The sequence below is a fragment of the Lacerta agilis genome, chromosome 6, assembly GCF_009819535.1.
Source record: "Lacerta agilis isolate rLacAgi1 chromosome 6, rLacAgi1.pri, whole genome shotgun sequence".
NCBI classification, from domain to species: domain Eukaryota; kingdom Metazoa; phylum Chordata; class Lepidosauria; order Squamata; family Lacertidae; genus Lacerta; species Lacerta agilis.
The window spans coordinates 92,609,453-92,679,751 of NC_046317.1; the positions used below are offsets into that span (position 1 = coordinate 92,609,453).

General features: G+C 46.3%; 4 protein-coding genes across 5 annotated transcripts; 1 reads left to right on the forward strand and 3 right to left on the reverse strand.

Annotated features, from left to right (window-relative positions):
* The first annotated feature begins 1,009 nt into the window (after positions 1–1,009).
* Positions 1,010–24,398, forward strand: KIF3B (kinesin family member 3B). Of its 2 annotated transcripts, XM_033153874.1 has the most exons (9): positions 1,010–1,113; positions 10,487–11,965; positions 14,493–14,594; positions 16,049–16,171; positions 18,243–18,361; positions 18,508–18,621; positions 20,818–20,923; positions 22,720–22,898; positions 23,750–23,840. In XM_033153874.1, exons 2-9 carry the CDS (start codon positions 10,556–10,558, stop codon positions 23,838–23,840), a joined length of 2,244 nt encoding a protein of 747 aa, XP_033009765.1. In that variant the 5' UTR covers positions 1,010–1,113; positions 10,487–10,555. The 2 variants fall into 2 exon arrangements, with proteins under 2 accessions (XP_033009765.1, XP_033009764.1); XM_033153873.1 differs by lacking the exon at positions 1,010–1,113 and having other exon boundaries at positions 10,556–11,965; positions 23,750–24,398.
* A 10,440-nt stretch (positions 24,399–34,838) lies between these two features.
* Positions 34,839–37,637, reverse strand: LOC117047830 (zinc finger protein 883-like; the record flags this gene model as incomplete). The annotated part of the gene is made up of 2 exons (XM_033151056.1): positions 37,342–37,637; positions 34,839–36,637 (listed from the first exon to the last, which is right to left on the reverse strand). Coding segments are annotated over exons 1-2 (2,094 nt in total), but the record flags the coding sequence as incomplete, so codon positions are not given.
* A 2,287-nt stretch (positions 37,638–39,924) lies between these two features.
* On the reverse strand, positions 39,925–48,686 carry LOC117049261 (zinc finger protein 883-like). Its single transcript, XM_033154001.1, has 4 exons — positions 48,532–48,686; positions 47,154–47,327; positions 43,346–44,794; positions 39,925–40,031 (listed from the first exon to the last, which is right to left on the reverse strand). The coding sequence occupies exons 1-4, from the start codon at positions 48,662–48,664 to the stop codon at positions 39,925–39,927; spliced, it is 1,863 nt and encodes a 620-aa protein (XP_033009892.1). The 5' UTR covers positions 48,665–48,686.
* A 7,448-nt stretch (positions 48,687–56,134) lies between these two features.
* LOC117047831 (zinc finger protein 883-like) lies at positions 56,135–59,065 on the reverse strand (the record flags this gene model as incomplete). Its single annotated transcript, XM_033151057.1, has 3 exons — positions 59,023–59,065; positions 58,038–58,211; positions 56,135–57,468 (listed from the first exon to the last, which is right to left on the reverse strand). Coding segments are annotated over exons 2-3 (1,467 nt in total), but the record flags the coding sequence as incomplete, so codon positions are not given.
* Positions 59,066–70,299: the final 11,234 nt, after the last annotated feature.

The following is a 70,299-nucleotide window of genomic DNA, read 5'->3' on the forward strand; positions in this document are numbered from 1 at the left end:
GGGAAGTTTTAGAAATCCTTGTCACCCCTTTCCCATTGTTCAATCTTGGCTTGAACCTGTTGCGCAATAAAATTTGGTCATGCTCTTTGCCACGGATTTTTCCGTAGCAATGTTGCACTTTTATGTTGCGAACCGCCCTGAGATCTATGGATATAATAATTCCTATTACTGCCATATATACATAATTTGATTTATATATAAATTCGTATATCAATGATAAAGTAAAAGAAATAAAGCCGTATGATTAGCAGCATTAACAAAACCTTAAAAAAAGAGAAAGATCAAGCTGAGCTCATAAACTCTGGATCTCCCACATCTCTGGTGCATTAAAACAACTAAGCCATGCAGCTGAAAACGCTAGCAGCATTAAGATAAATTCAACACCTTAAATAAGTTTTGATGGATGTAATAATGGAATACTTGTAGTTTCTGCAAAATATGCAGGGATTTAGGTTTCTAAACTCTGTCATATCTCAAAAAAGGCGCTGTGGCCAACTACACGACCACTAATACTTTGGTTTTCTGCTCCCTGGTTGTAATTTTAAAACTTGTATTTGTGCTGTGGTTTGTTTCCCTATGACTCCAGGGTCTATGGTTTGCTGTAACTTTATGTCATATATTCCATATTTTATATTTTTATGGGCTTATAGCCGCAATAAATTTGAATTTGAATTTGATATGCAAAAAACCACGAAAAGAGAAGGCATTGATATCTTCAGGATGTAAAAACGAATATTTTAAACTGTAAAGCAGAATTTTAATAAAAATTATATACAAACACACGCGCGCGCACACCCCTAAGCCACGCATCGCGCACGTGTCTTGGGCGCCTCGACGGCCTGGCGGGGAGGAGGAGGAGAGGGGCGGGTCGCGTTGCCAGGGGCGTGTCCCGTTGCCAGGGCCGAGGCCGCGGAGGGGGGCGTGGCCCGTTGCTAGGGCCGGGGCGTCGCCAAGGAAGTGATGGCTTCGGGGCGGGCGGCCGCGTTGCCAAGGAAGTGAGCGGCGGCCGCGGCGGGGCCGGACTCCCCCTGCCGTATCCGGTGCTGCCGCCGCCGCCGCTGTCCCTGCCGCAGCGGCGGGAGGAGGAGGAGGGTCTCCATGGTGACGGCGCAGGTGAGTGAGGGGCCTCGCCCTTGCCTTCTCTCCCCCACCGCCGCCGCAGCGACACGGCCGCGCTCCCCGCCCGCCCCCCCCCACCGTGCGCGCGCCCGGCGGGAGGAGGAGGAACCGCATCTGTGGGGCGGCGGCCTCGGGTGGCCCCACGCCTCTCCCTCTCTCTCCCCTTCCTCACGCTCAGGGGCACATGCGTGTCTGGGTGTGGGAACGTGGGAATGCGTGGCACCGTGATGCTCCCTCCTGCCGCCTCCTTCTGCACTCTCAAGGCACACGCGTGTCTGGGTGTGGGAACGTGGGAATGCGTGCACGCGCACCGGGATGCTCCCTCTTCCTCCTCCTCTCCCCTCCCTCCGCCTCCTTCTGCACCCTCAAGGCACACGCGTGTCTGGGTGTGGGAGCGCGTGCACGCGCACCGGGATGCTCCCTCCTCCTCCTCCTCCTCCTCTCCCCTCCCCCCGCCTCCTTCTGCACTCTCAAGGCACACGCGTGTCTGGCCATGGGTGTGGATGGTCGCTGCGTGCACGCACCCGGATGCTCCCCTCTCTTCCCCCTCTTCTCTCTGGAGGATGGGGGTCGGCGCCTCCTCCTGCTGCTGCTGCCGCCTGCCCCATACACACAAGGCCATGCCCTTCTGCGACCCCTCCAGGTGAATTGACCCCACAGGAGGAGGCAGGAGGGAGGGCCACCAGCTGGGGTGGAGACAAACCCATGGAGGAAGAGGGGGCCAAGGGGGGCTCCTAGCCAGGAGGGCCATGCTCTTGCCCTCCACAGGAGGAGGCAGTGATGCTTCTGAATCCCACTTTCTGGAAAACCACAGCAGGAAGGGAAAGGGATCTTGCGTTCGAGTCCTGCTTGTGGGTTTTCTGTCGGAGCATCTGGTGGGCCACCGTGAGGAGACGATGCTGGACGACATGGGCCATGGGCCTGATCCAGCAGCCAGCTCTTCTTATGTTATTCCGCATGTAATTCAATGCCTGTCCGTCCGTCCGTCCCCTGCAGTTCTTTCAATGTGGATGTCCTCAAACACAAGAGGCAGCCGCCAGCGGGGATGGATTTTGCAAGAGGATTAGAGAAGACAGGGCTGTCCGTGGTCGCTAGCCATGATGGCTCTGGTCTGCCTCTGCCGCCGGAGGCATTATGCCTCTCAGCACCATAGCATTGTAGAACTGTAGAGTTGGAAGGGACCCCACGGGTCATCTAGTCCAACCCCCCGCAATGCAGGCATGTCAACTAGATCATACGTGACAGGTGGCCATGGAGCCTCTGCTGAAGCCCCCTTGTGCTTCCCATAGCCATATTAGAGCAAGGTGCCAGACCAGATGGGTCCCCTTTGACCTGATCCAGCAGGGCTCCTCTTATGGACTGGAGCTCACCCCTGGTTGCGGATGAGCTTCCTTTCTGGTGGGTGGTTGGGAACACCTGCCCTCTTGCCATGCGTTAAGTGTCTTATATGAGGATGCTGCTACCTGTGTTCAGGAGGCAGCTTGCACATCAAGGCTGCTCATCAAAACATTTAGGGAGATGGAAGGAGTGTACCTCAGCAGTGGGGCATATCTTTGGCATGCCAAGGTTGAATTACCGTACTTAGCATTTATATGTGGATTTTATTATTATTATTATTTTTAAAGTCTACAGATTAAATGATAGGAAAGACCCATTGCTGCCTGAGACCCTGGAGAGTTGCTGCCAGTATTAGGAACTCAGATACATAAGCTAATTGCCAAATAGCACCTTGAACCTACAGAATGTCTAGGTGCCGTTTCCCCCCAGTGAGATTTTTAAATTGTTATTAATATTTTTCATTTCATTTCTATACCACTTTATATTTTAAAGGGAAAAAATTCAAAGCAGTTCAGGTCAAGGTAAAGGGATCCCTGACCATTAGGTCCAGTCGCGGACGACTCTGGGGTTGCGGCGCTCATCTCGCTTTACTGGCCGAGGGAGCCGGCGTACAGCTTCCGGGTCATGTAGCCAGCATGACTAAGCCGCTTCTGGCAAACTAGAGCAGCGCACGGAGCTGTTTACAACACATTAAAACATAAAATTAAACAATCCAGAATAAAACAAATTCAAGCTTCAAGGAAAATATTTCAGATCCTTCTCTAAGTGACATTATGTTCCCCAGTATTTATTTACCTACTTAATTTATACAGTATAGCGGCCCTTATACAGTATAGCAGAAGTACTCTAGGAAGCCAGTGTGGTGAAGTGCTTAGAGTGTCAGACTAGGACCTGGCAGATCAGGGTTCAAATCCCCACTCAGTCCTGAAGCTCCCTGCGTGATCTTGGAGTCAGTCACAGCCTCTTAAACTACCTTACATGGTTGTTGCAGGGATTAACTGAGAGGGGGGTGAACCATGAACTCCACGCCTTGGAGGAAAAGGTGGGTTATAAATGCAATAAATGAGTTATTCTGCTTACCTGCATAAGAAACCTGGAAACGCCAGCCAGATGGAGATGTCAGTCGCCAACCTGGCATCCAGGGATCTCCATGTGGTTGCAATTGGACCCGTGCCAGTATCAAAATGTGCCCGGCGCCTGGCTGATAGCCATGTTCAAATATATCAAAGGATGTCATATGGAGGAGGGAGAAAGGTTGTTTTCTGCTGCTCCAGAGAAGCGGACACGGGGCAATGGATTCAAACTACAAGAAAGAAGATTCCACCTAAACATTAGGAAGAACTTCCTGACAGTAAGAGCTGTTCGGCAGTGGAATTTGCTACCAAGGAGTGTGGTGGAGTCTCCTTCTTTGGAGGTCTTTAAGCAGAGGCTTGACAGCCATCTGTCAGGAATGCTTTGATGGTGTTTCCTGCTTGGCAGGGGGTTGGACTGGATGGCCCTTGTGGTCTCTTCCAACTCTATGATTCTGTGATTTCTAACGCTGCTTCCTAGACTCTGCTTTCTGGGTACCAGCTGTGCTGTCTCTATCCTGTGGTTGTTGAATCTCCTTGTCTTGTAGGCGCGCACACATAAGTTTGTCATCCTACACACACAACTTGGAAGCAAGTCCAGCTGCATTCAGTAGGGCTTGCTTCTGAGTAAGTACACGGAGGATCAGGCTTCATATAGACAATGAAGGCACCACCATAGTAGCCGGACTAGAAGGAGCCATACTATTGCCAGCTAAGAAGATCAGGAGGAAAGAACTAGATAAAATAGCAGTCAACTGCAAAGGGGATTCGTATATTTAATTTGGCACATTTTACTAGAGAATCTTCTGCTATTCTATTTTATGCAACATACTATTGCTGGTGCAATATGAAGGCACCATAACGTTCGTTGCTCATCTGTGCAAGGGGCAGTTGGCTGTGGTGGTCTTGCTTATGTAGGAATTCATTGCTGCAATAAATGATTTCATCAAAGCAAGAAGGGTGCTTGTTTCCTCTCCTTAGACAGGAGAAGGAACCCAATTCTGCAAAGGAATAGTTTATTCTGTCTTTGTTCTCAGGACGGTGTGTTTTAATAGAGCCTGTGGTGTGTTTCTCTAAATTTCCATAGATCTGATTTTGACAGTTGTTCTGTTGCTTGGTTGACACTGAATGCCTAGCAGTGTGAGGTCATATAAGGGCGATTGTCATGCAATTTTCAGTCAATAAGAAACACATAATAGACTGAAGTGATATCTTTTATTGGACCATCTTTTAATAAAGGAACATGCAGGAGTTTGCGGACTGATAAAATTGTTTACATATGAAATCAGCCTTGTCTTGAAAAAAAGACTTTAGATTTAGCTATTCTTGTGTTCCAACTGATGGAGAGCATTGTGCAATTATGCACCTACCGAGCAGATGGTGTCCCTGATCAAAGGCCTTGCTTGACTCTTTTGTATTTCATGGGGGTGAAATAAGAGCGTCAATTAGTATATACTGTAGGGGGGGGGGGGTTTGTACCTGACTGTGATATCTATATGAGAGGGAGGCATCTGGAAAAGGCAGGATGAGGATAGATTTTGAGGTAGGTGATTTTCTCTAGCCCTATTAAAGCTGAATGATAGCAAAAGCTTGGCTTTTTGAAGAGAAGCCAAACAGCCGTTCATTGCTCTGCTTTTCTGATGGGTGTTCAATTTCAATTTTCAACTCCTTAAATAGAAAATCACAAAAAGAAATATATCTTACCTAAGACATGTCTGTGTTTCCAGTTTCTTTGAGCCCATAGATCAGGGAACATAAACACTAAAATGAAAAATAATATTACTATTATTACTAATACACTAATACTGCTATTTTTTAGCTGGAGGTTAAGTTTGTGGTGTGTACTCAGTAGAATTAGTTCAGCTGAAAAAAAAATACCTCATCATAATGCTCCACAGTTCACACCTGCAATATTCTGTCTGATTTGAGACACCTCTTTACCATAAAGAGGAAAAATTGCTGAAAGAGAGGAAGATCACAAATTGCTCATTTATTAGATGGAATAATGGAAGGAGCCAAATGATGTTAAGAAGGAACGTAATTACAGATACTTGACAGGTTCAAGTAGCAAAAAAAGGGAAATAATTGTTATTAGAATCACTTTAAATCTCAGCCTCCACCTTCCAGGTCTAGTGTGGAATCTTTGTTTGCAGTACTAAAATAATATTAAAGGCAATCCTGGAATATATCCAGTATCTAGCAATCTTGTGCTAGCTTGTTGGTTCTCAAGGCGCAGGCTGTTTGAATTAACTAGTCTCCTTAATTTCTGATTTCATCTAAAATTCTCTGATGATTGAACTGCCACACCAGTTTAATTTCAAATAGTACCAGGACTTAATTTTCAGGCATGACTTCACCCTACACTCCAAGAAAACAGGCTTTGAATTGCTTCCCGTATTCTGTACAATTGGAAATGCAATCTGAAGCTCTGGGTGAGTGTAGTGGATTAGAGTCAATTTGGGATCTGGCCAGATTGCTTTTGGATTTCAGAAGAGTGAGAGGGCTCTTTCCGGAGAGCGCTGTGTCCTAAAGGGTTGTCTAAAATAGGATGGGTCGTGCATTCAGCAGCGATGGAGTGCATCGCCTCATGAAATGTTTGGTTACAAATAATTGATGTATCTGGGTGCAAGCAATCAAGGCACACAGTAGCGCATGGCAGAACCTGCTTGACGGACATTTGCTATCACATGTGGTGTATTCTGCTTCTGGCTAAATAAACAAGGGCACACGGCTGATGTAGTCACCTCCTGGGAACCATTGTCTTTCCTCCCACCATGTGGTTCCCAGAAGAAGAAGAAGAGTTTGGATTTGATATCCCGCTTTTCACTACCCGAAGGAGTCTCAAAGCGGCTAACATTCTCCTTTCCCTTCCTCCCCCCACAACAAACACTCTGTGAGGTGAGTGGGGCTGAGAGACTTCAGAGAAGTGTGACTAGCCCAAGGTCACCCAGCAGCTGCATGTGGAGGAGAGGGGACGCGAACCCGGTTCCCCAGATTACGAGTCTACCGCTCTTAACCACTACACCACACTCAACCCCCAAATTCTTCAGCTGCCATCCGTGCTAGTTTCAAAGAACCACATTCCATGCTCCGGGATGAATACCACCCCTTTGCCCTCACAATGTCAAAATCAGGCTTGAAATCCCAATTTAGTGGAAGGTAAGGAGCTGCCTTAAAACCCAGACAAACCTCTCCCTCATCGAGTTCAATAGCCTTTGCTGTGGCTGGCAGCGCCTCCCCAGGGCTTAACAGGTCTTTCTCAGCCCTCCTGCCAAAGGTCCTTTCATGGGAGCTCCTCGTGGTGGAAACAGGAGCATTCAGCATGCAAATCATGCGCTCTGCCACCGAGCAGCAGCCTCTCCCCTTGACTTCACCCACTTTGTATAAATTGTTAATTGAAAGAAGGAAGAAAATCCACCCTCATTACCTCTCCTTAGCCAGCCATACAGTTAATATGACGAGGCAATTCATCTGTGCTGAGTATACTTCAGTACGTGCCTTGAACCAAGACAGGGCCCAGCGGATCACCCAGTTCAGCTCTCATCCTAACTTTCTGATGCTTGATGTGTTCCTCCGGCGTGCAAATGGAGAACCTGCGTTACTGCTTTTCAGAAAGTAGCACCTTCTGGGTGATTTGGACTATGTCTCATCAGTTGTGCTGCTTGGGGCTGATGGGAGTTGTAGTCCGAAACATCTGCAGAGCACAAATAGTTGTTGTTTTTTGGAGGGGGGCAGGTTGTAGTATGGGTTATGGAAAATGCACCAGGTCTCAACGGTGTCCTAATCTCCGGCATGGAGCAGTTGCAGCATTCTGGATCTTGTATCTTGCAGCAAGTTGAATGTGCTGCTTTACACCCGACAGCTCTAAAATAAAAAAAATTAAATGTTCAGGTCATGTCAATACAGAATTAGGCCTGCATGTAAGGATGCAGGCCATGGCATGTTGTGCTTGAAGGTTGGACGGGCAGGAATCGTTTTCCTATTGAAGCTGCAGGCAGCCTGACCGAACTTGTTTATTTGATGCTCTTAGATTATGGCTGCTTGTCAGGCTCCGTCCCTGGCAGGGCTGCTTGAACGTTTCTTTCCTTTAGCTTCTTGGCTCTTCCACTGGTTTGGTTATAGCAGGGGTGGGGATCTCCAGCCTCTACCCTGGACTAATTAGGCCTGCCAGGCCTCTGCATTCGCCTCACAAGGCCCTTTTAGCAAAGCCATGGCCACCTGCCCTGCATGTGAAGTCATATATGATGTCTGTTGTGCAGCAGGTAAGATCCTAGGGGTTTGCAGGGACTGCCTCCTAGCTGATCAGTACAAACCACATTGAAAGGGGCTTTTTGACAACTGGTCAGATCTTCAGAAGCCCCTTTCAAAATGCCATTTTCTGCAGCACTTTAAAAGAGGCTTCTGAAGACCCCTGTGGGCAAAAAAGGTCACCTGTCACCATTGTGACATTAGATGATTGACAGCTGGGCTGCTCCACTGACCTGTCCTACTTGGCCTGCTAGGGGGTGGAAGAGTTAAGGATCTGGCGCTCTCGCCAGAGCCAGTTCCCAGCCTTGGTTTGCAGTGACTTTCCAAGCACAGAGATGGAAGCAAAATCAAATTACGGGTAGTCAAAATTGCTCTGTTACTGCAGCCATACAGGCAGTATTTGATTTCCAGGAAAGGATGCCGGGTCTGTCTGGAAACCTCTCATAGTCTACTGTATGGCAGTTGTCTGTTATTGTTCAGTAGTGGGGGGGAAAGTGCTCAATACCTGCTCTATTCTTAACGAGATGCTCCAGGGTTAAGCTTTGCACTGAAAAAAGTTCCACGTGTGGTCAGACCGAGGCAGAATAGAACTGTACTATGACTTCCCTTGATCAGAATACTATACTCCTGTTGATGCATCCTAGAATAACATTAGCCTTTTTTGCTGCTGCGTCACACTGTGGGCTCATGTTCAGCTTGTGGGCCTGCTAAGATCCCTAGATCCTAGACCCCAAGGAAGTGGAAGAGGGAAGTGCGAGGGTGTCGTGCCGTGCATTTTCTAGCAACCATACATTGCGGGGGCAAGAGGGTGAGAAGGAGGCAAGAAGTCACCGTTTTCAGTGCCAGCCATGCATTTTCTGGAACGTTGTCATTCTGGCCGATGCTTGTGGTTTCCTAGCAATGATGAGCCCCTTTGAAAGTTTTATTACGTTTTTAATTAAGGCTAATAAAGGTGACTTGGAAAGCATTTTAAGTGGGAAGAAAGCAAAAGCTGTAGGGCAGTTTTATAGGATCTAAAATTTGAGAGTTCCTGGATAGCGTGTGCAATTGCTGCATCAGGAAAATCTTAGAATTGTAGAGTTGGACGGGATCCCCCCCAAGGGTCATCTAGTCCAACCCCCTGCAATGCAGGAATCTCGGCTAAACCATCCATGACAGAAGGCCATGCAAACTCTGCTTAGAAACCTCCAAGGAAGGAGAGTCCACGGTGTACAGAGTTATACAGTGAAGGACTGTAGCTCAGCAGTGGAAGATCCTGGGTTCAATCCTTGGCATCTCCAGGGAAGACTGGGAGAGACCCATGTCTGAAAGGCTTGAGAACTGCTTCTATTCAGTGTAGACAATATTAAGCTGCATGGTCCACCAGCCTGACTCATCAGTGTACGGCAACTTCCTGTGTTCTACTTCCTTATCAGGAAAAGCTTCTCCTTGGGCCAGTCCCTGGGAAGAGATCCCAGTTTTTAATAATGGTGTTGTTGTTGTTTTTTAATCGAGCAGATCATTACCATATAACTCAGCTTGCACTATTACAGCGCTTTGAGTTGCTTGGTGAAGTCAGCAGCTGCCGAGGTGGAAAGGAGAGGCGTGCATTCTAGAACGTGGTTGGAGGGCAACAGGGTTCTGGCAAAATCGGGCCCGTGAGGGAAGGAAAGAGGAGCAAAAGGAATCCTGCAGCATGTGGACAAAGTCCCTGCACATAGAAGAGAGTCTTAATTGGAAGCCGGCTGAAAAGAGCTAGCACTGCCCCTTTTGCACATTTTCCTTGAAAGGAGGAAAGTTGAGAATTTCAGAATGGATAGACCTCTCTGAACCTCCTGCCACACAGGCTATTCAGACTTTTTGAATGAAGCTGTAGGAGCCACTGCAGATAACCCTCCAAGGCTTCATGTGTGTGTGTGTCCCCCCCCATGAGAGGTCTGGAGGGTGGCAACATGAGATCAGGCCTTTTCTGCAGTGGCTCCCCTTTTGTGGAACGCTCTCCCCAGGAGGGCTCGCCTGGCTTCTCCATTACTTATCTTTAGATGCCAGGCGGAAATGTTTCTCTATAACCCGGCTTTTGGGTGATGAACATTCTGTGGCCTTTTAAATGTGTTTGTGGGAAGGTTTGTTTGTTGTTTGTTTTATTACATATCACGTGTTTTGATTTTGTGTTTTTATGTTGTGAACTGCCCTGGGATCTTCGGATGGAGGGTGGTATACAAATTTAATATATTATTATTATTATTATTACTACTACTACTACTACTACTACTACTACTACTGTTATTACTGTTATTTCAATTATTTCAATTATTTCATTATTATTATTATTATCCAAATTGATATTTCTTATTTTTAATGAAACTTGAGTTAAAAGCCATTTGCTTCAGTCACTAATACTGATCAAATGAGAATAGGAAGCACTTATTTCCTGTCATTTAGAAGGGGGGAAAAACATTTTACATTGTTATTACTTCTTGTTGTTCTGCCTCACAGTAACTCTGAGAGGGATGTTTTTTGCTTGTTTTTATCGTACAGTTGGGAAATAGAGATTTTGAGACGGTGGCTTGGCCTGTCCACTCTGGGAATTGATGTTGGGCTTGGGTTTCAACTTTCCTCTCTAGTGTTAAAAGCCAGACCAAGGTGGGGTGGGTGGGGGCTGTTCAGTGGTTTGTACTCACTGCTTTTGTGCCTTACCTCTTGGCTCAGTTCTCGCCTTTGATTCTTTCCAGGTTTGGAAAAACCCCTGGCCTTCCTGGTCCTGCCGCCTGCTGAGTTTGCCCTAGCGCCAGCCTGTTGTCATGTCGAAGTTAAAGTGCTCGGAGTCGGTCAGAGTGGTGGTGCGATGCCGGCCGATGAACAGCAAAGAGAAAGTAGCCTCCTACGAGCAAGTGGTCCAAGTGGACGTCAAGTTGGGGCAGGTGTCAGTGAAGAACCCCAAGGGGACTTCTCACGAGCTGCCAAAGACTTTCACCTTTGATGCCGTTTACGACTGGAATTCCAAGCAGTTCGAGCTCTACGATGAGACCTTCCGGCCCCTGGTGGACTCGGTGTTGCAGGGGTTCAACGGGACCATCTTTGCCTACGGGCAAACCGGCACGGGGAAGACGTACACGATGGAGGGTGTGCGTGGCGACCCCGAGAAAAGGGGCGTCATCCCCAATTCCTTTGACCACATCTTCACGCACATCTCCCGGTCTCAGAATCAGCAGTACCTGGTGAGGGCTTCTTACCTGGAGATCTACCAGGAGGAAATCCGGGACTTGTTGTCAAAGGATCAGTCCAAGAGGCTGGAGCTGAAGGAGCGGCCGGACACGGGAGTGTACGTGAAGGACTTGTCGTCCTTCGTCACAAAGAGCGTCAAGGAAATAGAGCACGTCATGAACGTGGGGAACCAGAACCGCTCGGTCGGGGCCACCAACATGAACGAGCACAGCTCCCGTTCGCACGCCATCTTTGTGATCACGATCGAGTGCAGCGAAGTGGGGCTCGACGGGGAGAACCACATACGCGTCGGGAAGCTCAACCTCGTGGACCTTGCTGGCAGCGAGCGCCAGTCTAAGACCGGAGCCCAGGGGGAGAGGTTGAAAGAAGCGACAAAGATCAACCTCTCTCTCTCTGCCTTGGGCAATGTCATATCTGCCCTGGTGGACGGCAAAAGCACTCACATTCCCTACCGGGATTCCAAGCTCACCAGGCTGCTCCAGGATTCGTTAGGTGGCAACGCCAAGACGGTGATGGTGGCCAACATCGGCCCCGCCTCGTACAACGTCGACGAGACCCTGACGACGCTGCGGTACGCCAACCGTGCCAAGAACATCAAGAACAAGCCGAGAGTGAACGAAGACCCCAAGGATGCGCTGCTGCGGGAATTCCAGGAGGAGATCGCGAGGCTCAAGGCGCAGCTGGAAAAGCGGTCCGTTGTCAAGAGGAAGAAGAAAGACAGGAGGAGAGACGGAAGCTTCAGCGCCGGTGGAGAGGACGAGGATGAGGAGGAAGATGGTGAAGAAGGGGAGGAGGAAGGAGGAGGTAACAAAGGTGACTATTGGAAAGAGCAGCAGGAGAAGCTGGAGATAGAGAAGAGGGCTATCCTAGAGGACCACAGTTTGGTGGCCGAGGACAAGATGAGGCTGCTGAAGGAGAAGGAGAAGAAGATGGAAGACCTGAAGCGAGAGAAGGAGGCAGCTGAAAGGCTGGGTGCCAAAATCAAGGTAGGAGGCTCTTTGCTGAGTTCTGTGGATTCAGAAAAGTGGCCTGGGAGGAACCTCTCCTGGGGAGGTTCTGTGTTGAAGACTAAAAACAGAAGCATAGGGATGGGAATTGTTCCTGAAACGCTTCTCTGATGTTCAGAGTGGTTCTGACATTCTGAATTCAAAGGTTTCCCTTTCCAACTTATTCACAGCTAGAGCCCTGCAGCCAGCAGTTGGAGAGGTGTAGGTGATTTAAGACCCGGTTTGGACAGTCAAATTCTGGCTTCAGAGGCAAGGACGGATGCATGAGCTCTGTGCACTCACAGACTGCCTCTTTGTGCAAGCAGGGAAGCAAGCCAAGACCTTGCAGCTAGCCATAGTTTTCTGTTGTGTGCCAAACGGGGAGCGATGGGCAGTGGCTTCCAGGCATTGGCAGGCCAGCTTTATTTTATTTTATTTATTTCATAAAATTTATAAAACACTGTAAAAAAAAACAAAAAAAAAACCTTGCAGCTGTCTGCTTTAAACAATGGCATCTTATCCTGGCCAATTCAGAAGCTATTGCCCATAGCTTCCTAGTCCAGTTCACATGTAATAGAAAGCTATAGTTTACTGTGACTTCCTGGCTTGTTTCCTTGCTTTCATGAAGGGAAGGGTGAAGGGGTGGCATGCATGTGAAGAGCTTGTGCACATTTAATCAAGTGTTGCCCACAGCTGCCAATGAACCATCTTCATCCTTCCTCTGCCAGCTGCTCGTAGAGTCGAGGATGGCCACCTCACCTTAATGAGCCAAAGGTGAAACAGCTTCCCAGCTTGGTAAGTTTTCACAAGATCTGAAGGCTGGTCAGAAATCAGTGTTTTCTTCTAACTGATTAGTAAAAGAAATGCTTGATGGGGGGGAAAGGAGTGGGACTTGAGCAGGTATTCTCAACCCAACCCGATTCATTTCCTTTCATTACTTATTTGCATTTTTAATAATCTTAATGAACATGTAACTATCAACTGAGACCTGAAAACAGTGGTAATGCGAAGCAAAGCAAAGCAATGACCAACTCTTCCATTCAGATGTGAGGAAAGTGTGAAAAGAATAAGAAAAAAAGAGGCAGGGACATAGGTCACAAGCTGTTGCCATGTTATTCAAATGAAGACCCAAAGACACAGCAGGTTTTTATACACCGAGACCTATGTAGATGCCATGAATAAAGGTATAGGTACCCCTGACCGTTAGGTCCAGTTGTAGACGACTCTGGGGTTGCAGCGCTCATCTCGTTCTGTAGGCCAAGGGAGCCGGCGTTTGTTCGCAGACAGCTTCTGGGTCATGTGGCCAGCATGACTAAGCCGCTTCTGGCGAACCAGAGCAGCGCACGGAAACGCCGTTTACCTTCCCGTTGAAGCGGTACCTATTTATCTACTTGCACTTTGATGTGCTTTCGAACTGCTAGGTGGGCAGGAGCTGGGACCGATCAACGGGAGCTCACCCTGTTGCGAGGATTCGAACCGCCGACCTTCTGATCGGCAAGCCCTAGGCTCTGTGGTTTCGACCACAGCGCCACCCACGTCCGAGACCTATGTAGATGCCATGAATAGTCCCATGCAAAGCCATATTTGGCAGGTTCAGATGGGAACGATTATTCGTATATGTCATGAAAGCCCACCAAACAGCTGGAAAGCCACCTTGAGTCAGGGGAAAAGGCGGGATATAAATAAATATGATGATGATGATCATGAAATAATCGAGTCTGATCTCTCTTAATTTCTCAATGATCTGTTGGTGTGAAAGGAGTGTAATAAGTCACTCAGAGAGGAGAACCCCAAGTTTATGAGTGTACTAGAAAAGGCCATCTTGTCTTCTGATTTGCATAGGGCAGGCATGGCCAAATTTGGCCCTCTGGCTGTTTTGGGGCTACAACTCCCATCATCCCTAGCTAACAGGACCAATGGTCAGGGATGATAGGAATTGTAGTCCCAAAACAGCTGGAGGGCCAGGTTTGGCTGTGCCTGGCATAGGAGATGTTAAGAAAAAGGAATGTGCGGGGAGAGCAGAGTAAGAAGTCTTTGAGACCATTCTAGCCATCTCCTCAGGGTACACTTGTCGGAAGGTTAACCCACCCAACTCCACTGCCTCCCAAAGGTTGGGAGAAGAGCTGGTGGGAAGATGCAGAACATGAGCAGTCCTCCATCTTCACCCAAAGTGTAGAGTCATTATAATGGACGGAGGGTATCAGCTGCCTTGGGTGTCAAGCCGTGTAAGCGTTGAAATGTATGGGGAAAGGTAGAACACATCTTAAGCTTCTAGGCTCACTCCCTGGTATCTCCAGGGTTGGAGGAGTCCTTCCTCCTCTGCCGGAGTCCTTTGAGAGATGCTGCAAGGCAGAACAGCTGCTTCCGGGAAGCACGGACCAAAAGCCACATTTTGTCTAAGGAGGTTTATGAGACAACCGTGTGAGATCTCTTTTATTTTATTTTAAAGAAAGTAGTCGTTGTGAGACTCTGCAGGATGCTGATTTCGGTTATTGCAATCCTCCACCCCTCCTGTTCTGCTTTTCAGGCAATGGAAAGCAAGCTCCTTGTCGGAGGGAAAAATATTGTGGATCACACAAACGAGCAGCAAAAAATCCTGGAGCAGAAGCGGCAGGAGATTGCTGAGCAGGTGAGAGGGAGAGGGAGACGCTCATGCATTGAGATGGGTTGCAGGGGTCCCAGAGGGTGTGGGGGGGGGGGTGGAGCCTGTGGCCCTCTGAGGTGTTGCTGGACTACAACTCCCATCATTCCTTCCCACTGGCCCTGCTTGCTGGGGCTGATGAGAGTTGGAGTCCAGCAATATATGAGAAGGACTGAACATTCTCCACTGCTGGTGTGAAGGAGCCCTGTGTTGTGGCCCTGGGAAACTCATAGCCTGTCTATAACGTTTGGACAGAACCCACTGGGAACATTTCCTGGGCAAGCGTCTTTGGAATCCAGTCAGCAGCAATGTGAATTTAATAAGAGCCTTGCTGGGTCATTTATTTATTTATTAGATTTATATACCAGTCTGGATCAGACTAGTAGTTGGTCTAATCCAGCATCCTGTTTCCTGCAGTGGAAAACTTCATGCATCTAGAAAGCGCATTTGGGGTTGAAGGAAAATCCCCCCTCTTCCATTGTTGCTCTGCAACCATTGGTATTCAAAGGTATACTTCCTCTGGATATGGAAGTTCTGTTTAGCAAGGCTAATGTTGCTGTTTTGAAAGTCCTTTCAGTTTCAATGATGAGTGTATCAGGGATGTGCTCAGCGGCTTGTGCTTTTGCTCTTACTGTTTCCCTTTTTAATACATGAGGTTCATGAACTTAATTGCTTGAAAACTTTGAGAACAGCTCAAAGCTAGTAAAATGCAAACACTGCAAAATCTTCAAGAAACTGCATGAGAAATGCTATTTTACTGAACTTTGCTCACGTTCTTCGTTGGCTCTTCCCCCTTCCCATCCTTTAAAACCCCTCTGGACAATTAACACTTTGCAGAAAGGAAGCCCCTCTTTTGAGATCCAGTACTTTCGCCCTTTCCTTTAAGGTGTGAGAACTTAGAATGTAGGGGTGGGATTTTACTCAGTTGATGCACAAGCAGAACAAAGCCTCCCCTCTCTCTGCCCCACGTGTCCCCTGAATCTGCTCTGGTGTTTGGTGGAAAACCCAAAACAGGTTTAGGGGGAGGAGAGATGGGAAACCCTATTACGCAAGTGGACCTCATTCTGCTCGCAATTCCACTACTTACTGCCACATTGAAATCCACTCTGCGACTGCAGTCCAGTGCACAGGTACTTGGAAATGTGCCCATTGAATCTAGTGGTGCATAGTAAACATGGTTTGGGGTCAAGACTGTTCTGAGGTCATCAGTAAGACTTTCAGCAATTCCAGATGAAGTTCAGACTTCTTGAGCCTCCCAATATTTCCCCTTAAAATTATTTGGAACAGAGTAAACTTTCAAAATTAAATCCTTCAAAAATACACAGCATTGATTTGTAACGCCTTGTGTAAATTCTCTCACCCCCTGCGAATGATTGGCATGTACCCTGACAGTGCTGAACCCCAGCCCCCCCCAAAAAAGTCATCTTTGTTGTCTCCCGCAGAAACGACGGGAGCGAGAAATCCAACAGCAGATGGAGAGTCGGGACGAGGAGACCTTGGAGCTGAAGGAGACCTACAGTTCCCTACAGCAGGAAGTGGACATCAAGACTAAAAAACTGAAAAAGGTGAGTGGCCTCCCTGGAGGTGGGCTGGCAGGTATGCGCAGGTACTGTATGTGAGCACTGGAAATTAGCATGGATGTGGCCAAGTCCAGAATTGGGCTTCCCGTCTTCAAGGCACTAAGATGTGACAGTTACAGGTGGGTAGCCGTGTTGGTCTGCCATAGTCGAAACAAAAGAGAAAATTCTTTCCAGTAGCACCTTAGAGACCAACTGAGTTTGTTCTTGGTATGAGCTTTCGTGTGCATGCACACTTCTTCAGATACCTATCTTCAGAAGTATCTTCAGAAGTGTGCATGCACACGAAAGCTCATACCAAGAACAAACTCAGTTGGTCTCTAAGGTGCTACTGGAAAGAGTTTTTCTAAGATGTGACAGTTTTCTCTGTGCTTTTAGGGCAGGCAATAGTTAATTGTCTCAAAGGAGTTGGAGTGGATCAAACCCCCTGAATTTCCCCCCTACCCAAACCAGGCACAACTTGCATCTCCCCATAAAGACTAAGGCCCAGCAGTTCCCTTTGACCTTGGGGGAGATGGTAGGCAGCAAAGCTCCAGCTTTTTGACAGATGCACGTTAAAATTCAGAGTTTCTTAGCTGGAAAATTTTCCACTTGCATATTAAGAGATCTGGCAAGCTGTTATAATTTTACAGGTTCTAACTAGTTCTATGAGCCATATTTATTGTATGTAATTGGTTGTGATGCTATGTAGTCATGTACTTCCTTGACTTTTTTAATTCTGCAATAGAAATAATATTTTGCTAGGCTGGTTTCAGACAGGGCTGGGGAACCTCAGGCCTGAAATCCAACTGTGGCCCTTCAGACTTCATTACTTGGGACTGTCCCCAGAACACACCCTTCGCTGACCCTGCTTAGGTCCTTGAGTGTTTTAGCCAAGCTGAAATGTGTCCTATGATATTACCTCCTGCTTGTCTGGATGGAGGGTAGAGAGGGGTGTTTGAGCGCTTGCAGAAACTAGCCTACTGTACAAAGGTGACATTTGCATTTGTTGCTCCACCCACTTTACCTCTGGCCCCGCCCTTCACTGGTACGTGGCCCTCGCAAGCTTGCCCTGAAGGGAAGACGGCTCCTTGGGCTGAAAAGTCTTCCCCACCCCCACCCCCAGCTTCAGAGATTCGTTTTTCACAGATATTTCTGCATGTCTAATTCCTAAGGAAAAACCCTTATCTAAAGAAGGCAGCTGGACTGAGCAGCCTCTGCCCTTTATTTTTAACCAAAACTTGAGAGCTTGCGGTACACAGTACCATTGTGGGGTAGTAGGCTTGGTGGTTTGTGTCATTAGCCCATAATAATAATATTTAATATTTATTATTTGTACCCCGCCCATCTGGCTGGATTTCCCCAGCCACTCTGGGCGGCTTCCAACAGAAACCAAATACAACAATATCAAACATTAAAAACTTCCCTAAAAAGGGCTGCCTTCAGGTTTTTTCTGAATGTCAGGTAGTTGTTTATTTCCCTGACCTGTGATGGGAGGGCGTTCCACAGGGCGGGCGCCACTACCGAGAAGGCCCTCTGCCTGGTTCCCTGTAGTTTTGCTTCTCGCAGTGAGGGAACAGACAGAAGGCCCTCGGCGCTGGATCTCAGTGTCCGGGCTGAATGATGGGGGTGGAGACGCTCCTTCAGGTATACAGGACCGAGGCCGTTTAGGGCTTTAAAGGTCAGCACCAACACTTTGAATTGTGCTCGGAAACGTACTGGGAGCCAATGCAGATCTCTCAGGACCGGTGTTATGTGGTCTCGGCGGCCACTCCCAGTCACCAGTCTAGCTGCCGCATTCTGGATTAATTGCAGTTTCCGGGTCACCTTCAAAGGCAGCCCCACATAGAGCGCATTGCAGTAGTCCAAGCGGGAGATAACCAGAGCATGCACCACCTTGGTGAGACAGTCCGCGGGCAGGTAGGGTCTCAGCCTGCGTACCAGGTGGAGCTGGTAGACAGCTGCCCTGGATACAGAATTAACCTGCGCTTCCATGGACAGCTGTGAGTCCAAAATGACTCCCAGGCTGCGCACCTGGTCCTTCATGACTCTGGCTCATGACTCTGGCTCTCTCTTTCAGCTCTTTTCCAAGCTGCAAGCCGTGAAGGCTGAGATCCACGATCTTCAAGAGGAGCACATCAAAGAGCGTCAGGAGCTGGAGCAAACCCAGAATGAGCTCACACGGGAGCTGAAGCTCAAGTAGGTTTGCAGCCAGCTGCGCGTTGCTCTCGAGGGCTTGGGAGTGGCCTGCAGGGCAAGCAAGCTGTCCGCCGGCCAGGAATGAAAAGTGAATATTTCACTTTTACTGAGGCTGCTTGCAACATTACCTTTGTTGATCTCTGCAGGCACCTGATTATTGAGAACTTTATTCCCATGGAAGAGAAAAACAAGATCATGAACAGGTCGTTCTTCGATGAGGAGGAGGACCAGTGGAAACTGCACCCCATCACCCGCTTGGAGTGAGTTGGCAGCCCCCTCCAGCTGGGCTGTAGGGTTTTGGGAAAGGGGGACACACCCTCCATTATCTCTTTAGATTTTCAGTTCATCCGGCCTGTTCCCTGCAGCTCTGGACTTGAAATCCAAGCTTAGCTCCGTTTTTCTCAGTTGGCCCCCCTCCTTCTTTTCCAGCCCCCAACTATCACAACGCTCAGGTTGATTGAGGCAGGACTCTGGCTGGCAGCAGCTCTGGTTTTGATCCTGCAAGGTGGTCGCTGCAGCCTTAGATGTTATATGAGAGATACCGCGATGTAAATACCGCTAGTTGAACTCTACAGATGCAACATGGGAGTTCTGTCCCCAACTACATAAAAGTAGGAATTTAGCTCAGAGCTTGCTAATGCATTTTTTTTTATTTAGACAAATATTTGTGTACTGCTGTGTCAAAGCAGTTTACAGAAATAAAAAGATAAAATAAAAAAAACATAAAAAGTTAAAAAGCAGACATCAATTAACCATTGTGGAAGGTCATGTTTTTGCCTACATAAGGCAACAGAACAGAAATGTTTTCAGCAGACATTTAAAAGTTAGCACAGAGGGTGTCTGCTGAATCTCTAGTGGCAGTGAGTTCCAAAGGACTCGGGGAATGATCAATGACACTCTTGCAGATCTCAGTGACTGAGCAGGGAAAGAAGGGCTCGGGTGATCCCTGAGGCACCCTGGACCTAAGTTGAAAATTAATACAAGGACCTTGATCCTCAGCAACTAGTTCTGAGAGGCATTTTGCCTCTGAAGCCTCTTTCATCCTTCATGAATTTCTCTATTGCCGGAATCCTCTGCAAGTGCAACTTGCAAAGGGTCAGGAGGAGGAAACCACTGGATTCCCCAGTGCTGCCTCTTAAAGCGCAAAATACTGTGTGCTGGACCTAGTACAGTAATTGCATTGCGTTGAAACCTTGATGTTCATCCTCCCAGCTGGAATGTTTATCCACAGGCTGCAAGATAAAATCAAGGCAGGGCCCAAGGTATGACAGCTGAGGACAAATGGGAAGGAGCAGGCTGAGAAGTGTAGCTTGTGGGGAGTGAAGAATGAAGTAGCATCGGGCGCCATATCTCATCCTGGAGATTTCCAAATTTCTACACAAAGCTCTTCACCGTTACAAATGGTGTTTGTAACGAACGAAGAATATATTAATCGAGAGATCTCTTGCTGGGCCCGTTCCTTTCAAGTATAAAGTGTCTCCAGGATCAGCGTCGGGAAACTGCTGACACAGCTTTGCTATATAAAGCCTCCCCTGGCAAATTTAGATCTGCTGACCGACAAGGAAAGCAAAATCTGCCCTCTCGTCTTTTGTACAGAGCACAACTCATGGGAAAAGCAAGCAGAGTAGGTGCTAGGGGACAGCTCTGCCGTTGCCAGGTTGAGGGAAACACGCAGCAATACCGGTTTGTGTGTTAATGTCCGGCTGGAGGACAAGACCGTGCTTGCACAAACGTTAACTCACAGCAAAAACATAGGTGTGCTTTGATTCCTGCTCTTTTTTCATGGCGAGAAGCATTCATATAATAAGGGCAGAATAGTTACCGTATTTTTCCGTGTATAACACGCCCCTGTGTATAAGACAACCCCTATTTTGGGGGACTCCAATTTAGGCACTCCTCCGAGGAACATCACCGTTCCCCTTGTTCTCATGGTAGCTCTTAGCGACCAAGACTGGTCTGAAAGTTTTCTGATGGTGCTGGCTTGTCAAGCTGCCGTCATGTAGCCTGGCAGCCAGGAGTGGCACAGTAGCAGCTAGGACACTCCTTCCTTGGAGGTTGGGTGGCCATCTGCCATGGATGCTTTAGATGAGATTCCTGCATTGCAGGGGGTTGGACTAGGATGACCCGTGGGGTCCCTTCCAACTCTAGTTACAGGTGTGTAGCCGTGTTGGTCTGCCATAGTCAAAACAAAATAAAAAATTCTTTCCAGTAGCACCTTAGAGACCAACTAAGTTTGTTCTTGGTATGAGCTTTCGTGTGCATGCACAAACTTAGTTGGTCTCTAAGGTGCTACTGGAAAGAATTTTTTATTTTCCTTCCAACTCTGCAATTGTAAGATTTTCCTGATGCAGCAATTGCAGGCTGGTTGGAGAGACTCAGGGGGCCCCAAGTTGGGCCGCTTGTGGAGGGAAGGGGTTGGCTCCTGCAGTGGGCTTGATGTCCTTTTCCCTTGTCAGGAATCAACAGATGATGAAGAGGCCCGTGTCAGCTGTGGGATACAAGAGGCCCCTGAGCCAGCATGCTAAGATGTCCATGATGGTTCGCCCAGAAGCCCGGTACAGGGTAAGCTCACGCTCAGATCTGCATGAAATCATGAATGGTGTGGAGGGTTACTCGTGGGAGAAGCTAGCCATCTCCCCAAATACAAAAGACCTGAGGTGCTAAAACGTTTAGGCAGGAGGTTTACACCCTGCAAAAAGAAGCACTTTGAAGTATAAGTCACCTTTTGCTCTCTACGCTGCGCAGTGTTGCAATGGCCGGGGGCTGGGAGGATGGCTGCTTGTGCCACTCATGTGCACAGCTTTTCTCTTTGGGAAGAACACCATGTCTGCACCCATAACCAGAGGTGCATCTCAGCATTGTGCCCAGAGTTGTAGACTTCGCTGAGGCACCGATTGCTACTTTTCATCAAGAAAACTCCCTGTTAGTCATGCTGTTTGTTTGGGTCCCTGATGCAGCATGACAATTCACAACAGGCCTATATGTCAAGGGTGGGGAAGCCGTTATTTCCCTTCCACATGAAACATTTTTGTCTGTAAATTTTTAACGTATGCAGTATTTGGTTGTCCTCCAGTAGGAGAGCCAGGCTCTCTTTAAAAATGATTATTTATCTTATTTACATACATGTATTTATCAGCTCCTGCCCACCTAGCAGTTCGAAAGCACATCAAAGTGCAAGTAGATAAATAGGTACCACTCTGGCGGGAAGGTAAACGGTGTTTCCGTGCACTGCTCTGGTTCGCCAGAAGCGGCTTAGTCATGCTGGACACCTGACCCAGAAGCTGGACGCCTGCTCCTTCGGCCAATAAAGCGAGATGAGTGCCGCAACCCCAGAGTCGTCCGCGACTGGTTATTACAAAGTATAAGAACAGGTGCCAAATAAAATAAAACTAAATTAGAAGGGGATATCTCGGACTAAACATACAGGAACACATTTCTGTTCCAAAAACAAACATAAAAAACAATACTAGAAGATTCCAAGTAACACAAATAGGTTTAAATTATCGTGTACCTTATTACTCCAGTACACTGTGAAAAGACTCCATTTCTCAATACTGTTGTCGTCTCTCTCTGGTTCTCACCATATATGCAAGCTTAACCATGCATACTATGTCCCAGATGTTAGTTAGCCATTCTCTCATGGGTGGCATTCTCATTTCCCCCACAGTTTTGACAAATATTAATCCTGGCAGCCCATGGGTAAAGTATAGCCCAAGCTGTCTCCGTGTTGTGATGCTGCGGGAGAAATCCCCACCTTGAGTTAACATAGAGACACTCAGACCCAGCTTCCTGCAATACCCGCCGTCCAATGCTCTGCATAGCAAAGCATGTTTCCTAAAGCAAAAAACCCTCGCTTGGCTGAGGACTTAAAGCAAAAGGGACCTGGCCTCTTGTTCTCTGCAAAATGCCCAGCATACTGATGGCCCCCTATAAATAGGTAATACAGCCTTACTGAGCAGGAAGAGTATGGGTCAGTGCCAGGGGGACCAGGAAGCCAGAAAAAGGAGGCAAGCTGTCAAATTATCGCTGAAATGAAGGCGCCTGTTGGAAAATGCAGGATGCCAAACACGTTTCGGTGTGTCGTCTTTATCGGGAGCAAAGAGATTTCTATTCCACATAGTGAGGGGTCATTTTGAAGTCAAAATGCTGTGGACAGCTTGAGCTTTCTAATAAATAGCTCCACAATCTTTTAGAAGTATAATCCACTTCAGTTCCTGTGACTGTCCTTTCATTACCTACAATTGGGGGAACCTTTGCCCCTTTTCTGCTGCAAAACAGAGCACATTTGAGCAGTAAAGTTGTCTGCTGGCTTGTGGACCTAGGTGCCTGTCTGAAGTCTCCTGGTTCTGATCCCTCAGGCAGAAAACATTGTATTGCTGGAACTGGATATGCCTAGCCGGACGACCCGGGACTATGAGGGCCCAGCCATTGCCCCCAAAGTACAAGCAGCTCTCGAGGCTGCTTTGCAAGAAGAAGATGAGATACAAGTGGACGCTTCCACTTTCGAGAGTACATCCAACAAGAAGTCAAAATCCAGGTGAGCTCTGGTCGTTGGAAGGAGAGCAGGCACACACACACACACACAATTCTGGAAGCCCATATCCTGGGTAGTCAAGTTCAGGCTGAAACTGTTAGCACTGGAGCATTTAAATTGAGGGGATGATTCTGCACAGTAAGCAGTATTTGGTAGAGGTGAAGGGCTTTCTAAAATGTTTGAGAAAGTGGGAGAGGCTTGGCATGACCAAAGCAGCCATAGAAGGAAAACTGTTTGCAACAACTGCTTGACTGTCATCTGGAAACCTGGTTGTTTTCTTAAAACAGTGGTTCCCAAAGTGGGCAGTATTGCTCCCTGGGGAGCAGTGGGATTACTTGGGAGACGCTAAGAGGCAAGGGGTGGAAGGGGTTGGTGGTGGCGTAAATGACAAGCAGACTCTGAAAAGTTGGTGTGACAATATCAAGCTCATCACTTTTGTTGAATTAATGGAACTAAATGGTTTTAATTTGATTTTGAATAAATGTGCAGCAAATGGCTTATATTTTGAACTTTATTGTGCTGCTATCACCCTTAGTGGGTTCTGAAAACTTCTGTTCTGAATGCTGCTTTTTGTAGGGTGGGGGGCACAGGGGGTGAGTTTGTGGAACCAGGGGGGAGGTGGCCCAATTTTGGGGAGAAGCCACTGTCTTAAACAGAACAGCCTGGCCATCCCAAAGCAACGTAGTCAGTAAGGTTTGGTAGTAATAACCCTATTCTAAAGCTGATTGTCCCACAAGAAGCCAATCATTCACCATTCAGCTCTACGAAATGGCTTTCCTTGTTTATCGCCGACAAGTTTTGAGAAGCTCTGCTCTTTGTTTGTCACACATTCTTCGGATTCTTCTGTTTTCCAGGCCTAAAACGGGAAGGAAATCGGGTGGCTCTTCCTCCAGTCCATCTGGGTCTCAGCTCTACCCTCAGTCTCGTGGGCTGGTCCCCAAGTAAAACCAGTTCCCTGTTAAGGTGTGGCTGTGCAGCTTTGCCTTCCGAGAGCCGAGGCAAGTGAAGGACCTTCGGAGGGGACTCGTGTGGCCAGGCTCCAAAGTGATTCCCTTCGAGACGAAGCGATGGCCCCCTCTGCAGCTGAACTATTGTTGTTTTTTGTCCAGCCAGGCATGTTCCAGGTGGACTTCCGTCCTCCACGATGGAATTCCATGTCCCTCTGGCATTTGGTCTCCAAGGGGAAAGAGACTTTAGTTAGGAAATCAGAAATGCATGAGAATACATTAGTGTTAGATGCAACAAGAAGCATGGGGGGTGGGGGTGTCACCTTGCCATCTGCTCCTCCTCCTCCTCCTCCTCTTACAGTCTTCTTGCCGCACTTGGTTTGCTTGCCCTTGGGATGGAGCCCAAAGCCATCTCAGCAGAACCAGCACTCTGGGACTTGATGGTGCTTAATAATCTAGTGAGGCTGAGAAGTGACCACCCGTGGCCGAAGATCCGTTTCCTTTCTTTCCATCGAAAGGCTGGCACCACTGGAAGGGTTTTTGTTTGGGGGGCGGGAAGGGAAAGGGGTACAGGTGGACGTGCCTCTAACCCACGGAAGAGCCGAGAGCGAAATGCACCCCACAGCTCCTTAGACATGTTTCCTTTTAGAAATGCAAGCCGAAGGAGGGCTTTGAACACCTGCTCTCTCTCTCTCTCTCTCCTCTGGAAAAGAAGCAATAGAAACTTAACAAATCCTTTGCCTGTTTACAAGGATTGGCAAGAGTTGTTCTAAGCAGAGCTCCTAGAGACTTAAGCCATGACCAGCCAGGTCCACTCTGCGCAACAGTCAGCACTGTGCGCCAGGTGCCAACTCTACATTCCTCTGCTCACCATCCGATTTCTCCCAGTGCGCTCCACCAGGCACCCCTACTTTGAGGGAATGCTGCGGCAGTTCCTTCATTGTCTTCCACTGTCCGCGTGGCCTTCGTGACTTCTCGAGGCTGGTTCTCCTTTCCGCCGCAGAGGGGTGGAAGCGGAAGTGGTTCCTTGGCTGAGCTCTCTCCTGGCCGCTGCAGAACGTTCCTTTTGTGAGCAGAGGGTGGTTTCAGACCAGAGTTGCTGCTTCTCATCTTGTCCAAAGTGGTAGGATCTTTCAAAGTGTTCTGAGCCCCGAATCTTCCGTCGAATGGGAATGGGGTTTAAGGTTTGAGTTCGAGGGGAAGGCACCGCTACCCGTTCCAGTGGCGAGGCTCGTGCTAGAACAGTCCTGCTTCTTCAGAGACTGTCTCTTCTTTCTCCTTCCCCCCTGCTTCTCGCCCCCGTTTCAAAGCTGCCCTGTGCAGTGTTTGGGGCGGAAGTTGCTGCTGAATAGGGCCAGATCAAAAGGCTGAAGAAGGGTGCCCCCTCCGGGTATCATTTTACGGTTCAGTTTGTACGTTTAAGATTGATGTATATTGAGAATTCAGTTGTTAATATTTTATTTTGGGGTTGCTGTTGACTGTTGTACTGTGAATATTTCCCTCCCACCCCACCAGCTTCCTGTCTGAATGTTTTAATGGCCCTCCTCTCCCTAGACCCTGCTGTGGGTGCGAGTGTGCATGTAGGTATGTATGAGAACTTGCTTGGTTATCGGAATACTCTCAAATGTGTATGGCCTTTGCCTTGTTGCCCGTATGTCATTCTCTGAGCAGTCCTCTCCAGCTGCACTGAATCCATGGTTTCTCACCCACTCAAGCAAGGACAGCCCAGACAGGCCCATCCTACCAGCACAGTGACTCGGAAAGCCCACAGCTGCTCCAACAAGCCCCGTTGCTTTGGATTCTGGGCAGTACGTTTCTGAAACGGGGCCGGTTTTTCTGCTTTCAAAGTATGACTTCCGTGGAGTGGAGTTGTGTGGCCCCTGGCTGTTGCATTGGCCAGAGGGAACCTTTATCGCCTCCCTTTCACGGTAAGCGTGGCCGCTCTTGACAAAAAGCCTCTTTTCTTTGGCTCCCGCGGTATAAAAGTGCTCCCAGCCCCACCTGGTTTTGCTCATGTTGTTTTGATCCCCCTCTGCTTTGTTATTTAAGAAAAAAGGATTGTATGGCTTAGACACTGAGGTGTGGTGGTTGTCAATCCAAAGAATCGTTTAGGCAAAGGTACAGCGTCTGTGTGCATCCGTGGGCTCTGCCATTGCATTGGGCTTCTGTTGGGAAACATCAGGTCCTGAGAACCGGAGGGGAAATAACCTAGGGGATGCTTTGTAAGAATCGGGTAGGCAGGGCAGTGCCTCAAAGATTTCTCCAGCCTAGCTGGGAGAAACCCCTGGGTTAAGGATACAAGAGAGAGGAACGAGAAGCATGAGTAGATAAGACCCCTCAGTGATTCATGATTCCTCTCCCTTTCTGTAAAACTGACAAACCTGCAGAATTATCCTGATACAGCTGATCTGCCTGTCCGAGGTCCAGGGTGAAAGAGAAACCCATTAAGGCCTAGGAAATGACGAGTGCAACCATGGGAGCTAGCTTGCTATGTCTTTGTCTTTCCTTTGATCTGCATAATTGGATTAGCTTTTTCTCTCCCAAACACAATTCAGCAAAAGTAGCTCTTGAGGTCCAGGGCCCAAACCTTGAGGTCAACGACCATTGAAGCAGTTTCTTTAAAAGCTTTATGTGAAACTCTTGGACACTGCTCAGAATTGCAGGATACACATCTCTTTGTGCCAAGCTTTCAGCTGGTAGGCGCACCCTACGTGCCGCAGCCATCACCAACGTAGTGCCCACGAGAAAGTTTGGACTACAACTCCCACCAGGCCCCAACCAGCACAGCTGGGAGCTGTAGTTCAAAACTTCTGGGGGGGCACCAGGTTGGCAAAGGCTTTTTCTAGGGAGAGTCTGTTCAGTTATCTGTAGACCTGGACACAAGATGTTCAGAAAATCCCTTTAAATAAATCTCTCTGCAAATTTGTTTCTGCTGTTTGTGGCATTAGACAACGTAACTGAGGTTGAAAAATAAACCACAAATCTCAGAGTGCTGTTCTCGCACAGCCGACACACTAGAAAAGCTAATGCAAGAGCCATCCATAATCCTATGACTGTAACACTGCTCAGCACCTTTGTACTGTACGTTGGTGGCTCGGCCCTGAAAGGATGGGGTGTTTGTTGATTTAAATCTGTCCTTATTTGACCCCGCAGATCCAATCCACTGGGTAGGACTCCAGTGTGGCGGAAATGAATGAGAGCAGCACAGCAGTGCAGCCATTTGTTTCAGTGGGTCTCACACAGGGACCGTACCCAGTGGAATGAACATAAATGGGCGCAACTGTCCTCTGAGAAACTTCCCAGACCTTTGGAAATAGCTCGTACATCGTTCCTTTTCTGTCCATATATCTTACAGCTTGTATCTGTTACCATCTCTCTTGTCTAGGAATGTAAAAGTGCTCCTAAAGATGTGTAATAAATAAATAAATAAAAATTCAATTGGATTTATTGTATGTAAAATAATAATAAAGCCTCTTCCTTCCCCTCCCCCATTGTTTTTAGTTACATTTTTTCGTATGCTGTTTCGCATTCACAGGTTTCCTTCCTTTTGGAAAAGGTGTTCATACACTGATGGGAAACTTGAGTCTTAGAATATAGTAGAATTTTATTAGATTTCTGCTGTTCCCTTTTGCCACCAGACTTTTAAACCAGTATGATTATAGAATCCTGAATCTGAATCTTTCCCCCCCCCCACCTACACTTCCTCGTTTCCCACCTGTTATCGAGGCCATTATTTCAGAAGGAGCAGTACTTTAATTCCTGCTTACTGTTTTAGTGCTGTTACATCTGTCTTTATTCTAATTCATTCATCTAGTATGTAGTTTTTTGGTCCTGTCTTGATTTATCGCTACAGTCGTACCCTGGATCCCGAACTCCCTGAAACTCAAGACGTTTTGGCTCCCGAACGCCGCAAACCCAGAAGTGATTGTCCCGGTTTGCGAACGTTCTTTTGGAACCTGAACGTCCCAATGGGGAATCAGAAGCCGCAATTTGGTTTTCAAATGTTCTGGATGTTGAATGGACTTCTGGAACGGATTCCGTTCGACTTCCAGGGTACGGCTATTTTTGGTTCTCATCCTGAGCATCGTGTTACAATGGGGCGTTCTCATCCATTTCAGTTGCAGTTTTCAGTTTGTGTTCTTTTCCTCACTGGGATGCAAGGCCCTGATGGCATTGCACTCCAAACTATCTTCCAAGTTTCCCCAAAGAGACATCTCCCTCACCATAACCTCTCTGAAGCATTCTGCAATGCAGGTATTGATACTGCGCAGCTCGAAGCAATAGGATGAATAAAAACTGACTCCTCTTGGAATAAAAATTATCCAGACCGAAAAGTATGGTTCCAAAAAACAGAACTTTCTTCAAAACAGACTTACAACAGTAATGAAACACCCAAACAGTTGCATAAAAACATGTGCTTCTCAAGCATGTTGCTTTTCTTTCCCAGTTTCTAAAACTGCTTGGAAGCTGTGGTAGACGTAACGTCCTCTATGTTGCGCAGGGGTGACAAGAGTTCTCCTGCTCATCACGGCTTTACTGCTTCCTGGTTCTGGCTCGGGGATAGGTCAGAGGAGAAGGAGAGGAAAGAGTGAGTGACCTTGCAAGATTACCTTTTTTCTAAACTGAAAAGTCCCGGAGATTACAACCTTTCTCCTTAGGCGAGGCGTTCCATCCCATGGATCATTTCAGTTGCTCTTTCCTGAACCTTTTCCCAACCCCGCAAAATCCTTTTTGAGGTGAGGCCACCAGAACTGTACATGGTATTATTCCAAATGCAATTGTACCACGGAGAGGAAAAATTCTCCAAAAACCTCACCTTCAGCTCCCTTTTAAAGGAGAGGGTGGGAGGTGCTTCAGAGAGCAATTTACTAACTCATTTCCTGAAGTGCCTTAAATTTCTCCCCCACCCCCCACAAAATCGTTGTCATTTTTGGGTGGCAATAGCACAAATTTTATGGCCTACTCACATCTGGGTCTGTGGTGGTCGAGCTTGCCTCTGCAATGTGTGTGTGTTGGGGGGGGGGTTGTGACACGGTTGCCCTTGACTACTAGCCCCTGCTCAACCTCCTGCCATGCTGGAATCTCAGCTAAAGCTTCTATGACAGACAGCCTCCCAATAGGACAAGAATTAGTGTGTCTTGTCACTCATGAGCCTGCTGCACTGGTAGATCCCTGGGTGATTCTGGTAGATCGTGAGATCCTTATTGTGTACAAAAAGTTACAGGAAGCTAAAAAAACTCTGCAATCCTCCCCAAAAAAGCTCAACAACTCAGGGCACTTCCCTCCTACAAAAAGCTCAGCAATTCTGGGGAATCCACCCACCCCACGCACACTCCTCCCTCCCTCCAATGACAATGGGTAGATCACTGCCAGTTTTTTTATACTGGGAGTACCAGTAGATCGCAGTCTCTTGGCCAGGCATCCCCAACCTGCGGCCCGCCAGATGTTTTGGCATACAACTCCCGTGATCCCTTGCTAACAGGAGCAGTGGTCAGGGATGATGAGAATTGTAGTCCAAAACATCTGGAGGGCCGAAGTTTGAGGGTGCCTGCTCTTGGGAGTTGGACATGCCTGTTCTATACAATAAGAACAACAGGAACTTCATGAACAATTCTGAAGAATACGTTGCCCACACATCAGCAAAAGACCAAGGCACTTTGCATAGGTACCTGATCATCTGCAAACGTAACAAAGGCAAAGCCTCTGAAGGGTTATTCAACGAAGACATCAATGACTTCTCCATACTGGCAAAAAACCTCAAATATCATCTGCATTCATGTCTTTGGTGCAACCCCGAATACACACCTTCCTCAGATTTGAAAATTCCTCTGAAGTTGGCTGGTGCCAATTCAGAACAAAAGATGATGATGATGATGATTGTTTTTAATATTAAAAAGCAATTTAAAAGAAGAAGCAGTACCCTCTTGCTGGGCAGCAGCAGTCCTTATGAAGCCTGTCAGGCCCTGCCCTGGGCCAGGTGGAGAAAGGCAAGAACAGGGCTCTCAGCAGGGCGGTCCTTGCTGGGAAGCAGCAGCAGTCCTTAGATTTTAATTAATAAAAAATGTTTTCATCTAGCTGTTTTAATAACCAACATACTGCATGCAGAGTTGTATACACACATATCTGCTCACTTGCACAGAAGCCCTTCTGCTATGAACACTTCCCACACTTCCATGTGCCTGTGCACCGGGAACAGAACTTAGGTCAAGCTTAGAAGACACTCCGTTACTTATAGGCATTTTTGAGAAATCTCACCAGACCGATCCGCTTCAACTGGCTGGATCTGCAGTCAGTCCTCTCCTAGGGTCAGGAGAAGAGATGAGATGGCTGTAACAACAATGGCATTGCACTACCAATTATGTACCAGTTCTACCCAGCTATTTCATGGGTTGAATTTCAAGATGAAGTACCGTAGTATCTGAAGAAGTGTGCATGCACACAGAAGCTCATACCAAGAACAAACTTAGTTGGTCTGAAAGGTGCTACTGGAAGGAATGTTTTTATTTTTTATTTTGTTTCGAAAATGAAGTAGTGCGAAAAATGTTTGATTTTCAGCAGAAGGTTTCATCCTGCTTTAATCATTTTCCCCAGGGGGTCCCCTTGTTCTCAGTTTGGGGGGGGGTCTTCTTTCCCTCTAATCTCTCTCCCCCCCCCGACTTCCACCTGCCTCCCCACAGCTTCTCCTGTTGAACTCCCGCCTGACTCCTCTCCCAGCAGAGATTCTCCTCACATTCCCCTCAAAGGTCCCCCCCTCACTCCCCTCCCCATGCTGTGTCGATTTTGCTGTAGATTGTAAGCCCCTTGGGGCAAAGCCAACATGGATAACGAACACATTTTGAAAAGAAATGCATAGCATGCGTCCAGTGTCAAAAAAGGAGTTAGGTAGTTCCCCCTCCTTAGTGTCCAATTTCCATATTGTCCTAATGAAACGGCCCCATTAAAAAGGTAATGGTAAAGTGGGCGCAGGATTTGGGAAACAATATTTACATGGAACACAATGAAGATGATACACAGATGGCACCATACCCCTGTAAAACTTGCCGAAATGTATAAAGGAACATCCTCAATATGCAAGAAAGATATAGGATCTTACTTTCACATGTGGTGGAAATGTGAAGTGATCTGTGAATTTTGGAATAATATCTATAGTGAACTTAAAAAACTATTTAAATTTACAGTCAAAAAGAGACCAGAATTTTTTTACTAGGTATTCTACCAACAGAAATTTTAAAAAGTATAAGACCACTGTTTATGTATTCAATTACTGCAGCCAGGATATTAGTGGCAAGGAATTGGAAGAACGAAAGTTTACCATCGATAATAGAATGGCAGATCCTTATGGCAGAGTACCTACAACTAGCCAAGCTAACTTGGGGAATTAAGGGAGTGCCGGACAAGAAAGTGTATGGAGAATGGAATATATTTAAAACATATTTAAAAACATATTGTACAAACAACAAAATACTTACAGAATTAGATTGATGCCTGTAAGCAAAAAAATATAGTAGATATTGTATTGGATTATATATTCATTTTCAAAAAATGAAACAACAAAAATCTGTGTAAGAAATAAGGACAACACGAATAGTATAGTGAGAATGTTTAGAAGTGATTCTTTTTAAATTTTTAATTATTGTAGTGTGTCATTTTATTATTAGTTTGTTATCTGTTTATTTTGTATAGTTCTATGTTGTAATGTTATGCGTACATGTGTGAAATCAATAAAGATTTATTTTTTAAAAAATCAGTGCTAGAACGGCTTCACCTGCAGGCCATGGGGAAAGGGGGGTGTTAGGTTGTGGGTGGACACAGCAGATGACACAGTGATTTCCAAGCAGCTCTTGTTTATTTTCAGGCTGGAACAGAAGTGAGTTGAAGAGCTCAGCAGCCTGCTTATATAGAACTCAGCTACAAGCAACAGTAACAACTTTCTGTAGTTACCCAATCCCTGAACGTCACTTTTCAATCCCTCATTTGCATGTGCAGACCTTGGAAGGAGTTAATTAGCTAACCTGTATATATTTACCTGAATGTATTGTTAGTATAGAAGTATAAAAGTGCCTCTGTTAAGCTTTTCTGTATGAAACTGCTCTGTAAAGCTGTGAACTCTGATCTGCATTGCACTGGCCAACTATGACTAAGTGTCTGGAGATAACAGTAGAACTGTCCTTGCAGAGAGGAACTGCCTAGGTCAGAGATAGGGTGGCCTTGCTGGAGTGCGCATGAGTTTAGCCCAACTCAGGGCTAAAAGTCCTTTTGCCTTATATGTAAAACAGGAAATGTTCCTTAAATGGACAAGGATGTACAGGAGGCAGAGCCAGAGAACTGTCTATAAGAACTGTCTGGAAATTGGCTAGTTTTGTACTTGCTTAGCTGTCTGAACACAGCAGGTACCTCTGCATGCAGAAATAAATCTTTCTCTCTCTGAAGCCAGAAGCCTCAGGTGTCTTTCTGCTCCCATGTTTTCTCACCGGGCGCAACCATGGGAGCCCGTAGGGGCAAATAAGGCTCCAACCTGAGTGAAAACAGCAGCAGAATGAACTATATACACACACCCCTAGTGGCCTAGAGTGAGAACGTCAATACATAACAATACATAATACATAACAGGGGGCTCTTCCCCAGACAAGCATGGAGACTGCCCTTCTGGCCCCTCGGAGTCCCAGTAGCCCTTTCAGGAAGGCCCTCACTCCACAGGCAGTAGTTCAAAAGGAGAAGTTGCTTCCACTCCGGATCTCTCAGGGGGCCAGTGGAGCCCAGTGGGGGGACTGGGATCCTCCCAGTCCAGCCCAGACAATAAAAAGATGGAGCTCTCAGAAGAGGAATCCGTTTTGGAAAACAGAACTTGGCTGTTTTCTGCTGAGGGTCTCCTGCCTTTCTTCCAAGGCTTCCTGGGGGCTGCAATGGCCAGAGGAAAAGACACGCTCACCCCTGAATCCCCTGCAGGGCCCTGGGGAGCAAGCAGAGCCTGTCTCCGTTTCCTTCCCCAAGGCCTTGGAGGAAACTTGGGGTGCAGAAGGAGGAACCCCCGAATGGAGCTTAGGCTCCTGGAAAATGGGGAAAGGAACATGATATGGCACTTTCCAGATGAGTCTAGGAATTGCCTCCAAGGTCCAGGGACTGATCCGCTGAGATGGGAGTAATCAGCCTCCCTACACTCTCAGGGTTGGGGGTGGCAGTCTCATCGGCAGTCCGCACCAACACCTGGCTCCAAATCCGGGAGGAGTGGGGGGGTCAGGGGGCACTGGATGGAAAGCACCGGGCGTTTCTTGGCAACTCTCCAAAGTCGCCTCCATGAGCAACAAGCTCCCATTTCTTAAGATGGAAAATTGGATTTAAGTGAGGGACATACCCCGAGCGAGGAGGGAGAAACTATTCTGCTAATTAATTCAGCCACTGAGGTGCTAAAAAGGATTTGAATGGAAGAAGGATTATCATCTGTGTGGAGGGGGTTTGACATGACCAAAGGGAGGGTGAGCCTTCTTTTTGTTTCACCTTTATTTTGTTTTGCTGTTTACCGGTACTTGGCAAAATCTCCTCTGGAAGGTCCGACTACCTGATTATTTAAAGAAGCAAGCGAGATTGGAAAAGTTTTGCATTCGCATTTGTTGACACAATATGGTTTTAATAATTATCAACAGCATGGAATTTACAGTGGAAAATCAGTCTGGGGAAAGCATTGGGCAGATGCCTTGATTTGATTTATCTGGACTGAATAGACTTGGCAGCTGACTGCAATGGGAGGATTCTTGGACCGACTTGGCAGAAACATCAGTTTGTGAAGAGATGCTGTGAACCTACAGAGGGGAATCCTGGGTTATAGTTAAATATAATATTGGAAAGTGAAATTGGAATAGCACAGCTGGATTGGAGCACAAAGAAAGGGGGGAAAGGACATAAAATGCATGCAGAAACACATTGTTTTGATTTAACTTGCTTGTCGGACAAACTCAGAGGCTGTTGAAAATAATGAAAGTTTAACAACAGAATGGCTTATGGGAACTAACAGAAATGATTATGAAAAGCAGTAGAAGTAGATGATCAGACCCCCCAACCTCAGAGCATGGGAAGACCTCCCAAAAATTTATAATTTGGCATATTTGGATTGCATGATCATTAGAAAAATTGTATAATTTGGAATATGTAATGTGGTTTGATTGGATTGTTAAAATGGAAAATTTAATAAATGTAATTTATAAAAAGAAAAAGTTTGCCTCTGCTTTGGCATGTAAACTGAACATCATACTAATAAAAATTTATGTTTTAAAATTTATTGCTGATTCATTTTTTGAATATTTTAAATACTGGTAGTTGTTTCTACTAATAATCTTGGTGTTTCCTAAACTGGAGGTTACTCAACAGAAACCCAAAGAAAAGGATGAAGTCTCCAAGTGGAAAAATAGGGCTTTATTGAAATACAAATGTGCCTGCAAAGAACTGCATCCCAAAAAGTGTTGCCACAGAAACTAGGGAGTTAAAGATGCTTTTACAAAATGTCATCTTGCTGAAGGGTTGGGAAAAGGCAGGATACTAAATACAGATGGGATTATTCTGGGGTGCATGTTCTGAATCATTGTTGCAACAGATGATTTTCAGACAGGGAGATGGCAATTTCCTTTTCACATTTTTTATATTAAGATTCTTTTATTTTGAATTAAGGAGAACACACATAGGAAGAGGAGAGTTGGAGGTGGGAGGGACCTGCAAGCAACATAGGGAAGCAAGGATCTCTCAGGGTGCTAGACGGGGAGAAGAGGGAGGAACCCAGGAAAGAGCTGCGGAGCCGCCTTCCTATGTGTTGACAAATCATATGATATATATGATACAAAAGTGATAAAGGATATTTTTTGTTATTCTTCCCGCCCCCTACTCTCTTCTATACAATTGTGTTTTGTGAGGGTTGTTTAATAATTTTTGCTATATTTCTTTTCCTTTTTTATTTTCCTTCTTTATGAATTTGTTGATGGGAAGTGAGATTGTGGCTGTAACAAAAGCTCTTTCCACATTCCAAGCACTGATAGGGTTTCTGCCCTGTATGAATTCTTTGATGGGAAGTGAGACTATCTTTCCGATTGAAGCTCTTTCCACATTTGAAGCACTGATAGAGTTTCTCCCCTGTATGAATTCTTTGATGGGAAGTGAGATGGGCGCTTTGACTAAAGCTCTTTCCACATTCCAAGCACTGATAGGGTTTCTGCCCTGTATGAATTCTTTGATGGGAAGTGAGATGGGCACTGTGACTAAAGCTCTTTCCACATTCATAGCACTGATATGGTTTCTCCCCTGTATGAATTCTTTGATGGGAAGTGAGACTGTGGCTGTGACTGAAGCTCTTTCCACATTCCAAGCACTGATAGGGTTTCTGCCCTGTATGAATTCTTTGATGGGAAGTGAGATGGGCGCTGTGACTAAAGCTCTTTCCACATTCCAAGCACTGATAGGGTTTCTGCCCTGAATGAATTCTTTGATGGGAAGTGAGATGGGCGCTTTGACTAAAGCTCTTTCCACATTCCAAGCACTGATAGGGTTTCTGCCCTGAATGAATTCTTTGATGGGAAGTGAGACTATCTTTCCGATTGAAGCTCTTTCCACATTCCAAGCACTGATAGGGTTTCTCCCCTGTATGAATTCTTTGATGGGAAGTGAGATTGTGGCGGTGACTAAAGCTCTTTCCACATTCCAAGCACTGATAGGGTTTCTGCCCTGTATGAATTCTTTGATGGGAAGTGAGACTATCTTTCCGATTGAAGCTCTTTCCACATTCGAAGCACTGATAGGGTTTCTCCCCTGTATGAATTCTTTGATGGGAAGTGAGATGGGCGCTTTGACTAAAGCTCTTTCCACATTCCAAGCACTGATAGGGTTTCTCCCCTGTATGAATTCTTTGATGGGAAGTGAGATGGGCGCTGTGACTAAAGCTCTTTCCACATTCATAGCACTGATAGGGTTTCTGTCCTGTATGAATTCTTTGATGCAAAATGAGACTCTGCCTGTGACTAAAGCTCTTTCCACATTCCAAGCACTGATAGGGTTTCTGCCCTGTATGAATTCTTTGATGGGAAGTGAGATGGGCGCTGTGACTAAAGCTCTTTCCACATTCATAGCACTGATAGGGTTTCTGTCCTGTATGAATTCTTTGATGCAAAATGAGACTCTGTCTGTGACTAAAGCTCTTTCCACATTCCAAGCACTGATAGGGTTCCTGGCCTGTATGAATTCTTTGATGGGAAGTGAGACTCTGCCTGTGACTAAAGCTCTTTCCACATTCCAAGCACTGATAGGGTTTCTGCCCTGAATGAATTCTTTGATGGGAAGTGAGATGGGCGCTTTGACTAAAGCTCTTTCCACATTCCAAGCACTGATAGGGTTTCTGCCCTGAATGAATTCTGTGATGGGAAGTGAGATGGGCGCTTTGACTAAAGCTCTTTCCACATTCCAAGCACTGATAGGGTTTCTGCCCTGAATGAATTCTTTGATGGGAAGTGAGATGGGCGCTTTGACTGAAGCTCTTTCCACATTCCAAGCACTGATAGGGTTTCTCCCCTGTATGAATTCTTTGATGGGAAGTGAGATTATCCTTCTGACTGAAGCTCTTCCCACCTTCTCTGCACTGATACCATTTCTCCCTACTCTGTGCTCTTTCATGTGAAGTGAGGCTATCCCTCTGAATGAAGCTCTTTCTTTGATGGGACGTGGACAGGGAGCTCTGACCGAAGTTCTCTCCACACTCTGACTTCTCAGCTATATGGATTCTGTTGTGTTCCCCCTTGTTCTTCCCTTCCAATTCATCACCATCTGCAATGAAGACAGTAGCTAATTAGAGCGTAAGTTATGTTAACCCTGCCAAAAGAGCTTCTGACTAGGCAATTGGCTATGCGATGTTGAATGTTCTCTGCTTTTTGTTTCAGTTTAAATCAATTTTCTGCTTTTTGTTTCAGTTTAAATCAATTCATGAACCCAGACCTCATACACTGACCACTGATGAAGAACCATATGTTATAAATATTCCGGCAAATGTATTCTGCTATTTTTGAGATATACAAATCATTTGAGAAGACTCAGTCTACATATTTCTATTCTTTAATTCATTATTCCTATTACCCTTATTTTTAAAAGCAAATTAAAAGTTATTCCAAAAAGAAAAGAAAAATGCAAGACACGGAGGCCCCATCTGCGTTCGATCGTGGCTAAAAGTCATGGCTTCCAGTGCTGTGCGATGTATCGGTAAGTTTTCTGACTTTGGTATGGCATTCAGACCACAGTACTGGTTTTAGACATTTTGAGCTGTGGTGCTGGGGACCTGTTATCTATTGCTAGCTCAAATTGCCTGCAGATGACAACGGCACACGCAGGGTGGTGGGGGAGGCAGAAATGGTGCTCTCCTTCTCCATCCCCATCCACCTGCCTGCCTCCCCCCACCCCCAAGCTGAGCAAGCCCCAATACCTCTCTGGTTCCATCCATCCTTGTCCCCATCTCCACTCCCCAGGATCGAACTCACCAGATCTCTTGGAGGTCTCTTGGAGGAAGCGCTCAGAGGTTGAGAGGAAGGATGCAGGAGACAACCTGACCAGGTCAACTGTCCATCTTCCCCCTTCCATCCTCGCTAGCTTTGCAGGATCCGTCTCTTTCATCCTTCCTGAGGAGTTGAGGAGCCAAAATAAGTTGCAGGGTGCTGGGAGAGAAGAAGAAGCAAAGGGAGCCTCAGAGGCCCTGCAGGGATTCTCCTGCCCTAGATATTCTCCTGCCCCTGGAGAAGCACAAATGGGGCAGCCCCTTCCCAACACAAGTTCCATTTGTAAACCTCTCCAGTGGTTTCAGTTGGTGACCTAAGAGTAGATCCCACTAAACTCAGTGGCGCTTATGGACAGAACTTGGTGAAAAAAGCAGTCACCATCCTGTCCCTAAGCCTGAAAACTGCAACCCCAGAGCCTGGGCAGAAAACAGACTAGTAGCTATTACAGTATATGTAGGTGCCCCCATGCTAGGTGCTTTGTATGGAGAGCCCTGTTGGTGCTCTTTGAGCTCTCTCATTGCAAGCCAGGCAGATGTTGTGGCCATATTTGCCTCTCTCAGGGGTTACATGGGGACCAAATCTGTATGTGGAAGCCGAGGAGCTGGTGATGCCACATTTGGCTCTGAAGCGCCCTCTCCGGTTGCATGGAGCCCGGACAGCCCCGTGGTTTTCCTCGGAGCTGAGGGCGATGAAACAATCGTTGAGATGGCTAGAGTGCCGGTGGCAGAAAACCCATTCTGAATCCGACCGGACACAGGTTAGAGCTCAACGTCGAGCCTACCAAGTGCCGATAGCCACGGCAAAGAAGACTTTCTTCACTGCCTCTATTGCATCTGCAGAAAATAGCAGCAGGAGACTCTTTAGAATAGAATAGAATAGAATAGAATAATAATTTATTGGCCAAGTACATTTTTCAATATACTCGGAATTTGCTTTGGCTACATTACAATGTAAATTTACAGAGCAAGAGCCGAGGCTGCCCTTCTTGGCGCCTCTTAAGATGTGTTGGTGAGTGTAGGCCCGCCTCCTAGGCCTGATGGAGTTGGCCAGAGGAGGGAGCGGTCTTCCCACTCACAGCAGCAGCAACAGCAGCAATGTTCCGGAGGCTTCTCTGGAGCCTCTTAAGCTGTGGCAGTTGAGTGTAGGCCCGCCTCCTAGGCCCGATGGAGTTGGCCAGAGGAGGGAGCGGTCTTCCCACTCACAGCAGCAGCAACAGCAGCAATGTTCCGGAGGCTTCTCTGGAGCCTCTTAAGCTGTGGCAGTTGAGTGTAGGCCCGCCTCCTAGGCCCGATGGAGTTGGCCAGAGGAGGGAGCGGTCTTCCCACTCACAGCAGCAGCAACAGCAGCAATGTTCCGGAGGCTTCTCTGGAGCCTCTTAAGCTGTGGCAGTTGAGTGTAGGCCCGCCTCCTAGGCCCGATGGAGTTGGCCAGAGGAGGGAGCGGTCTTCCCACTCACAGCAGCAGCAACAGCACCTCTTTCAGGTGATTCGGAATCTATCGGAACCACCTTCATCATCGCGGCCTGGTAGGGACCCCAAGATCTGCAATGCGTTTGCAAAGTTTTTTGCAGATAAAATCGCTCAGATTCAGAAAGAGCTAAACTCCACCGTGGGAGCAGGGCCGGGGCGGGAGTCCATGCCAGAGTCCTGTCTAGTCTAGTGCATGGGATCAATTTCAATCTGTTACCTCTGAGGATGTGGACAGGCTGCTTGGACGAGTGAAACCAACCACCTGCCTTCTTGATCCTTGCCCATCCTGGCTTATAAAAGCTAGCCGGGAGGGGCTGGGCGATGGGCTCCACGGGGTGGTGAATGCTTCCCTCTGTGAGGGAGCATTCCCAGACCCGCTGAAAGAGGCAGTCATTAAACCGCTTCTTAAAAAAACATCTTTAGACCCTGGATTATCATCTGTGTGGAGGGGGTTTGACATGCCCAAAGGGAGGGTGAGCCTTTTATTTTGTTTCACCTTTATTTTGTTTTGCTGTGTTACTTGGCAAAATCTCCTCTGGAAGGTCCGACTACCTGATTATTTATATAAGCAAGCAAGATTGGAAAAGTTTTGCATTCGCATTTGTTGAAACAAAATGGTTTTAATAATTATCAGCTGCGTGGAAACGGCTTTACAGTGGAAAATCAGGCTTTTGGCTTGCTTGGAAAAGGATGAAAAGATTTCCCAGTTTGATTTATTCATCAGTAAAGAAGTGACATCTCATTAACGACTGGAGAGACACCAAATAACTCTGGATGTTTGCCTGGGATTTATGGCGGAGTGTGTGTGATTCAGTTCTAAAATCAGCAAACGGCCAAGAGCGAAAATGAAACTAACTTTGTTGGGTCTGACCAGGTTGTTGATTCAAATTATATAGCCATAGGGGGAGGCAAGCCTCTAACACTCTATTTCTTGATATTTGCATTTCCAGTTTTATGTGGCAAAACCTTCCCTGGAAAGGCTAATGTTTGAATGACGGCTGGTCTGGGGAAAGTAATGGGCAGATGCCTTGATTTGATTTATCTGGACTGAATGGACTTGGCAGCTCCTTTGATCCCTGGCAAGCCGAGTGCAGCCAGCTCAGCCCTCTCGCTCTCTCCTTTTCTCCACGGAGAGCCCTTGCACCTGCCCAGAGAGGCTTCCCTTGAGGCTCTGGGCTGGAGATCTGAGCTGATCTGGAGGAGGATCTGGCAGGGGGAAAGGAGGGTCTGGCAGGGGCTCCTCCATTGGAAGGGGGATTCTGGTCATTCCCCCCCAACCCCTCCCCAAAGAGGAAGCAGCGCCTCGATGCAAAGAGCAGAGCTGCAGACCTCCTGGAAACTCACCCCTCCCCCGGCTTGGCAGAGAGGAATTGGGGGCAGGAGGACCCTCTGCTCCCAGACTTGGGAGTCTCCCCCCCCCCCGCCATTCAGAAGAACACCTCCCATCAGCCCTGGGACCCCCTTCTCCCCCAGGCACCCAAGAGGGAAGAGAGAGGAGACTCACCGGATTCTTCCCAGGAGGGAAACCGAGGCAGCACCTGGAGGAGACCAGAGATGCCGGAATGGGCTGGGCACGGAGGGAGGGGCGGGGGGGTTCTGCTCTGGAAGACCTGCCCCGTCTCTCTACTTCCTGTCCTCTCTAGGACTCCAGCTCTCCTCGATTTAACCCTTCGCGAGCTAGGCGCAGCCAGCTGGCCGCTCTCCCTCTCTCCCAGAATCCGGATGGTCCAGGGCATGTGCAGAGTTCTCTGTGATTCTCGGCTCAGAGGCCATCAAGACAGCAGCCTCGTCCCCTGCCCGCAGATGGGAGGGGGTATAAATAATAAATTCTTCTCCTCCTCCTTCTTGTCCTTTACCTGTTCACTAGCTGACTGAAAGTCTCTTGCAATATTAGGAGGGTATTTGAGAGAGATCCCAGTCCCTTTGAAGCAAATGGCCCCGTTGGTAAATCAGGAGGCTCTCGATCTCAGGGTCGTGGGTTCGAGTCCCACGTTAAGCAAAAAAAAAAAAAAATCCTGCGTTGCAGACGGTTGGACTGGATGACCCTTGCGGTCCCTTCCAGCTCGACAATTCGAGGAGAAGGCCTCCAACAGGAGGTGGGGAGATCGCCCCCTTTATCGGATTTCCTCCCCTTGCAACGTTGGGGGGGGGGGAGAGAGAAACTCAGCGGGTGCAGCTTCCCTTGAAAGGAGACAAGGGGCTGGCGGGGGAAACATCTCCTGGGTATGGAGACCCCCGATATGACACCCCCACCCTTAAAATAAGAACCAGGCCCTTTACAAAGCCCAGCCTGTCCCCTTCCCATCCCTGCTTCTCAATCACTTGAATGGACTTGAAGCACCTCTAAATTCAGCCTCACTGTGACACCCATTTTGCAGGCAACATAACTGAGGCTGGGAAACTTCACCCCATTCACTGTGGCGCTGATGCCGCATCTCCCAGCCTGGGCATGAGTTATTAATCATTATGCACACACACACACCTTGATTTTTCTCCTTTCCAGCACTCCTGCGTTAAAAAGTAAACAAAATTAAATGATTCTCTGGATCTTCAGTGTCAGCAAACACTCCTTCCGCAATCTCTGTTTTCAAACCACCAGGGACAGAGTTTCTTTCCTTGGAGGTTTTCCAGACAGAGGCAGGAAGGCCAAATGTCGGGGATCCTTTAGGTAAGATAAGCAAGATTGGAAAAGTTTTGCACTCGCATTTGTTGACACAATATGGTTTTAATCATTATCAACTGCGTGGAATTTACAGTGGAAAATCAGTCTGGGGAAAGTATTGGGCAGATGCCTTGAATTGATTTATCTAGACTGAATGGACTTGGCAGCTGACTGCAATGGGAGGATTCTTGGCAGAAACATCAGTTTGTGAAGAGATGCTGTGAACCTACAGAGAGGAATCCTGGGTTATAGTTAAATATAATATTGGAAAGTGAAATTGGAACGGCATAGCAGGATTGGAGCAAAAAGAAAGGGGAAAGGGACATATTGTTTTGATTTAACTCGCTTGTCGGACAAACTCAGAGGCTGTTGAAAATAATGAAAGATTAACATCAGAATGCCTTATGAGAACTATCTGAAATGATTATGAAAAGCAGTAGAAGTAGGAGATGATCAGACCCCCCAACCTCAAAGCATGGGAAGACTTCCCCAAAATTTAGAATTTGGCATATTTGGATTGCATGATCATTAGAAAAATTGTATAATTGTATAATTTGGAATGTATTATGTGCTTTCATTGGATTGTTAAAATGGAAAATTTAATAAGTATCATCAATAAAAAGAAAAGATGACCTCTGCTTTGGCATGCCCCCCCAACCACGTGTAAACTGAACATCATGCTAATAAAAACTTGTGTTTTAAAATTTATTGCTGATTCGTTTTTTGTATGTTTTAAATAGCTGTTTCTACCAATAATCTTGGTGTTTCCTAGACTGGAGGTTACTCACAAAGAAACCGAAAAGAAAAGGAGGAAGTCTCCAAGTGGAAAGATAGGCCTTTATTGAAATACAAATGTGCCTGCAAAGAACCGCATCCCAAAAAGTGTTACCACAGAAACTAGGGAGCTAAAGATGCTTTTACAAAATGTCATGGCTAAAGTCTTGAGGGCAGAAACCGGAAAATACTGTTTCCTTCCGGAAGATTTGTGCTGTGTTATCTCAAAGTCATGCTGAGCCAGAAAGATAAATCTGAGCTCAGTGGGCTGGTTTCTCTTTCTTTCGTTTTCTACCTTTCACGTCTGCTATGTTACCTGAAGTTTTTTTTCCAGTAAAGCTGCTGAAAACCCTTTAGTAGAAAGTTCTTATTTTTCCAATGAACTTTGCCTCTGCGTGATTTATTAAGAACCAGATGCATCCACTCCAAAGAAGCTTCTGCAGCTCTGCTCTCCATCCAGACTTGGAGCGCCTTAACACTGAAGACCCAGAAAAGGAGACCGAGGGGAATGTGTAGGTCATAAACTGGGAGTCCTTGGAAAGGAGTCGCTGGGAGAGGCAGAAGGTTGTGTTGAGCAGGCGAGGGAAGAACAGTAGGATAAAGAGCTTCATGGAAAGACGAGGTTGGACTGAGCTGGTGCGGGAATGATCGGCAGAGGAAAATGTACAGCCAGCCAAAGGGGAAGCAATGGAACTTCTGGAACTGTGAACAATGCAAGCTATGATCTAGTCTGAGGAAAGGGAATTAAGATGCATTCTTTCCCATCCCGTGGATTAATATGTCCAAAGATTAGGAAAAGAAAGAAGAGCAAGCAGGATTGGATGAACACATAGGAAGAGGAGAGTTGGAGGTGGGAGGGACCTGCGAGGAACGTAGGAAAGGAAGGATCTCTCAGGGTGGGAGACGGGGAAAAAAGGTGGGCACCCAGGGAAGAGCTGGGGAGCCTGCCTTCCTATGTGTTGATGAATCATATGATATACATGAAACAAATGTGATAACTGGTATTTTTAGTTATTCTCCCCCCCTTCTCCTTTCTATACAATTGTGTTTTGTGAGGGTTGCTTAATAATTTTTGCTATATTACTTTTCTTTTTAGTTTTTCCCTCTGTATGAATTCTTTGATGGGAAGGGAGATTGTGGCTGTAACAAAAGCTCTTTCCACATTCGAAGCACTGATAGGGTTTCTGCCCTGTATGAATTCTTTGATGCAAAGTGAGATGGGAGCTGTTCCTGAAGCTCTTTCCACATTCCAAGCACTGATAGGGTTTCTGCCCTGTATGAATTCTTTGATGGGAAGTGAGATGGGCACTGTGACTAAAGCTCTTTCCACATTCATAGCACTGATAGGGTTTCTCCCCTGTATGAATTCTTTGATGGGAAGTGAGACTGTGGCTGTGACTGAAGCTCTTTCCACATTCGAAGCACTGATAGAGTTTCTGCCCTGTATGAATTCTTTGATGGGAAGTGAGACTGTGGCTGTGACTGAAGCTCTTTCCACATTCCAAGCACTGATAGGGTTTCTGCCCTGAATGAATTCTTTGATGGGAAGTGAGATGGGCGCTTTGACTAAAGCTCTTTCCACATTCCAAGCACTGATAGGGTTTCTGCCCTGAATGAATTCTTTGATGGGAAGTGAGACTATCTTTCCGATTGAAGCTCTTTCCACATTCGAAGCACTGATAGGGTTTCTCCCCTGTATGAATTCTTTGATGCAAAGTGAGATGGGTGCTTTGACTAAAGCTCTTTCCACATTCGAAGCACTGATAGGGTTTCTGCCCTGTATGAATTCTTTGATGGGAAGTGAGATTGTGGCTGTGACTAAAGCTCTTTCCACATTCAAAGCACTGATAGGGTTTCTGCCCTATATGAATTCTTTGATGGGAAGTGAGATTGTGGCGGTGACTAAAGCTCTTTCCACATTCGAAGCACTGATAGGGTTTCTCCCCTGTATGAATTCTTTGATGCAAAGTGAGATGGGTGCTTTGACTAAAGCTCTTTCCACATTCGAAGCACTGATAGGGTTTCTGCCCTGTATGAATTCTTTGATGGGAAGTGAGATTGTGGCTGTGACTAAAGCTCTTTCCACATTCGAAGCACTGATAGGGTTTCTGCCCTGTATGAATTCTTTCATGGGACGTGAGATCACCACTCCAACGAAAGCTCTTTCCACATTCGAGGCACCGATAGGGTTTCTCCCCTGTATGAATTCTTTGATGGGAAGTGAGATTTGCGCTTTGACTGAAGCTCTTTCCACATTCGCAGCACTGATAGGGTTTCTCCCCTGTATGAATTCTTTGATGGATAGTGAGCTTAGCTCCCTCCCGGAAGCTCTTCCCACATTCTCTGCACTGATACCATTTCTCTCTACTCTGTGCTCTTTCGTGTGAAGTGAGGCTATCCCTCTGAATGAAGCTCTTTCTTTGATGGGAGGTGGACTGGGAGCTCTGACCGAAGTTCTCTCCACACTCTGACTTCTCAGCTATATGGATTCTGTTGTGTTCCCCCTTGTTCTTCCCTTCCAATTCATCACCATCTGCAATGAAGACACAAGCTAATTACAGCGTAAGTCATGTTAACTATGCCAAAAGAGCTCCTGACTAGGCAATTGGCTATGCCATGTTGAATGTTCTCTGTTCACTCGTGCTTCTCCTTATTATTATTTTTTAATAGTAATTTATTATTTTTCGTATAAAGAACAAAAACAAAAACACTACACATACACAAATACACAATGAAAAACACAATAAACAATATACAAATCCAACAACAATCACAATAAACATAAGTAAAAACATATACAAACCTAAATAAACACTTATCTTTATACCATTCTAGTTTCTATCTTCTCAACACGGGGCGGGACTTCCCCCGCTCCCTCCACTGCATTCAAAATCCATATATATTTTGGGTAACTTTGTATCCTTTTCCTTAAACATTAACCATATCTCTTGATAATCTTTTAGATTTAATTAATCAAATATAATTCATCACTTAAACCAAATATCCTAATACAGGTGGGTAGCCGTGTTGGTCTGCCATAGTCAAAACAAAATCGAAAATTCTTTCTAGTAGCACCTTAGAGACCAACTGAGTTTGTATGAGCTTTCGTGTGCATGCACACTTCTTCGGATACCTGAAGAAGTGTGCATGCACACGAAAGCTCATACCAGGAACAAACTCAGTTGGTCTCTAAGGTGCTACTAGAAAGAATTTTCGATTTTGTTTCAAATATCCTAAGATATTCTTAAACAATTAGATCGTTTACAATAAAACCTCTTATAAGCAGTTTTATCTAACATTAACTAGCTAAAGCCAATTCTACTGGCTAATTCTGCTCAAATATTCAGTTTTACACAATTGACTAAATAATCTTTATATTTCTTCCACTCCTGCGACACCTTCTCCTCCCTCTGGTCTCGGATTCTCGCGGTCAGTTCGGCGAGTTCCATAAAATCCATTAGCTTCATCTGCCATTCTTCCACTGTCGGGATCTCTTCACCTTTCCAGTTTCTTGCAAGTAAAATTCTAGCGGCTGTTGTGGCATACATAAAAAACACTCTATCCTGACTGGGTATCTCGTCATTAGTCATGCTCAGGAGGAAGGCCTCTGGTTTCTTACAAAAGGTAATTTTCATTACCTTCTTGAGTTCATTATAAATCTTATCCCAGAAGGCCTTTACCCCTGGACATGACCACCACATATGATGAAAGGTACCTTCTACAGATTTACATTTCCAACACACATTACTCATTGTAGGGTTCATCTTAGCTATCTTAACTGGTGTCAGATACCATCTATAAATCATTTTCATAATATTTTCTCTTAAACTATTACAGGCCGTGAATTTCATACCTTCCTTCCACAACTTCTCCCAGTCATCCATCATAATATTGTGTCCCACATCTTTCGCCCAGTCTATCATTGCCGATTTAACCAGTTCATCTTTCGTATGCCACTCTAGCAACAAATTATACATCCTGGAAAGGTTTTTAGAGTTCGGTTCTATTAGCTCCGTTTCCAGCTTTGATTTTTCCATTTGAAAACCAATCTTTTTGTCTGCTTTGAAAATCTCATAAATTTGATGATATTGCAGCCAGTCGGCGACTTCATTTTTCACTAGGTCATAACTTTTCAGCTTAAACGAGTCGCCTTCTCGCTGCAATATATCTACATATCTTAACCATCTTGCAGGCATATTAGGTCTCTTGTAGGCCTTGGCCTCCACAGGTGAGATCCATCTAGGTGTCTTTCTCTCTAACAAGTCTTTATATCTCGTCCAAACCTGATACAGGGCTTTTCTCACTATATGATTCTTAAGTGCTTCTCCTTTTTGTTTCAGTTTAAAGCAATTCATGAACCCAGAACTCATACACTGACCACTGATGAAGAACCATATGTTATAAATATTCCGGCAAATGTATTCTGCTATTTTTGAGATATACAAATCATATGAGAAGACTCAGTCTACATATTTCTATTCTTTTATTCATTATTCCTATTACCCTTGTTTTTAAAAGCAAATTAAGTTATTCCAAAAAGAATAGAAAAAGGCAACACACGGTGGCCCCATCTGTGTTCAATCGTGGCTAAGGGTCGTGGCTTCCAGTGCTGCGCGATGGATCGGTAAGTTTTCTGACATTGGTATGACATTCAGATCACTGCATTTCAGACATTTTGAGCTGTGGTGGCCGGGGACCTGTGATCTATTCCTAGCTCAAATTGCCTGCAGATGACAACAGCGCAGGCAGGCAGGTGGGGGAGGCAGAAAAGGTGCTCTCCTCCTCCTTCTCCATCCACCTGCCTGCCTCCCCCCACCCCCAAGCTCAGCAAGCCTCAATACCTCTCCGGCTCGATCCATCCATGTCCCCATCTCCACTCCCCTGGAACTCACCAGATATCTTGGAGGTCTCTTGGAGGAATCGCTCAGAGGTTGAGAGGAAGGATGCAGGAGACAACCTGAGCAGGTCAACTGTCCATCTTCCCCCTTCCATCCTCGCTAGCTTTGCAGGATCCGTCTCTTTCATCCTTCCTGAGGAGTTGAGGAGCCAAAACAAGTTGCAGGGTGCTGGGAGAGAAGAAGAAGCAAAGGGAGCCTCAGAGGCCCTGCAGGGATTCTCCTGCCCTAGATATTCTACTGCCCCTGGAGAAGCACAGCCCCTTCCCAACACAAGTCCCATTTGTAAACCTCTCCAGTGGTTTCGGTTGGTGACCTAAGAGTAGATCCCACTAAACTCAGTGGCGCTTATGGACAGAACTTGGTGCAAAAACCAGTCACCATCCTGTCCCTAAGCCTGAAAACTGCAACCCCTGAGCCTGGGCAGAAAACAGACTAGTAGCTATTACAGTATATGTAGGTGCCCCCATGCTAGGTGCTTTGTATGGAGAGCCCTGTTGATGCTGTTTGAGCTCTCTCATTGCAAGCCAGGCAGATGTTGTGGCCATATTTGCCTCTCTCAGGGGTTACATGGGGACCAAAGCTTTATGTGGAAGCAGAGGAGCTGGTGATGCCACATTTTTGAAATACTGGTATCATGATAATAGTAATGATAATAATTTATTATTTGTACCCTGCCCATCTGGCTGGGTCTCCCCAGCCACCCTGGGTGGCTTCCAACAAATATTAAAATACAGTGGTGCCTTGCAAGACAAAATTAATTCATTCCGCGAGTGCCGTCGTATAGCGGAAATTTCGTCTTGCGAGGCACAGTCGGAGGAAGCGCGGCTGTACGGGGGGGGAGGGGGGAATCGCAAAACGTATCCGTTTTGCGAGTCACGGCCATAGGGAAATTCGTCTTGCGAGTCACCCTTTCGCTAACAAATGCCTTTCGTCTAGCAAGTTTTTCGTCTAGTGAAGTATTCGTCTAGCAAGGTACAACTGTACATTAAAATGTCACAGATTAAAAACTTCCCTAAACAGGGCTGCCTTCAGGAACAGTGGTACCTCGGGTTACATGCACTTCAGGTTACAAATTCCGCTAGCCCAGAAATAACGCTTCAGGTTAAGAACTTTGCTTCAGTATATGAACAGAAATCATGCTGTGGCAGCGCAGCGGCAGTGGGAGGTCCCATTAGCTAAAGTGGTGTTTCAGGTTAAGAACAGAGCTCCGGAACGAATTAAGTACTTAACCAGAGGTACCACTTTATTTTCTAAATGTCGGATAGTTGTTTATCTCTTTGACCTCTGATGTGAGGGCGTTCCACAGGGCGGGCACCACTACCAAGAAGGCCCTCTGCCTGGTTCCCTGGAACTCCACTCCCTTAGAACTCACCAGATCTCTTGGAGGTCCCTGGGAGGGAGCGCTCAAAGGCTGAGAGGAGGGATGCAGGAGACAACCTGACCAAGTCAACTGTCCATCTTCCCCCTTCCATCTTTGCTAACTTTGCAGGATCCGTCTCTTTCATCCTTCCTGAGGAGTCGAGTAGCCAAAACAAGTTAATACCCCACCCCACAATATCTAAGTTGTCTGTGTTTATACACCATCTTCGCAAGTCTCCAGCCTCGAAATGTGGCCCCCACCCTGGCCTGGAAGCCATCAAAGTATATATCTTCCACATGTCCTCAATCTGTTGTCTTCTTAAGAACACCAGGCATGCATACCCTTTTAAAACTTCAGAGGGGAGCTTTATGCTCCTCTTGTGACAAGATTCCCATGACAGGCGAGATCCTGCCCCAAGTGTAGCAGACAGATAACAATCTGAATCACAACGCCTACCCACTCTATAGTGGGATGAAGCCCAGACAAGACCAAGGGTGGTATTTGACTTGACCCAGGGACCCAGAAAATGTCAATGCTTTCCTTTGCATTGTGATGGAGTAAGTGTGAAAGACTACCGGGTATATTTCACTGAAGGGGCCAAGAGGGAGAGAGCAGAGGCTGCATCTCCTGTCTTGCAGGAGAGTCAGCAAGAGAATGGAGAGTGGGGTCATGCTGGGAGAGAAGGGTTGATGGAGCTGAGTCTGGTCTGCTCTGTCTGGCAGAGCTTCTCTCCAGAGGGATTCTTGCAGCAGTGGTCTTTCCTTGCCAGCCAAGAGACCCCTCAGGGATGGTGTCCAGTCTCTGGTGACTCTAGGACATCAACTCTGCTCAATTAACCCTTCGCAAGCTGAGTGCAGCCAGCTGGCCGCTCTCCCTCCCTCCCAGAATCTGGGTGGTCCAGGGCATGTGCAGAGTTATCTGTTATTCTCGGCTCAGAGGACATCAAGACAGCAGCCTCGTGCCCTGCCCCCAGATGGGTGGGGTATAAATAATAAATTCTTCTCCTTCACCTGCTCACTAGCAGACTGAAGGTCTGTTGCAATATTAGGAGGGTACTTGACAGAGACCCTAGTCCTTTTGGAGCAAATGGCTCCGTTGGTAAATCAGGAGATCCTTGGTCTCAGGGTTGTGGGTTCCAGTCCTACATTAGGCAAAGACAGGGGTGGGGGGAGATTGGTAGGAAGAGTTGCTGGGCAGCATGGCCAGGATCTGCTACGTTCAGCGTGGGGGGGGGGTTTGGCCTGGGATAGTCCCTCCGTTTTGCTTTCCGCTTCCTGGAAGTGTCCCAAATAAGGCCCATTGCCCCTTGGTGCTGGGCTAGGTGGGAGGGGTTCCCTTGGTGTTGACCCAAATTGTGCTGCTGCTGCTGCTGCTGCTGCTTTGGGGTTCTCCTGGGGTCCTTCTGCTCCTAGAGTCACCCCAGGGGCCATCTAGTCCACCCCCTTATACTTCTCCTTCTCACAGGAGTGTCATTGGGCAGATCCTTGCCTCCGGTGGCAAAGCTGGGCTACTGGTTCGTGGAGGAGGCTGGGGGCGGAGGCTCACTCATGCCCAGCGCCCTCAAGCAGCGCCCCAGCATTTTGTTCCTACCCCCACCCAGGAGACACCTGAAAGAATCTTCCCTGGAGTCTGAGTTGCCCCCGGAGGTTGAGGCCGGCCTGGACTTCCAGGTCCTGGGTATAGAGACCCCCCGATATGACACGCCCACCCTTAAAATAAGAACCAGGCCCTTTGCAAAGCCCAGCCTGTCCCCTTCCCATCCCTGCTTCTCAATCACTTGGATGGACTTGAAGCACCTCCAAATTCAGCCTCACTGTGACACCCATTTTGCAGGCGATATAACTGAGGCTGGGAAACTTCACTCCTTTCGCTGTGGGGCTGATGCAGCATCTCCCAACCTGGGCATGAGTTAAACATTACGCACACACCCACCCCTTGATTTTTCTCCTTTCCAGCACTCCTGCGTTAAAAGGTAAATGAAATTAAATGATTCTCTGGATCTTCAGTGTCAGCAAACACTCCAATCTCTGTTTTTAAAGAACCAGGGGCAGAGTTGCTTTCCTTGGAGGTTTTCCAAACAGAGGCTGGAAGGCCAAATGTCAGGGATCCTTTAGGTAAGACTCCTGCATTGCAGGGGGTGGGACTAGATGTTCCTCGGGGTCCAACCTACAGTTGTTTACGATGATTATTTTAAAATATAACTTCCTTTTCAAAAGATCAGTGGAATAATTGAACAACACAGAATAAAATATAATAATAATAATAATAATAATAATAATAATAATAATATCTATACTTATCTAATGTCTAGGTGATATTATTAGCCAAAAACATATATGTTGATTCTCAACCTACTATATTGGGTATAAATGCATTCCAACTCTACAACTCTTTATGATCATTTTATAATGGCCCTCTAGCGGATCCCACCGCAAGCCTCCAATTAATAAAGTCGCATTATGTCCCTCCTAACGGCCCGCAATTAAATATAGCGGATTCACCTCACATTACGCCAATAAAATGAATTTCTCCCATTGACCGCAGCCCTCTCTTGTGTGAGGGAAAACTTGGTGATTTAGAGTCTTGGGCAGAAGCTGAACAAAGGATACAAGTTCTATTTCCCAAGAAAAAGCTGCAGCCAGGAGACGGGTTCTTTCAGGCAGAAGTCAACTTATTCCTTAAACCTGGAGGCTGTCACGGCATTAAACACAGAGGCTCCGCTTCAGGCAGATGTTCCGCTTTCCAGACATGGTGGTCAAATGTTTACCTCCATTTCTGCCCGTTCTTCCCTCTCCTTCCTTGACTGAGTTGTGACAGGTGTCCCTCACCATTCAATGCTCTGCACGCTGCCCCTCCGGAGGGATTCCCAGTCCCAGACCCACAGACCCAGGGGGTCCCCTTGTCCTCAGTTTGGGGGGGTCTTCTTTCCCTCGAATCTCTCCCCCCCCCCGACTTTCGCCTGCCTCCCCACAGCTTCTCCTGTTGAACTCCCTCCTGACTCCTCTCCCAGCGGAGATTCTCCTCACGTTCCCCTCAAAGGTCCCCCTTTCTCTCCCTCTCTGAAAACTCCCTCCTTTCATCACTTTCCCTCCAAAAGTGCTGGCTCCGCCCCCCGCTGGCTTGGGAGCCAATCAGAGCGAGGCTCCAGCGTTCTGAGGTAATTTCTGAGGGACTGCGCCCCCTGACTCAGGCCTGCCTCTGCTGTCCATCACAGGCCCAAACATGGGGGGCATTCGGCAGCCCCCTTATATCTATGTAAATTTCTATACATCGATCGATTGATAGAGCAGGGGTGGCTCAATTCCAGGAGACTGATCTACTCACAGAATGAAAAACTGGAAGTGATCTGCCCCCGTTTTTATTGGGCTTCGGGTCAAAGTTATGGAGCTGTTTTTTAGAGAAGGAAAAAGACCCGTTTTCCCGAGGTTTGGGAGCATAAACCTCCTCTGCTTTTTTAGCATGAAGCTCTGTCTTCTGTTCTCAAACAATGGACGGCGGCGGGGGGGGGGGGGCAGCGATCCATCGTGGTCGACCAAAACCTCACAGGAATCTACTGGTACTCTTAGGGTTTAAGATCGTTTAATATGACTGTGCAGTAAACAGTAGTAATATCCCCCCCCCCCAAATAAAGAAAGAAAGAAATCAGGGATCCTCCACTTAAAGAATGCTGGTCATCGGGTGTCCCTTTATCCGACCCCCCCCCCCCGGCATCTGATGTGGTATAGTCCAGACCCAAGTCTTATCACCTCTACAGACGTGTCCTCACAACGTCCCTGCAGAGGCTGCCAAGCAGAGCAGATTTCGATCCCCCTCTGCCGCCTCTCTCCATAGGGACAAGGACCTGCCCCCTTCCCTCTCCCCAGAGCTAAAAACTCTCTCCCCTCCCCATGCTGTGTCGATTCCGCAGTAGATTGTAAGCCCCTTGGGGCAAAGCCAACATGGATAATGAACACATTTTGAAAAGAAATGCATGGCATGTGTCCAGTGTCAAGAAAGGAGTTAGGTAGTCCCCCCTCCTTAGTGTCCAATTTCCATATTGTCCTAATGAAACGGCCCTATTAAAAAGGTAATGGTAAAGTGGGCGCAGGATTTGGGAAACAATATTTACATGGAACAATGGGAAAGATGATGGAGTACGGATATTAAATTCACAGCCTGTTATAATTAAAGAGAAAACACAATGAAGATGATACACAGATGGCACCATACCCCTGTAAAACTTGCCGAAATGTATAAAGGAACATCCTCAATATGCTGGAGATGCAAGAAAGATACAGGGTCTTATTTTCATATGTGGTGGAAATGTGAAGTGATCTGTGAATTTTGGAATAATATCTATAGTGAACTTAAAAACGTATTTAAATTGACATTCAAAAAAAGACCAGAATTTTTTTTTGCTGGATATTCTACCAACAGAAATTTTAAAAAGTATAAGACCACTGTTTATGTATTCAATTACTGCAGCCAGGATATTCGTGGCAAGGAACTGGAAGAACGAAAGTTTACCACCAATAATAGAATGGCAGATCCTTATGGCAGAGTACCTACAACTAGCCAAGCTAACTGGGGGAATTAAGGGAGTACCGGACCAGAAAGTGAATGGAGAATGGAATATATTTAAAACATATTTAAAAACATATTGTACAAAAAAACAAAATATTTGCAGAATTAGATTGATGCCTGTAAGCAAAAATATATAGTAGATATTGTATTGGATTATATATTCTTTTCCAACAAACGAAACAACATAAATCTGTGTAAGAAATCAGGACAACACAAATAGTATAGTGAGAATGTTTGGAAGTGATTCTTTTTAAATTTTTAATTATTGTATTGTGTCATTTTATTATTAGTTCATTATCTGTTTATTTATTTATTTATATAGTTCTATGTTGTAATGTTACATGTACATGTGTGAAATCAATAAAGATTAATTTTTAAAAAAATCAGTGCTAGGGGAACAGCTCCGCATGCAGGCCATGGGGAAAGGGGGGCTCTTCCCCAGACAAGCCTGGAGACCCCCCCTTCTGGCCCCTCGGTGTCCCAGGAGCCCTTTCTGGAAGGCCCTCACTTGTTCCTCCCCCTCAGGCGGTTCAACAAGAGAAGTTGCTCCCACTCCAGATCCCTGCGGATCTCAGGGGGCCAGTGGGGGGACTGGGGTCCTCCAAGTCCAGCCCAGACAAGAAAAAGAGGGAGCTCTCAGAAGAGGAAGCCATTTTGGAGAACTGGACTTGGCTGTTCTCTGCTGAGGGTCTTCTGCCTTTCTTCCAAGGCTTCCTGGGGCCTGCAATGGTCAGAGGAAGAGACACGCTCACCCCTAAATCCCCTACAGGGCCCTGGGGAGCAAGCAGAGCCTGCCTCCGTTTCCTTCCCCAAGGCCTTGGAGGAAAAGGGGGTGCGGAAGGAGGAACCCTGAATGGAGCTTAGGCTCCTGGAAAATGGGGGAAAGGATCATGATATGGCACTTTCCAGATGAGTCTAGGAATTGCCTCCAAGGTCCAGGGACTGATCCGCCTGGCGTCCTCTTGGAGGTCCCTTCAGAAGGAGAAGGGGTCCCAGATCTCCTTGGGGGAAACAGGGGGGGGGGAGCATCCCTGAGGCCTGCATTCGGGGCCAAGGATTTCGCCTTTCAGGCTCCATCCACCTTCTCCCTGTTGTTTATGTGAGCTGTAGAGATGGGATCACATGCAGACATTCCCAAATTGAAGAATGGATCCCTTTTTAAAAATGACCTCGGCAGAGCTTCCGGCTTGCTGCCATGGAGGAGGCTGAATTCCATCGTAGCCATTGGCAAGGGTAATTCGAGGCTGAGATGGGAGTAATCAGCCTCCCTACACTCTCAGGGTTGGGGGTGGCAGTCTCATCGGCAGTCCGCACCAACACCTGGCCCCAAATCCGGGAGGAGTGAGGGGTCAGGGGGCACTGGATGGAAAGCACCGGGCGTTTCTTGGCAACTCTCCAAAGTCGCCTCCATGAGCAACAAGCTCGCACTTCTTAAGATGAAAAATTGGATTTAAGTGATGGACATACCACGAGCGAGGAGGGAGAAACTATTCTTCTAATTAATTCAGCCACTTAGGTGCTAAAAAGGATTTGAGTGGAAGGATTATCAGCTGTGTGGAGGGGGTTTGACATGACCAAAAGGAGGGCGAGTCTTTTTTTTGTTTCACCTTTATTTTGTTTTGTTGTGTTACTTGGCAAAATCTCCTCTGGAAGGTCCAACTACCTGATTATTTAAATAAGCAAGCGAGATGGGAAAGGTTTTGCATTCGCATTTGTTGACACAATATGGTTTTAATAATTATCAACAGCATGGAATTTACAGTGGAAAATCAGTCTGGGGAAAGTATTGGGCAGATGCCTTGATTTGATTTATCTGGACTGAATGGACTTGGCAGCTGACTGCAATGGGAGGATTCTTGGACCAACTTGGCAGAAACATCAGTTTGTGAAGAGATGCTGTGAACCTACAGAGGGGAATCCTGGGTTATAGTTAAATATAATATTGGAAAGTGAAATTGGAATAGCACAGCTGGATTGGAGCACAAAGAAAGGGGGGAAAGGACATAAAATGCATGCAGAAACACATTGTTTTGATTTAACTTGCTTGTCGGACAAACTCAGAGGCTGTTGAAAATAATGAAAGTTTAACATCAGAATGGCTTATGGGAACTAACAGAAATGATTATGAAAAGCAGAAGTAGATGATCAGACCCCCCAACCTCAGAGCATGGGAAGACCTCCCAAAAAATTATAATTTGGCATATTTGGATTGCATGATCATTAGAAAATTTGTATAATTTGGAATATGTAATGTGGTTTGATTGGATTGTTAAAATGGAAAATTTAATAAATGTCATTTATAAAAAGAAAAAGATTGCCTCTGCTTTGGCATGTAAACTGAACATCATACTAATAAAAATGTGTTTTAAAATTTATTGCCGATTCATTTTTTGAATATTTTAAATACTGGTAGTTGTTTCTACTAATAATCTTGGTGTTTCCTAAACTGGAGGTTACCCACACAGAAACCCAAAGAAAAGGATGAAGTCTCCAAGTGGAAAAATAGGGCTTTATTGAAATACAAATGTGCCTGCAAAGAACTGCATCCCAAAGTGTGTTGCCACAGAAACTAGGGAGTTAAAGATGCTTTTACAAAATGTCATCTTGCTGAAGGGTTGGGGAAAGGCAGGATACTAAATACAGATGGGATTATTCTGGGGTGCATGTTCTGAATCGTTGCAACAGATGATTTTCAGACAGGGAGATGGCAGTTTCCTTTTCACATTTTTTATATTAAGATTCTTTTATTTTGAATTAAGGAGAACACACATAGGAAGAGGAGAGTTGGAGGTGGGAGGGACCTGCAAGCAACATAGGGAAGCAAGGATCTCTCAGGGTGCTAGACGGGGAGAAGAGGGAGGAACCCAGGAAAGAGCTGGGGAGCCGCCTTCCTATGTGTTGACAAATCATATGATATATATGATACAAAAGTGATAAAGGATATTTTTATTCTTCCCGCCCCCTACTCTCTTCTACACAATTGTGTTTTGTGAGGGTTGTTTAATCATCTTTGCTTTATTTCTTTTCTTTTTTATTTTCCTTCTTTATGAATTCGTTGATGGGAAGTGAGATTGTGGCTGTAACTAAAGCTCTTTCCACATTCGAAGCACTGATAGGGTTTTTGCCCTGTATGAATTCTTTGATGGGAAGTGAGATGGGAGCTGTTCCTGAAGCTCTTTCCACATTCCAAGCACTGATAGGGTTTCTGCCCTGAATGAATTCTTTGATGTGAAGTGAGACTATCTTTCCGATTGAAGCTCTTTCCACATTCCAAGCACTGATAGGGTTTCTCCCCTGAATGAATTCTTTGATGTGAAGTGAGACTATCTTTCCGATTGAAGCTCTTTCCACATTCGAAGCAATGATAGGGTTTCTCCCCTGTATGAATTCTTTGATGGGAAGTGAGACTCTGACTGTGACTAAAGCTCTTTCCACATTCGAAGCAATGATAGGGTTTCTCCCCTGTATGAATTCTTTGATGGGAAGTGAGATTCTGCCTGTGACTAAAGTTCTTTCCACATTCAAAGCACTGATAGGGTTTCTGCCCTGAATGAATTCTTTGATGGGAAGTGAGATTGTCGCTTTGACTGAAGCTCTTTCCACATTCCAAGCACTGATAGGGTTTCTCCCCTGTATGAATTCTTTGATGGATAGTGAGCTTAGCCCCCTCCTGGAAGCTCTTCCCACATTCCAAGCACTGATAGGGTTTCTTTCCTGTATGAATTCTTTGATGGGAAGTGAGATGGGCGCTGTGACTAAAGCTCTTTCCACATTCCAAGCACCGATAGGGTTTCTGCCCTGAATGAATTCTGTGATGGGAAGTGAGACTATCTTTCCGATTGAAGCTCTTTCCACATTCGAGGCACCGATAGGGTTTCTCCCCTGTATGAATTCTTTGATGGGAAGTGAGACTGTGGCTTTGATTAAAGCTCTTTCCACATTCCAAGCACTGATAAGGTTTCTGCCCTGTATGAATTCTTTGATGGGAAGTGAGATTAGCGCTTTGACTGAAGCTCTTTCCACATTCCAAGCACTGATAGGGTTTCTGCCCTGTATGAATTCTTTGATGGGAAGTGAGATCACCACTCAGACGAAAGTTCTTTCCACATTCAACGCACTGATAGCGTTTCTCCCCTGTATGAATTCTTTGATGGGAAGTGAGATTACACTTCCAACTGAAGCTCTTCCCACATTCTCTGCACTGATACCATTTCTCCCTACTCTGTGCTCTTTCGTGTGAAGTGAGGCTATCCCTCTGAATGAAGCTCTTTCTTTGATAGGAGGTGGACTGGGAGCTCTGACCGATGTTCTCTCCACACTCTGACTTCTCAGCTATGTGGATTCTGTTGTGGTCCCCCTTGTTCTTCCCTTCCAATTCATCACCATCTGCAATTAAGACAGAAGCTAATTACAGCGTAAGTCATGTTAAGTCTGCCAAAAGAGCTTCTGACTAGGCATTTGGCTATGCAATGTTGAATGTTCATGAACCCAGAACTCACACACTGACCACTGATGAAGAACCATATGTTATAAATATTCTATCCTTTAATTCATTATTCCAATAACCCTTGTTTTTAAAAGCAAATTAAGTTATTCCAAAAACAATAGGAAAAGGCAACACACGGAAGCCCCATCTGTGTTCGATCATGGCTAAGAGTCGTGGCTTCCAGTGCTGCGCGATGGATAGGCAGGTTTTCTGACATTGGTATGACATTCAGATCACAGCATTTCAGACATTTTGAGCTGTGGTGGCCGGGGACCTGTGATCTATTCCTAGCTCAAATTGCCTGCAGATGACAACAGCGCAGGCAGGCAGGTGGGGGAGGCAGAAAAGGTGCTCTCCTCCTCCTTCTCCATCCACCTGCCTGCCTCCCCCCACCCCCAAGCTCAGCAAGCCTCAATACCTCTCCGGCTCGATCCATCCATGTCCCCATCTCCACTCCCCTGGAACTCACCAGATATCTTGGAGGTCTCTTGGAGGAATCGCTCAGAGGTTGAGAGGAAGGATGCAGGAGACAACCTGAGCAGGTCAACTGTCCATCTTCCCCCTTCCATCCTCGCTAGCTTTGCAGGATCCGTCTCTTTCATCCTTCCTGAGGAGTTGAGGAGCCAAAACAAGTTGCAGGGTGCTGGGAGAGAAGAAGAAGCAAAGGGAGCCTCAGAGGCCCTGCAGGGATTCTCCTGCCCTAGATATTCTACTGCCCCTGGAGAAGCACAGCCCCTTCCCAACACAAGTCCCATTTGTAAACCTCTCCAGTGGTTTCGGTTGGTGAACTGAGTGTAGATCCCATTGAACTCAGTGGGGCTTATGGACAGAACTTGGTGCAAAAACCAGTCACCATCCTGTCCCTAAGCCTGAAAACTGCAACCCCAGAGCCTGGGCAGAAAACAGACTAGTAGCTATTACAGTATATGTAGGTGCCCCCATGCTAGGGCTTTGTATGGAGAGCCGTATTGACGCTCTTTGAGCTCTCTCATTGCAAGACAGGCAGATGTCGTGGCCATATTTGCCTCTCTCAGGGGTTGCATGGGGACCAAATCTGTATGTGTAAGCCGAGGAGCTGGTGATGCCACATTTTTGAAATACTGGTATCGTGATAATAGTAATGATAATAAATAATTTATTATTTGTACCCCACCCATCTGGCTGGGTCTCCCCAGCCACTCTGGGCAGCTTCCAACAAATATTAAAATATATTAAATTGTCACAGATTTAAAACTTCCCTAAACAGGGCTGCCTTCAGGTACAGTGGTACCTCGGGTTAAAACATAGCTCCGGAACGAATTAAGTACTTAACCAGAGGTACCACTTTATTTTCTAAATGTCAGGTAGTTGTTTATCTCTTTCACCTCTGATGCAAGGGCGTTCCACAGGGCGGGCACCACTACCGAGAAGGCCCTCTGCCTGGTTCCCTGGAACTCCACTCCCTAAGAACTCACCAGATCTCTTGGAGGTCCCTGGGAGGGAGCGCTCAAATGTTGAGAGGAGGGGGACTTCGGGTTAGGTGCCGAGTCAATGGCGGACGGGAGTCTGACGGCTCCGTCCTCCGCAAGGCTTTAGGGATTACCGTGCCTGCGCCACGGGTCCCTTAAAGCCACGGGAAGAGCGTCCCGTGGACCGTCTGCTTCGTGGGTCCCAGACGTGTCGTCTCCGCTCCCGATTGACCCTCGTAAGGGGGGAAATCGGGCGAGCGAAGCTCCGGCACGGGACTGAAGAAGCGTCTGCCTTCGGAGGATCAAAGCAGCGATCCCGCCAGACCCGAGCACCCGGCACTTCCGACATAGAAACTTCCAAAGAAACTCTGTAAGTAAAAGTTTTTGGACTGTCTGAAAAGTTTGGAGCACACTGCTTGCAGAGGAAACTTTAAAAGGAAGCCTGTTCCCTTTGAACTGTTTGCGCGAGCTTGGTAGCGCTAAAAGACTAAAGCCGCGAGTAACGGAAAAGTTTTGCGAACTCTGCCAAACTTTTTAAAAGTTGATTAAAAGTTGTTTTATGGATGTTTTGAGACTCAGAAAAAGTTGATATGGCAAAAGAAGACACCGCTCGCCCTCAGGACTAGGATTCCGGGTCAGTAGCGGGCTGCAAAATATTGTTGCCATTTCTTTTTCCTTGATACTGTTTCAGTGACTGTTTACCAGTGGAGACTTTTGACTTTTGTAGCCAGATACAAGTTACTTTATGGACCTGGTGGCAACACTGCAAGCGAGAAGCAGATACTGACTTGGGCTATTTAAAATAGACTCTTCTTGGCTTTAAGGAATTTATAATTTTGGGAAAATTTGAACTCTTTGCCTAAAAGTTGGATTATTGGGCTGGTGTGGGACTCCTGGCTCAGCAGCCTCTTTGTTCTCAGAAGCTAGCTGCAGGCCACCTGGTGTTTACTTTTGGGACTGTTGGTCTTCTGCTGCGAATGTCTGAGACAGTTACCACAGCAACTGGAGTGACCTTGAGATTACAGCTACAGAGCCCACAGGGAATGGAAACTAGATCTAAAGGAACTGGCTCTGAAAAAAGAAAAGGCTCTGTTTCCTTAACTCTTCAGGAACAAATGGAGAAATTGGTTGTTAGCGTGGCAGAAATTGCAGCAGGTTTGAATAGTGTCACTGAAAGGTTGAAGCAAACACAAGAATCGGTGAACACTATTGGTGCATCAGTGAATACAACAGTTAACTCTGCAATAGAAAAACTCCAAGCTGATATAAAAGCCGATATTAAAAATTCTACTGAGACCTTGGAAAAATCAATTGGGCAAATTGAGGAGAATGTAAGAAAGAACAGAGAAGAAGTTAATAAAATAGGGCTTGAGGTGACTACATTGAAAAAAGACTCAGAGGAAATTAAAGTGGTCAGAGAAAAAATAAAAAAGGTGGAGGAAAAATTGGACAATATAGACTTGGAGCAGATAGAGAATATTGGAACACGACAGAGAACTGTTGAAGAATCTCTTGCTTTTCTGCAACTACATCAGAGAGAAGGAAACATAAGAATAAGGGGTCTTCCAGAATTGGAAGGGGAAGACCTGAAAGCTTATATTGTGCAACAATTTTCAACATATTGGGAATTAGAAGAGGTAAACGTCTCAGCACGCATAGTGAAGGCCTTCAGATTTGGACCCAGAGGTTCCAGAGGAAAGAAAAGCACCAAAACAGTCAGCGACTGTTTGCTTGTGCTACACGATAGACACGACAGAGACTACTTTCTGGACTTACACTACAGAAACAACCTGGTGGTACAGCAGAATAAAGTAATTTTTTATAAGGACATCCCCAAATTTTTTTTGGATAAAAGAGCTCCTTATAACGATTTGGTGACTGAGCTAAGAAGAAGAAAGATCTCCTTCAGTTGGGAATTTCCAGAAGGCCTGGCATTCACGTTCGAAGGGAAAAAGATAAGAATAAGGTCCTTGGCGGAAAAGCAAAAGTTCCTGGACAAGCATCTGGAACACTTTAAAGGTACTCCATTGGATCCAGCACAGTTCTACAAGTTTCCAGAAGTATTCCCACCACCGTCGGGACTACCAGGACCAAGCCAGGATCCAGAACAAGATAAGAAAGGACAGGCAACTGGAGGAGAAGAATAAACAAAGAAATGGCGCTCAAGTTAATGACTTGGAATGTTCGGGGATTGAATCAGAGACCAAAGAGACGCAGAGTGTTTTATAGCATAGAAAAGAAGAACTTGGACATAATATGTTTACAGGAAACCCACATAGCCCGCCGTCATAGAAGATTATTACAGAACAAAAAACTAGGCCAAGAGTTTATATCATCGGACAAGGTCAAGAAGAGAGGAGTAGTGATTTACGCAAAGGAGAAATATAGCCCAAGACAGCTACTTAAAGATGAAGAAGGGAGATACATCGCAATTGAAATTAACGTACAAGGCGAAAAATTTTTGATTCTGGGACTTTATGCACCAAATGATGGAAAGTCGATTTTCTATAAAAAAATACATGACTTGCTGTTGGACTATTTGGATTACAAGGTAGTTTGCCTTGGAGACTTTAATGGAGCAGTTTCCACATTAATGGACAGATCTCAAAGAACCAAATTAACAAACGATGGGAAACTCCCAAAGACTTTTTTTAAAATGGTGGATAATTTGAATTTGGTGGATTCTTGGAGAATAAAAAACCCCAGAGAAACAGAGGCAACGTACTTCAGTGAATCTCAGCAGTCATGGTCGAGGATAGACTATATATGGATTTCGAATGAATTGGCTCCAAAAATACAAAAGGCAGAAATCGGTCCCAAAACGCTTTCAGACCATAATCCGGTACAGTTAAATCTAAAAATGATTTCCAAGGATTCTTTCAGATGGAGAATGGATGACGCATTGATGAGGGATACCAAGCTGGTAGAAAGAGCGGTGAAAAAGATGAAAGAATACTTTCAAATCAATTGGAGCTCAGAAGTGGAAAAAAGGATTGCTTGGGATGCAAGCAAAGCGGTAATGAGAGGATTCCTCATAAGCGAAAAGGCAAAAAAGAAGAAACAACAAAATGCAGAAATGGAGAGATTGCTGAAATCAATTAAAGAAAAGGAAAAAGAATTAAGAGGACATCCTAGATGTGTCAAAATTCAAAAAGAAATTAGATACTTGCAATCCCAATATGCGAATATTATGAATCAAGACATCGAATGGAAAGTGAAAATGATGAAACAAAGAACATTTGAATCTGCTAATAAATGTGGAAAACTACTGGCTTGGCAATAAAAGAAAAGACAAAAGGCAAATGTCATCAGCAATTTGGTAGTAAACGGAAAAAACGTGGAGAAACCGGAGGAAATCAGATGGTGTTTTCAGAGATTTTATAAGCAACTGTACAAGGAGGAGAAGATAGATGAAGTAGAGATAGACCGATTTCTGGAAAAAAATGGATTGCAAAAAGTCCCAGAGGAAAAACTAACAACCCTCAACCACCCAATATCGATGCAAGAGATAGAAGATGCAATAAACAACATGCAAATGGGGAAGGCCCCAGGACCGGACGGATTAACAGCAAAATATTATAAGACATTGAAAGACTGGCTATCGCAGCCGTTAAGAGAAATCTGCAACAAAATATTAGGAGATAGGGCACCAGAGACGTGGAAAGAAGCCTTTATCACACTGATTCCAAAACCAGATACGGATAAGACTCTAATGAAAAATTATCGTCCAATATCCCTCTTGAACGTGGATTACAAAATTTTTGCAAACGTTTTGGCTACAAGGATGAAAAGAGTGTTGAAAGATTATATACATAGAGACCAAGCAGGTTTCTTGCCAGGAAGACAAATAAGTAATAACACGAGAATCATTGTGGACATTCTAGAAAAACTGGAGAGAGACATAAATACAGATGCGGCACTATTGTTTGTTGATGCAGAGAAAGCATTTGATAAAGTATCTTGGACATTCATGAAAAAGAATTTGGAAAAGATGGGAGTTGGAGAAAAATTCTTAAATGGCATTAAGGCCATCTATACGGAACAAAGAGCAAAAATAATAGTAAACAGTGTGATATCGGAGGAGATAGAAGTTGAGAAGGGAACAAGACAAGGGTGCCCTATCTCCCCTTTACTTTTTATTACGGTCCTGGAAGTTCTCCTAAACATGATTCGAAAAGATAAACAGACAAAAGGAATCAGAGTGGGAGAGAAAGAATACAAACTACGCGCCTTCGCAGACGATTTGATGCTATCCCTGCAGGAACCGGAAAGCAGTGTCCCCAGAGTTTTGGAATTAATTGAACAATTTGGACTTGTAGCTGGCTTCAAATTAAATAAGCAGAAAACCAAAGTTTTAGGTAAAAATTTGAGTGCAGAACAGACTCAAAGAATACAAGAAGCCACAGGCCTCAATTTTGTTAAATCTGTAAAATATCTAGGTATCAATCTCACAACCAAGAATTTGAACCTGTACAAGGATAACTACGAAAAACTGTGGATGGAGATAAAAAAAGATATGGAAATTTGGACAAGACTTAAACTGTCGTTAATGGGAAGAATAGCAGTGGTCAAAATGAATGTCCTACCAAGGATGCTGTTTTTATTCCAAGCCATACCAATTTTGGACAAACTAGATTGCTTTAAGAAATGGCAAAAGGACCTATCGAAATTTATATGGCAGGGCAAAAAGCCTAGAATTAAATTTAAGATTTTAACAGACTCTAAAGAGAGAGGAGGCTTTGCCCTGCCGGATTTAAGACTATATTTTGAAGCTGCGGCCTTTTGCTGGTTAAAGGATTGGTTTAAATTAGAGAACGTTGACGTGCTGGACTTGGAAGGACACGACAATATGTTCGGCTGGCATGCATACCTTTGGTATGACAAGGTTAAAATCCACAGAACTTTTAAGTCTCATATAGTTAGAAAATCCTTATATCAGGTTTGGACTAGATACAAAGATTTGTTGGAGAGAAAGACTCCTAGATGGATCTCTCCAGTAGAGGCCAAGGCTTATAAGAGACCGAATATGTCTGCAAATTGGTTAAGATATATGGACATATTGCAGCAGGAAGGGGACTCATTCAAATTGAAAAGCTATGATCAAGTGAAAAGTCAGGTCCCCGACTGGCTGCACTATTATCAGGTGTATGAAACATTTAAAATGGATAAAAAAGTTGGTTTTCAAGTAGAAAAATCAAAACTGGAAACAGAACTGATAGAATCGAATTTCAAAAACCTTTCCAAAATGTATAATCTTCTGCTAGAGTGGCATACTAAAGATGAACTGGTTAAATCGTCAATGATAGATTGGGCAAAAGATGTAGGACATAATATCATGATGGATGACTGGGAGAGACTGTGGCAGAAAGGTATTAAATTTACTGCTTGTCATAGTTTAAGAGAAAACATAATGAAAATGGTTTACAGATGGTATTTGACACCAGTTAAGATAGCTAAGATGAATACCAAAATGTCAGATGTATGTTGGAAATGTAAACATGCGAAAGGTACCTTTTATCATATGTGGTGGTTGTGCCCAGCGGTAAATGCTTTCTGGGATAAGATTTATAACGAGCTCAAGAAGGTAATGAAAGTTACCTTTTGCAAGAAACCAGAGGCATTTCTTCTGAGCATAACCAATGAAGAGATACCCAGTCAGGATAGAGTGTTTTTTATGTATGCCACAACAGCAGCTAGAATCCTATTGGCAAGAACATGGAAAGGGGAAGAGATACCAACGGTGGAAGAATGGCAGATGAAGATGATGGAATACATGGAACTCGCAGAACTGACCGCCAGAATCCGGGACCAGAGGGAGGAGACGGTGTCACGAGACTGGAAAAAATTTAAAGACTATTTAGTTAAATCAGTAAAATTGAATATTTGAGCAGAGATAAATAGAGGCTTTAATAGGTTCATGTTAGATAAAACTGGCAAGAGAAAATTTTTGTATGAATGATTTCTTTGTTAAATAGGAGTTAAGATTTGATATTAAGACAAGATTTATAGTTGATTAAGTATATGACCGAGTAAAGTTAAGCATATTGAAAATTTGAGCAAATGTTAATTGAACAAGATATAAAGCTACCTTAAAGATGCATTTGATTTTGAAGACAGTGGAGGGAACGGGGGAAGTCCCCAAATAGAGAAGTTAGAAACAAGGAAAGTATAAAGATAGGTATTGGTTAAGGTATGTATATGTTCTTTTTTTCTTTTTATGTTTATTGTTAATGTTACTGTTTTTATTGTTGTTTTTATATTGTTTATTATGCCTTGTGTTGTTGTTGTATTTTGTTTTTCTGTGTTTTATTGGAAAATAATAAAATCTTATAAAAAAAAAAAAAACAAATGTTGAGAGGAGGGATGCAGGAGACAACCTGACCAGGTCAACTGTCCATCTTCCCCCTTCCATCCTCGCTTGCTTTGCAGGATCCGTCTCTTTCATCCTTCCTGAAGAGTCGAGGAGCCAAAACAAGTTAATACCCCACTCCTCCTTAGATATTGTCTGTGTTTATACACAATCTTCGCAAGTATCCAGCCTTGAAATGTGGCCCCCACCCTGGCCTGGAAGCTATCAAAGTATAGATCTTCCACATGTCCTCAATCTGTTGTGTTCTTAAGAACACCAGGCATGCATACCCTTTTAAAACTTCAGAGGGGAGCTTTATGCTCCTCTTGTGACAAGACTGCCATGACAGGTGAGATCCTGCCCCAAGAGTAGCAGACAGATAACAATCTAAATCACAATGGCTACCCACTCTATAGTGGGATGAAGCCCAGACAAGATCAAGGGTGGTATTTGACTTGACTCAGGGACCCAGAAAATGTCAATGCTTTCCTTTGCATTGTGATGGAGTAAGTGTGAAAGACTACCGGGTAGATTTCACTGAAGGGGCCAAGACTGGATTCTCAGGTTCTACCTGAGACCACACCTTTTCTGTGACAGATCTATTCCCATAATCCCAGAGGGGACTAGCAGGGAAGGATTGGAGCCAGAAAGCGGGGTGAAGGGGGGGCCCAGACTCTGAAAGGGAGAGAGCAGAGGCTGCATCTCCTGTCTTGTAGGAGAGTCAGCAAGAGAACGGGAGTGGGGTCATGCTTAGAGAGAAGGGTTGATGGAGCTGAGTCTGGTCTGCTTTGTCCGGTAGAAGCTTCTCTCCAGAGGCATTCTGGCAGCAAGGGGTCTTTCCTTACCAGCTAAGAGACGCCCTCAGATATGGTGTCCAGTCTTTGGTGAGCAAAGGGTGAGCAGCCCCGGAGCTAGAACGTACCCCATGGCTCTGCTTGTCTGCGCAGCACCCACCTCCACCTGCTCCTTGGTCCCCAGATACAGGTCGCCCCTCCCGCTGCGCTGCCCTGGTCCTGTGCTAGAGCGGCCAGTTGGAGGGAGTCTTTTGAGGTCTGGGATGCGGAGAAATTTGCTCTGGCAGGAGGACAACCATGGGAGGAGGGTGGGGCTCTTGTAGAGGCCACTCTGATGCTGCGGCTGCCCGGCATTCTTGGATGGCAACAATCATTTTTGGTAATCATTCATTTTTTATAACAGACATCAGAGAAAGTTCCATTCTTCCCCATGTTTCAAGATTCTTTTTTATTTATTTCCATATTTTAACATAATTATCTTGAAATATATTAGGGTTGTTTTTCTGCTGTTAACCATACTCCAATATATTTCACTTTATTCATATTTATAATCCACTCTCTATAATTCATTTTTTGACTGTGCATACATATTTTCCACTAACACCGTAGTTTTTCCTGCATCTATTTTGAAACCTGCAGCATTTCCAAACTGCCTTATTGCTTCTAATACACTACTAAGAGGTTCCTCTAAAAATAATACCACATCATGCAGAGGCCTTCGGTTTGTATTTTTGTTGCTCCACCCGTACCTCCTTTTATATTTGGAGTTTTCCTTATTCTTCATGCTAATACTTCTAGCATAAACAATAGCGGTGAAAGAGGACACATCCCCTTCTGTATCTTACATTTTTCTAAAAGAGTATTATTCACAATCATGCTTGCCATGTGTTACGTATAATTGTCTTAATTCCCTTTAGAAGTCTCTGCAAACTCCCTTGTTTTAATCATAAATAACCAACCAACATATATTGTCAAAAGCTTTTTCTGCACTGCTTGTTTCTCCTTCATTCCATGTCCCACGCCTGTTGCCTGGCCTGCGTGGCTTCTGCTGCCTAATAGGTCTGTTGGCAGTCCCAGATTATTTGTATTTACTAGGACTTGTTCTGAATACTCCTGGTCCAGCATCCTGTTCTCACAGGGGCATCCATAGAGACGCCTCTTCTAGCAAGCAGGATCCGAGCACCAGAGCTTTCCCTGCCTCTGGTTCCAGCAAGTGGGATTCAGACGCAGGCTTGGCTCCAACTGGGGAGACAGAGCACAGCCCTCCTAGCCAGGAGCCCCCCAGAGCCCCCCCTCCTCCTTGCATGGGCCTCATTCTCTCTTTTTTTCTTCTTTTTTATTAGAGATTTTCTTGGTTTACAAGTGTACAATGTCTCTCGCATTTTTCCATGTAACATTTTACAGATCAATTTTGGTTGTTGAGACATTAGGCAGGGGGGGGAAGAGGTGGGTGGGGTGGGGGTTTCTTTTTTCCTTAGTATATGTAGGATTTGGTGTCAGCATCATTCGTGTTGGTTCTCTGTTGTTCGCTTGCGTTTTCTTGGCGGTGAGAGGTCGCGATTGGCGTAGGGTGTGCTTGTTCCTTTGTGGTTGGCTGTGGTGATCTTTGGTTTTCTGTGTGAGTGGGGTGGGTGGGTGTTTTGGATCAGGTTAGCCATATTGATTTGTATGCTGCCGGTAGATTTTTGTCATTATCTTGTTGAGGACCTCATTTTCTCTTGAAACCAATCTGGGTTGGTGGCCATCCTGGGCTCCTGCGGGAGGGAGTTCCACAGTTTTACCTCCACGCTGTGAAAGTTTGATGTACATAAAGCATGCTGCAATTGAGACCAGACTGATGTTTCTCCTTTGGGAAGGGATGAGCGACCTGGTGACTCCCAAGGGCTTGTTTTCTAGTAGCAGCAGCAGCAGCTACAGAGAAACTCCAGCATGGAGAACATCATTAAAAGCTCACTCTGGGGTCAGAGAGAGAAACGTTTGCAGACCTGACACCCAGAGCCTCCTCCTCCTTCTTCTTGCATTGTCTCATCCCCCTAAGGACAAGATCTTGGCGTACTTAAACAGCTTTGCATCAGCTCCGTTCCTTTGAACCCTGGCAAGCTGAGTGCAGCCAGCTCAGCCCTCTTGCTCTCTCCCTTGAGGCTCTGGGCTGGAGACCTGAGACCTGGCCTCCTCCATTGGAAGGGGGATTCTGGGCATGCTCTCCCCCCAGACCCATCCCTCCCTCCCCAAATAGGAAGCAGTGCCTGGATGCAAAGGAAGAGCAGAGCTGCAGACCTCCTGGAAACTCGCCCCCTCCCTGGCTTGGTAGAGAGGAATGGGGGGGGGCAGCAGCAGTCTTAAGCATATCCAGTGCCGTGGTGCAAAGATCCCTCCGGCGCCCGCTCGCCCGTTTCCAAGGTGCCCTCTGGAGCTTTTGCACCCTGGTGCAATGAGCCACTTGCGCCGCCGGCTAAAGATGGCCGTGTTCCCTTTAAAAGATGAAAAGAAACTGTAATTTATTTGATCAATGAGGAGTTTTAAAATAAAAGATGCCCAATTGCCTAACAATTTGAGCAACCTTTAGGGCTTTGGAAATCTAGGACAAACTATAAGAAAATGCATTATCCATATATAGGTTTTCATAGTTTGACTGGGGGCGGTGGGAGAAAGAGAGCTGAGGCAGAGATGGTTTGCAGGGATTGTGACTGGCGCAGTGACATCTCTGCAAAACCATATCTGCAAAACCGATATTTGCCTCGGCTCTCCAACATCCGTGCCCAACATACATGCATGCACACATCCAAATGATAAGCTTTGTCGGCTTCACGGACTTCATATAAGCTGGTCTAGATACAGTACAATGATACTAAGAACCTGGGGGTGCAGAAAGACTGCCCCTGGACCGGGAGGTTCCATAAGGCCATAGGAAGAATTTGGCCGCCGGATGAGGCCAAGCGAGGCCCAGTCCTCCTACCCTCGCAGCAAGCAGCCCTCCAGATGTCCATACCTGCAAGCAGAATTCAAACGCAGGAGGAGCCGCCCTCTCCCTTCCGTGGTTCCCAGCAACTGAGAGTCCGACGAGTTTGCTGCCTGCGGTGCTACTTATCTCTCTCTTCCTCGCTCATTTGTTTATTTCTTGCATTTATATCGCACCTTTTCCTCCCCTCCCCATGATCCTCAGGTGGCGCACATGGTTCTCCCCCCTCCTGCACGTGTAATCCCAGCAACCACCCTGCGAGGTAGGTTAGGTCGAGAGGCAGTGAAGGGCCCGCGGCCGAGTGGGGATTCGAACCCACGTCCTTAGCCCGACACTCTAACCATTACTGTATACCATACCGCCACCGCCGCCCCTCCGTGACATTTGGACCGGCCCTCCTAACGGGGTCAGGGTTTGGGCTCTCTCGTCTCTTCCCTCCCGCCTCTCAATGGGCCAACACGGGAGCTGGGAGCGTTAAGGGGTTTGCACGTTCACACGAGGGCTGAATGCGCGAGTACCCGGATGTCTCGGCCTCTTCCCGGCCTCCCTCTCCCCCTCCCCGCTTTGCGGCGCCGCCCATCATGCACCGCGGCAGCGTCCCCTCAGCGCCGCCAGCGCAGGAGCGGAAGCCCCCTCCTCTCTCTGGGCGGGAGAGGGATTCTTCTCCCTGCCGCGGCGCATTCTGGGATTTGTAGTACCGACGCCCTTGCCGCGTTAGCCAGCCTCCGTCCCGCTTTCTTTCCCCCGGTCCACGCCCACTCACGTAAAGACTACAGCTCCCGTCGGCCCGCGCGGCTTGTTTTCCTTCAAACCCCCGAGCGAGCCCTCTCACTCCCTCGCCTCCTGACAGGGCTCCTGACAGGATTGTCCCTCGCCGGCCACTGTTCGGGCCTGGCGTGCCTCCGTCACCACCTCACCTCTCGCGCCGTCCAGTCCCTCCTCCTCGTTTCCCCCCTCCCTTTTCCCGCCCACCCTTTCGAAGACCTTTAACCCCAGCCCCCTCCTCCTCCTCCGTTGTTATGTCGGGCCTCGGCGGCGGCAACACCACCATCAGCATCCCTTAGAGAGCGCGCGCGCGCCGAGCCCCCCTCCCTCTCGCCCGCCCGCCCGCCGTTTTTCTTCCCCTCAGCCGCCTCGCCCGCGCAGCCCAGCGCCCCGCCCCTCCCCCCGCCAAAACCGCG

Coding starts and splice junctions, on each gene's coding strand:
- KIF3B (XM_033153874.1), top strand. CDS start 10,556: ATGTCGAAGTTAAAGTGCTCGGAGTCGGTCAGAGTGGTGGTGCGATGC. Junction 11,966..14,492: donor GGCTGGGTGCCAAAATCAAG/GTAGGAGGCTCT, acceptor TCTGCTTTTCAG/GCAATGGAAAGCAAGCTCCT. Junction 18,362..18,507: donor ACACGGGAGCTGAAGCTCAA/GTAGGTTTGCAG, acceptor TGATCTCTGCAG/GCACCTGATTATTGAGAACT.
- LOC117049261 (XM_033154001.1), bottom strand. CDS start 48,664: ATGAAAGAGACGGATCCTGCAAAGTTAGCAAAGATGGAAGGGGGAAGA. Junction 47,328..48,531: donor AGGGACCTCCAAGAGATCTG/GTGAGTTCTAAG, acceptor CTTCTCTCCCAG/CACCCTGCAACTTGTTTTGG. Junction 44,795..47,153: donor AGAGACCTCCAAGATATCTG/GTGAGTTCCAGG, acceptor TCTTCATTGCAG/ATGGTGATGAATTGGAAGGG.